General features: G+C 36.5%; 1 protein-coding gene across 1 annotated transcript; it reads left to right on the forward strand.

Moving 5' to 3' along the window:
• The first annotated feature begins 22986 nt into the window (after nt 1-22986).
• LOC140173685 (serine/threonine-protein phosphatase 7 long form homolog) lies at nt 22987-50827 on the forward strand. The gene is made up of 5 exons (XM_072198199.1): nt 22987-23139; nt 49557-49655; nt 49737-49978; nt 50198-50285; nt 50378-50827. The coding sequence occupies exons 1-5, from the start codon at nt 22987-22989 to the stop codon at nt 50825-50827; spliced, it is 1032 nt and encodes a 343-aa protein (XP_072054300.1).
• The last annotated feature ends 21262 nt before the right edge of the window (nt 50828-72089 follow it).

Raw genomic sequence — 72089 nt, forward strand, 5'->3', positions numbered from 1 at the left:
ACTTAATAAAAACTAAACGAAACATACTAAAAACTATATGAAAACTATGCAAAAAGCGTATAAAATATCCACTCATCACAACACCAAACATAAACTGTTGCTTATCCCTGAGCAACTAAAAATAAAATAGGATGAAAAAAAGAGTAGGATACAATAAATCTTTGAGTTTCCAATGAAGCTTAGTCTCAATTAGATGAGCGGGACTTAGTAGCTTTTTGCTTCTGAATAGTTTTGGCACCTCACTATCCATTGAAACTTAGAGATGCTGGCATCTTTAGGAACTTAGAGTCCAGATGATATTATTGACTCTCCTAGTTTAGTTCTTTTTTATTCTTGAACACAGCTTTTTAGAGTCTTGGTCGTGACCCTAAGCACTTTGTTTTATTTCCAGTATTACCACTGGATACATAAATGCCGCAGACACTTTACCTGGGTGAACCCTTTTGGATTGTGATTCAGCTTTGCTACAATCCCCAGATAGAGGTGTCCAGAATTCTTAAGCACACTCTTTTTACTTTGGATCACGACTTTAACTGCTCAGTCTCAAGCTTTTCACTTGACACCTTCACGCCACAAGCACATGGTTAGGGACAGCTTAGTTGAGCCGCTTAGGCCAGGATTTTGTTTCCTTTAGGACCTCCTAACTACTGATGCTCAAAGCCTTGGATCCTTTTACTCTTGTCTTTTGAATTGAAGAGTTGTAGGCTTTTTGCTCTTGCCTTTTGGTTTAAAGAGCTAATGGCTTTTTCTTCCTATATATATATTCATTATAACATGCTTTTTCTTTTTCTTTGCTACTTTTTCTTACTTCAAGCATCAAATTTTGGATTTTTTAGATCATCAATAATACTTTTCCTTTTTCTTTATTCTTTCAAGAGCCAGCATCCTAAAATTCCAACTTCGAATATGCACTGTTTATTCATGCATTCAGAAAATAAAAGCAATGACACCATATCAAAATAATTGACTATTCATTATTGGAAAACTCAAAAATTTATGCATATTTATTTCTTCTAAAAAATCACTATTTTATTCATTGTTTAATGATGATTAGAGGAATAATTTATAGCTATCAAATATACATCTTAGAAATAAATCAAACACGGATCGAAGAAGAAACAGTAATACTTTTATTAATTCATAGGACTCAGTAATACTTTTAGAAACTCATACTGAAAGGAAATACAATGGTAAAACAAAAATATGGCTGAATGATTGTAAAGATGTTCGAATAACATAAATCAAATCCCTTAAATATTAAACTAATGACTAGTAAGGTTAAAACAGTCTTTTCAGTGCTAAAATCCACTTCTGGGGTCCACTTGGTGAGTGTTTGTGCTGAGCTTTGATGAGATGCACGTGCTATGAGGTCTCTAGGGCGTGAAACACTGGCTAAGGGTCCTCTCTGGGAGTTTAGATGCTGAGCTCTGCTCTTTGGGCGCTGGACGCCAGAAAAGGGGCAGGAGGTTGGCGTTGGATGCCAGTTTTGGGCCATTTAATCCGAATCTAAGTATAAATTATTATACATTGCTGAAAAGCTCTAGAATTAAGCTTTCCACATCCGTTGAGAATGTTCCATTTGAATTTCTGTAGCTCTAGAAAAGCTCATTTGAGTGCAAGAAGGTCAGATATATACAGCATCTGCAGTGCTTTCTCCATCTTTGAATAAGACTTTTGCTCTAGCTCCTCAATTTCAGACAGAAAATACCTGAAATTGTACAAAAATACACAAACTCAAAGTAGAATCCAAAAATGTAAATTTAACACTAAACCTATAAAAACTTAATAAAAACTAAACGAAACATACTAAAAACTATATGAAGACTAGGCCAAAAAGCGTATAAAATATCCACTCATCAATGGTTCTTACAATTGGGTTAGTGAGGATGTGAAAATTTGAGGTTCTTTGTTTGTGGACACGGGTAGTGTGGCTGAGATTGATTTTTCAAAAATAGTTAGGAAGGGTTTTGTGGTGAGGATTAAGTTGCTTCCATGCACTAAGGCTAATCGTGTTTTTCATAGAAAAATGAATATTGAATTTTTTTTACATGCATAGTTGTGTTCTTGAAGAACTGCGTGTGAAACTGCCTTTTACGTCTTACGAATGTGATGTTTTAAAACAACTAAATTGTACTCCATTTCAGCTCTATCTGAATGGTTGGGCATTTGTGAGATGTTTTAAAATTTTAATGGAATTTTTGGAAATAAATTCGTCTCTTGAGTTATTTTTCTCTTTGTTTCAAGCAAAAGGAGTTTGGAAGGGGGTTTGGGTGCATTTGATTAGTGCTCCTGGCTTTTCGGTTTTCAAACTCTATAAGTTGTCATTCAAGGATTCTAAGAAAATATTTTTGAAAGTAAAGTCGGTCGATGAGGATTTTCCTTTCTATTTGGACGAGTATTTAGGTGAGAAGTTTCCTCTGTACTGATGTTCGTAACCACAAAATATATTAGGTCCAGAGAAGATCACTCCTCGGAATGAGTGTATAACAAGGGTATTTGGTGGAGGTCGTTGATAAAGAGAATTTAATATTTGTATTTGATTTGCTTCCATGGGAGGAGGATAGAGCATCTATGGTGAATTATCTCGGTGAGAATTGTTGAGCTATTAAAAGATATTGATATTTTGAACGCATTTTTTATATTTGTTTACTCTCTTGTTTTCAGCCATTCAAGGTTGAAATGAGCAGCTTGGAGTGTTTTAGGGTGGGAGAAAAATGTTCTTGATGATGATTGGGTAGTTAGGGAGGTGGCTAAAAATATCTTAGGTGTATAATTATTAAAAGTAAATGTATTAGAACACAAATGACAACACATCTAGAGATTAATATCTGAGCTACTAGAATAGATGACACTAGTAACATGATTAATAGGAGAATAGAAAATATATGTGATGAATCCATATTTTACGATAATTTTTTGTTAGAATTGAGTGGATTTCATCATATAAACCTACACTTATTCCATTAAATAGCATGCTTTTGAGCTTTCCTCCTAAATTATGCTTGATTTTGAAAACATGCTCTTTTGTGCCTAATTTGACTTATTTTATTCTATTTTTCTTCCATTCGATACCTTGATATTGTTTGTGAGTGATTTCAGATGTATAAGGTAGGAATGGTTTGGTGAGAATGGAAAAGGAGCATGCAAGGAGGAGGAAGCATGAAGAAATAAAGGAGAAGAGCAAAGTGATATGTGCATGCGCACAGCCACTTGTGCGTACGCACAGGTAGCTGATAAACCCCATTTGTAGGGTTTATCTTGTATTGATTTTAGGGAATTTTATCACCTTTTACCCACATTTATTCAATGAAATAGCATGGTTTTGTATATTCTCCTTCAATTGTGCTTAAGAGTGAAAACATGCTTTTTAGGACTTAAAATAGCTAAATCTAATTCTCCTTGATTCCATTAGATGCCTTGATATGTTTGTTAAGTGATTTAAGGTTTAGGAGGCAAAGATTGGATCAAGGGAATGAAGAAAGAAAGCATGAAAAGTTGGAGAACTCATGAAGAAATGAAAGAACCGAAAAGCTGTCAAGCCGACCTCTTTACACTTAAATGACCATAACTTGAGCTACAGAGGTCCAAATGATGCGGTTCCAGTTGGGTTGGAAATCTAACATCTGGGGCTTCGAAACGATATGAGATTTGCTATGGTTGAACTGCGCATGGTGACGCGTACGCGTATAGTACGCGCACGCGCCGTTGTTGCCACCTGGTTCACTTAAAGCAAAACGTGGCCAGCGAATTCTAAAGCCTTGTGGGCCCAATCCAACTCATTTCTGATACTATTTAAGCCAAGGATTGAAGGGGAATCAACATACTCTCATACTTTAGAAGTTAGTTACCATTAGTCATAGTTTAGTTTTAGAAGTAGTTTCTAGAGAGAGAAGCTCTCACTTCTCTCTAGGATTAGGATTAGGATTAGGTTTAGTTCTTAGATCTAGATTTTAATACATCTTCTTTTCTCTTCCAATTTTCATTCCTCTCCTCTATTGTAGTTGTAGAATTCTTCTTCTAATGTAATTCCTTTGTTTGTAGTTTGTGAATTCTCTTTTGTAGATCTACATTTCTCCTTCAATGCAATTGGTAAGTTCTTTATTGTTTCATGATTGATTTGGTTTTCTATTATGGACCTCTTGCCTTTGTAGTTAGATCTCTCCTTAATTCTTGCAAATTCATGTGTTTACTTGTATTGCACTATATGTGTTTGATGAAATATCTCTTATAGCTATTAGTTAGATTTTGTTCCTCTTGGCCTAGGTAGAGTAATTAGTGACACTTGAGTTATCTAATTCCTTTGTTGATTGGTAATTGGAGAGATTGCTAATTGGTTTGGAGTGCACTAAAGCTAGTCTTTTCTTGGGAGTTGGCTAGGACTTATAGCTCAAGTCAATTCATCCACTTGACTTTCCTTTATTTAGTAAGGGTTAACTAAGTGGTAGCAATGAACAATTCTCATCACAATTGAGAAGGATAACTAGGATAGGACTTCTAATTTTCATACCTTGCCAAGAGCCTTTTTATAGTTGTTAGTTTATTTTCATTGCCATTTACTTTTCATGCTTCTTATCCAAAACCCCAAAACACATTTCTAACCAATAACAAGACACTTTATTGTAATTCCTAGGGAGAACGACCCGAGGTTTGAATACTTCGGTTTATAATTTTAGGGATTTGTTTTAGTGACAAACAACTTTTTGTATGAAAGGATTAGTGATTGGTTTAGAAACTATACTTGCAACGAGAATTCATTTGTGAAATTCTAAACCATCAAAAATCCAATCATCAGTAGCAAATCAAGGCCAAGTGTGCGAGCGCACAGCATCTGGTGCATCACACAAGCATCCAAAGTATCGCGAAGTATGCGTGCGCACAACCCCTTGTGCGAACGGACAACCTGAGATTTCGGCCAAGTGTGCGTGCACATACGTCTGTGCGTGCGCACACGTCTGTGCGTGCGCACACGTCTGTGCGTGCGCACACGTCTGTGCGTGCGCACACGTCTGTGCGTGCGCACACGTCTGTGCGTGCGCACACGTCTGTGCGTGCGCACACGTCTGTGCGTGCGCACACGTCTGTGCGTGCGCACACGTCTGTGCGTGCGCACACGTCTGTGCGTGCGCACAGGTAGCCGCACATGCCTTCATTAAAAATGCACGTGACTCACATTTCTGGTGGATTTGAGGCCCAATTCTGAAGCCAATAGCTCATATTGGAGGGGGCAAACATTGGAGAATCATAGCATATCATTAGGTAGTTTTTAGTAGTAGTAGTAGTAGGAGGCTTTAGTTTAGTTTTCTCTAAGTTTTCTCTCAACACCATTATGGTTTATATTAGGGTTTTACATTTCAAGTGCCATTTTCATTTTTGATCTTAGTTTGTGCTAGCCTCCATTGTAAGTATTTCTTAATTACTACTCTTTATAGTTACAATTTTGATACTCTTTCTTGTTGTTAAAGTATAGTGTTAATACATATGCATTTTGCAATTTTAATTTCTTGTTGATGATTTTGATGGTTGATGATTGTTATATGCTTGGTTGAGTTGCTATTGTTGCTTTTGATCATTTGTTGCTCATATATTCAAGCATTTTCTCAATTTTATCATGTTTAGTGTTTTTGCCAACCAAGTATTTGTGGAAATGTCAATTTTGATTATGGGCTAAATTTTCACCTCTTGACTTGGGAAAAATGAGTAATTGGGTTTCTAGAGTTGAAATGTCCAATATTTAGTGATAATTCTTGGATTGTTAATTGTTCTTGTTTCCACTAACACTAACTTGTTGCTAAGGTAATTAGCAATCGAGTTAGGATTTATGGATTAAGAACAACTATGCTCACTTGACCTACTCTCCAATGTAAGGGTTAACTAAGTGAGATTAATCCATCACAATTGTCAGAGTTGTGGTTCCAACAAGGAAAGGACCCTTAGCTCATCCCAAACCAAGGTTTCATTTATGCTTTGAATCACACACACATATACATAAATCACTTTTACATCTTACTTGTTTATATTACATAGCTAGTTCTTTAATTCCTTTATTAGTTCATTAATTGTAATTTTAAATGTTCTTTTATTATTTTAATTATTTATTTCTTCATTGAAAATCTTGTTGCCTTTACAAATAAAATTACACACTCATTGATCACTGGTCCTTGGGGGACGACCCGAGAAGTAAAACTCCTTGTTTATGTTTGTTTTGGATAGTAACATCTTGTGTTGTTCCAAACTTTGATGGTGGGAGTTGTTCGCCGGTTTGGTCTATACTTGCAACAGATGTTTTTTAAGTGGAAAATCCAAACCGGTGCAATTCCTATCCTGTCAATATGATGAGGCATTAACATCGCTAAAGTCATCAAAGAGTGCTGGTGTTTGTAAGATCCCACATCGGTTGGGGAGGGGAACGAAGCATGCCTTATAAGAGTGTGGATACCTCTTCCTAGAATGGCGCATTTTGACGAGTGAGTGTGGGGGGTTTCGACTATCATCTCTATCGTCAAAGGCAAAACCGAGAGGCCTTGTGTGCCAAAGCGGACAATATCGTACTAGCGGGTGATCTGGGCTGTTACAGATGGTATTAGAGCCAGGTTCGGATCGATGTGCCAGCGAGGGTGCTGGACTCCCTTAGGAGGGTGGATTGTAAGGTCCCACATCGGTTGGGGAGGGAAACGAAGCATGCCTTATAAGGGTGTTGATACCTCTCCCTAGCATGACGCGTTTTGACGAGTGAGTGTGGGGGGGCTTCGGCTATAATCCCTATCGTCAAAGGCAAAACCGAGAGGCCTTATGTGCCAAAGCGGACAATATCGTGCTAGCGGGTAATCTGGGCTGTTAAAGTGTTAACCTGCACCAATAGACTGTGAGCCCGGTTTAACTTATCTCCTGTTTTTAACTAAAACAGATCAAATAATATATAATATTAATATAGTAATAATATCATATTATTATTTTTCTTCTCTCACAAATCGAGTTCGGCTCGTCAAACTGAGACAAATTACGAAAACTAGAATATGAAATTCCTACTGAAATAGCTCAAAAAATAGGTTCTTCGCGACTGTGCCGTCGAGCATAACTCAGTAGAAGTGTATGCTTAGTAATGACATAATGATCATGTGGATTGAGGTACTAGATGATGCAGTAGAGGTGCTTTCTTCACCGAACTTCTAAAAACTCTGTTTCGCCAAAAACTAGGTCGTTACATTCTACCCTTCTTAAAGAAAATTTTACTCTCAAAATTTGTGCAAGAAGTTACGGAAGATCCATCTTCAAGTGATCTATTTTCTTCAATCCATCTTAACGAGGAGAACAATCTGTTTTGCTCAACAACCATAACTCACATAGCAATAGCCATGAAGATCATAACAGCTATGAAAATAGTTGTGCCTCACACGTATTCGTCGTTTGGAACTCGAATAAACTATGCCTATTCATAGTCATTGAGGTCTTATCCGTACCAAACAATCAAAATTAAGGTATCAGTCTTAGTATCTCAAGTTAAGCACGAACACTCCTAAAATGAGCGCTCATAGACATTCATCCCAAATGTATATTAAAGATACCCTAACAGCATGAGACACATAGGTAGAGCATAGAGTGAAGCATAGTCATTCCACTCCCCAGGCTTTATTAGGAACAAACTATTCTGATACCAAATTATAACAACCCAACTTTCAGTATGCCATGGTCATACAAGAAGCTAAGCTTCACCAACTTGTTCTCTTATTATTTGACTATTATTTAATAAATGAGTCTGTGCCTTGTTAGACCGTTGCCAATTTTACGAGTAAATATTTAATTTTTAAAGCGTTGAGGTGAAATAAAGAATTAAAAACAAATAAATATACACAAGCAGGAAAATAAAAGAATATAAAGAAACATACAGCTTAACTGATAATATACATCATGTACACTGTAAACAGAATATGTAGAGTTTACAAAAGATCAGCTCAGTATACATCGTCTTTAACTTTAAATAGCTAATATATACACGACAATCCTAGGACCTGGCTCGTACAAAAAGCCACTAAGCTGACACATAGGGTAGCCTAACAACTCTATAGCTCCTAACTCTCAGGTATACTAACACAAGTGAGAGACTAATCGTAAGTCAATGTTAGACTAGAGTGTCATAAAAAAAAATACTTCTACTGCTGTCAGACTATCATCATATGTAGTCATTAGGTAGATCACCATGGTGCTCATCCATCTCCTCATCTTGCTCTATCTCTATGTCTGGGTTCTCCTCCTCCTCATCGTCAGCATCTACAATAATACCCCCAGAATCACTAAAATTACTACTAGCGCTACTCACAAATTCATTCGCGAACATTGGTTCGTTCACATGAATAAGGACAATCCCATCATTCGGTAATGTCGGCTCATCGTCTGGCAGAAAATATTGAAAAAGCTCAGGAGGAGGATCCCACCCCGGTAGAATCACAGGAACGAAGTCACCAATTAACTCTAGTTCCTTGGGTACTATAGGCTCAGGTTCTGCTTGATTCTGGGGTTGAGTTAGGATCAGATTTTCATGTTCATCAAGAAAAGGATGACCAAGAACTTTAGGGTGAAGCCAGGACAGAGGAAACTCATAATGAGCATCGGGGTCGAAAAAAGGGTTATTCAAAGGATGCTGAAATGAAAGATCTCTTAACGCATATCGTCTTACTCAAGGCTCTGCTCTCAAAACGTTGTAACTATGATACATTGAATCCTTATAAATATAGGGCTCTTTTATCTCATAGAATATCATGCCCTTTTCCATCTAAAAGGGGAAGGGAGAGAAAAGGGGTAAGAACTATAAACTTCTTAGTAGAGTCGCGCTAATTAGTTAGGTTAATCGGCACCATCGTGTTTGTCAGACAATAATACATTTCATAGTAGATAGAAGAAAGCAAAGAAAGCAGATAAACAAAAAGTAGAGAAAAAAGAAAGCAGAATACGAGCATAGAAATACAAATAAAGCACAACACAGAGAATAGACAACAGAGAATGATGCGCACACAAGTGAGATGCATGTCTAGCTCTAGTCCAGGTAATGAGCTCATTTGTCAGTTTCTACCCGCTCTCGACGTAACTCGAAGCAGTTGGAACGGGTATGGCTTTCCTGTTGGAACCACCCACTACATGCAGAAAATTGCCCCTCTGCCCTGCAGGGTGGCATTTAGCCTGTGTTTGCCGACTCACACTCTGTACGTAGAAAATTTCCCCTTTGCCTTACATGAATGGAACAGGTGGTCACGATATCTTTGTAAGCAAGAAATAGCCCATTTGCCTTACAGGAATATATTATGGATCAGTATCGCAGGAAAGTGTTCTGTGGTCGTATCACTATCTATCTAACTACCTCAATGCAGTAGATGAACATACAATTGATGGACATATAAAAGTTGATTTACTCTTTATTCTCTTTGTCTTTTGCCTCTTTGTTCTACTCTTGTTTCTATTCTTAACATTTGCGTTTATAGCTTATGTCAATTTCAGTATGAATAATCTGGCTGTTCCGAGCATAGGTTCATTAAGTCTATGTTGAACCAGTTTGACTTTTCATATAATACCTAACCCTAAATGCAAATCAAACACTAACTATATTGCTCCTAGTTCACTTCTCTAACCAACATTTGTCTTTGCCATTAAAGCGTTACCGACTTTTTCTTCGGTTTTTATCTTTTCTTCAACATTTTATCTTTCTTTTATCTTCTCCTCATTAACATATTCTTACTACTCCCTAAGTATTTTATGAAGGTAATTATGAGATTCTGAGCTTAAAGTTATCTTTCTAATGCTTTTAGAAAAAATTGCCTTTTCACTATTATTTTATTAGTAAAAGATTTTTAATAATATTTTATTATGAATTTTCAAAAATTATATTTTTAACCCAAAATTTTATTAAATTATATTTTGACCCCCTTAACTTTTATATTTATACTTTAACCCCCTTAAACTTTTAGTATTTATACTTTCTTCCCCAAAACATAAAAATATTTACACTTTGACCCCTAACAAGATCAAAAAACTATTCTTGAGTGTTCTTGAGCATATTCAAAGTGTTCTTTGTGTTCTTCGTAAATTCTTCAAATTCTTTCTTCGATTCTTACCCATTTTTCAATCTTTTGGTAACCGATTTTTTCTAAAATTCAAATTAAAATGGAAGCCACCAAAACCCCATGATTTCAACTTGATTTCAATACTAATTCATCATTAATTTGAGGCCTAGGGTTTTGGTTTCCACCTACACCAAGAACACAAATTCATAGCTTGAATATCATCAAATTTTCACCAAAATTTTCACCAAGAATCACTCATATAAACAATCAATTTCAAACTTAACCAAACCATACAACAATCACACAACTCAAACATAATTAATCAAGATTAATTTCACCAAATCATAACTTGATTTGTAGCTTCTAATTCGGCTATCTATAGAGCACTTTTTCCTCCTAAATCACATCAAGAACAACTTTAAATCTATGAAATCCTAACTAACCGAACCTTTAATCACATTTTAGGATGAGATTCCTTACCTTAATCTTGCTGGAAATTAAAGTTCCTTGGCCCTTAAGTCAAGCTAAGCATGAAATCTATGGAAAAACATCATGAAAGCATATGTTTATGCATGGTTTCTTAGAACCGAAGTAAAGAGGAAGGAAGAACAGTCATCTCACCTTATTTTCAACCTTGATAAGTCACATGGTTTTGAAGAGAAAGAAGAGAAGATCAGTTTAATCAGTTTAAAATTTTGATTTGAGTGTTTGTTTGGAAGAAATTAAGATTTGAAGTTCTATGTGTTCAAAGTTTTCTCTCTTTTCTTTCTTGTTTTCGGCCATTCAACGTAGAAATGAGCAGCTTGGAGTGTCTTGGGGGGGGGGGGACGAGCTTGATGATGATTGGCTAGTTAGGGAGGTGGTTGAAAAATATCTCAAATATATAATTACTAAAACTAGATGTATTAGAACACAAATAACAACACATCTAGGGATTAATATCTAAGTTATTAGTATAGATGACACTAGTAACATGATTAACATGAGAATAGAAAATATATGATGAGACATTAGCATTATTAAAATCATTAGAAAGTGCTGGTATTAACCTGCACTAGTAGACTATGAGCCTGGTTTAACTTTTGTCCTGTTTTTAACCAAAGCAGATCAAATAATATTATAATATTAGTCAAACAGCTTTAATGTTAATATAATAATAATATTATATTATTATTTCTTTTCTCTCACGAATCGAGTTCGGCTCGTCAAACTGTGACTAACTATGGAAACTAGATTCTGAAACTCCTAACCGAAACGGTTCAAAAACTAAGTTTTTCACAACTGTGTCGTCGACTTAACTCAGTAAAATTACCTGCATAATGATGACATAATGATGATGTGGATTGAGGTGCTCGATGATGCACTAGATGTGCTTTCTTTACCGAACTTCTGAAAAATTCGGTTTCACCAAAAATTAGATCGTTACAAAAATAAATAGAAACAAAGAACTAGTTGGTCAGAGATTGTGATTATGTTCGAGCTTACTAGTGTGGCCAGCCATTAATGCTGCTATCGAGATCAAACTCAACTCAATTCTGATGGAATTAGATACAGAGAGACAGGGGTCCTTCTGCGCTAGCCTCGTTGACCTCTAGAGAACCAGAAATGACCGTGTGTGTGTGAATAGTGAATACAGACTAAGAAGCCTAGCAGAGACAACAAACGCAGTAGTGAAAATCCATGAAGAATCCCGGCGAACACTCCTCCAGGGTGCAGCAAATCCAATTCGCACCAAAATCCCTTTGGGCGCCTCTAGTTCAAGCAATTGAGAAGATCCAACAACTCAATGATGGAAGATAAATGTCGATGCTGGTAGTTGGAGAGGTAGCCCAGTAAGCCATGCGAAGTCCCTCTTTATTACTCCAGCCTAAAGAAACAAAGGGAATAGCAACGGTAATGGGCCTTCAACTGGCCTAAGATGGATTGGTTTTTTTATCTAGTGTTGGAAAGTGATAATGTTGGGGTTCTCCAAGTCCTAAAGCTTAGAAAAGTGATGAGAATTTACTTTGGGTCTTTTATTTCATATTGTCTTAATTTAGCTTGTCAATTTAGGCCAGTTGATCTAAAAAAAAAAAGGGCAACTCCAATTTATCAGCAATGACTATTATTATTATTATCGCAAATATAAAAAAATGGTGGGTTATCAGTGGATATTTTCTATAAAAAAAAGTTGATTTTAGTATATAATATTATTTTCATTCGAAGATTTTATTAGTTCAAATTGAATAGCATATAATTCTAAATTATAATTTGGTAGAAACTCAAGTATAGTCGACTTCACGTAAAGTTGATATCTGAGAGTTGTTAGATAATTTGACTGATTTGACTAAATTTTCATTTAACGACTCTCAAATATCAACTTCACGTGAAATCGACTTCACCTGAGTTTTCACCTTATAATTTAATCTATCTTAAATAATATTAATTTATTAGTTATAAATACAATTTAATTTAAAATTAATCAAATTAAACTAAATTACTTTTTAATAAAAGATTCCTACTAAGTGAAAAATTTACTACTAAATTTAAAATCGATTAATCTAGAAGATAAAACATCTTTTAATAAGTACATTTGAATTTCTAATTCCTTTGTATCATACATAATACATATAACATCAATTTTGGCTATAGATCTCATTCTATTTGATTGACTCGATTTAAATTTAAATGTATGAGAAAAAAGAGGTTGTAGCGTGCCATTATTTTGCTTGCCGTTATTTTCTGTGAAAATAATAACAAAAAATAATTTAGTGCAATTTATAATAATAATAATAATAATAATAATAATAATAATAATAATAATAATAATAATAATAATAATTTCATAAAAAATTAAATAAAATAATAAGAAATAAGAAATAAAAAATATTAAAGTAAGTCGAAATAATAAATAAATGGACTAATTGCTTCCAATATATTTGAAAGAGACTTCCAACACATTTGAATGGGATATAAATTGATCTAACTCGATTTAAGTTATAACAAATTATATCGACTTTATTTAAATTAATCCAAATAATATTATAGATACCCACACCTACAAATATGCACACATTTAATTTTTTAATTTTTAATTTTTTCCAAAATGTTATTATGTTACAAATCGTCACGAGCGTTGAAAATGTTATTTAGTTTTTTATTTTACCTTTTATTTTTTTTTCTACAATGTTATTATGTTACCGACGATCGCGTGTGTCGGTAATTTTAATTAAAGAATTTAAAATTAATACATTGTTGTATTTCACTAACTGCCAAACTGTCAAAAAAGGGCTATTAATGAAACACAGCATTTCGTGGCAATTAACAATGCCATGGAGACCGTCAGTTAAAATAAAGACTAGAATTAAAATGCCAACTCCTCCTTCTTCCTCCACCTGTATTCTGCCTCTCCCCTCCTTCTCTTCAACCTTTTTTTTTTCTCTTTAAGAGTGTGTGTGGTTCAAGTATTATTTTGTTACAAAGATTCCATTTCCATGGGAATTAAAGATACCCAAGGGGAAGGTGGGAATTGAAATGATGGTATTTTGATTCCCAGGAATCAAACTTACTTAGAAATAGCTTTTCAAACTTTGAACCAAACATGAGAATATGATATTCCCATCTTAAAATTCCTAGGAATTATTTATAATTCCTCCAACCACACACACCCTAATTGTGACCTTTCAGTGGTAATTTCTTTCTAGTGGAAGCTCCATTTGCCATTATTAAACTACTCTTCTATATTAGCCAATGACAACAACAAAGAAGTCTTGTGACCCACAAATTCAGCCCAACAGAATATATAAATTCAGTTCTAATCTTAGTCTTTATTATTTTATCTTATCTTATCTTTAGTTATTCTTATCTTATCTTTATTTGCTTTTATTTTTCATAGGACAATGCTCTATATATATTTAGTTTTACCCTCATAGTTTACAATATACTTCAGTACAATTCATTCAATCAACAATCAATAAAAGTTCTTTTCTTTGCTTTTCCTATTCTTTCACAATTTTATCATGGTATCAGAGCCTTGGTATCCTCCTTAAAGAGGATATATAAACTATCATCTTTTTGGTGAGAAATCACCCTACCTCTTTTTCAACTTCCTCTCACAATGAATAATCAATCTTCCAATTCAGTTCAAGATCCAACCAATCTTTGTTAAAGGCATCCAAGTGAAAATCCTACCCCAGTTTTGGTTACCCCGGTTCTTTGCCAACAATTCCATCTGCGCCTCCTATCTTCCGACAATTTCGTCTGCATTCTGTTTCAGTAGTCATATTTGCTTTTTGTTTCAGCAGTTTAATCTGCATATGTTTTAGCAGTTTCATCTGCACTCTTATTGCGCTCCACGCACCCTCTTTTTTTTTATCGCGCTCTATGCGCCATTTGAAGTTATTGCGTCATACGTACGCATTTTTTTGAAGATCGCTGCTCAAGCACAGCATCTCCTTTTATATTTTTGCCGCCGGCAGCTCAAGCTCCGCTGCGCGCATTTTTTGAAGATCGCTGCTCAAGTACAGCATCTCCTTTTATATTTTTGCCGCCGGCAGCTCAAGCTCCGCTGCGCGCATTTTTTGAAGATCACTGCTCAAGTACAGTATCTCCTTTTATATTTTTGCCGCCGGCAGCTCAAACTCCGCCGCACGCATCTTCCTCCGCGTCACTATGTCAGACGCGTCTTCCTCAACAATTTCATTGGAACTTATCCAAGCTGTGGATTATTGACATCTTCCATTCACCAGCTTGCGGGGGCGTATTAAACTACTCTTCTATATTAGCTCATGACAACAATAAAGAAGTCTTGTGACCCACAAATTCAGCCCAACAAAATATATAAATTCAGTTCTAATTTTAGTCTTTATTATTTTATTTTATCTTATCTTTAGTTATTCTTATCTTATCTTTATTTGCTTTTATCTTTCATAGGACAATGCTCTATATATATTTAGTTTTACCCTCATAGTTTACAATATACTTCAGTACAATTCAATCAATCAACAATCAATAAAAGTTCTTTTCTTTGCTTTTCCTATTCTTTCACAATTTTATCAGCCATGTCAAAATCAGACCACCGTTATGTTCTTGGTGAGTAGCTTTTCAATATAACCTATTTAATTTTTTTATTTGTTGAGTTTTTCTTGATTTTGATTGTTTTTATTTTTGTTAATTTTGTGATGTTTTTCTAACAATGTTATTTATGGTTGAGGTGGTTTTTTTTTTAGTGCTGTTGTGGCTGTTGCTATTACTAGAGTGTTGCTACTTTAGTTTGAAGTTAGAGGACTCAATAGATATTATTTACCTTGAGGTATGTCTCCTAAATTAATTAATTTTAATGTTATCAAAATTTTATCTAGATATAAAATGTAATAATTATAGAGAAACTAATTTATGAAAAAAAATATTTTATAAATTATTACATATTTTTGGATAGAAATTTAAACTAATAGAATAGTGTTTTATAATTGGAAAGGAGTAATGATTTGTGGGCAAGGTGTAGAGATCTTTCTTGTTTGTTTGTCAGAAATATTACTTATGTTTGCTCTGTTCTTAATGTGGGTATTAAAATGGTTAGAATGATTAGGATTAATCCAAGTATTTGCATAAATTGTATGGTATTTTTATATTTGTGATTGTGATGTAATGCATAAAAAAATTAAATTTGAGACTCTAGTGTAAATTGAAATTTGATAAAATTTTGGAAAAAGCTGAGACGATGAATTATCTTATTTGTAGGAAAGATTTTGTCGAAATTTTTAAAAAAAATTAGTAAAAGTAATTGAGACACATCCAGTAAATATCAAATCGTATTGACACTTGTAGATGTGGTTAAGGGTTCTATTATAGCAATTGCTTTCTCTCAAACTATCAATTTTATTTACTTCACTCATTTAATCGTGGAGACTTTTTCTGATAATTTTAATATTGAGAATTCTAAAAAGTCCAATTTTAGAAATTCTAATAATCTCAACAATGTTCTCGACAACATCAACAATTTTTGTTTCATCTCAATTTTTCATTTCTCAACCATTTAACTCTATTGGTCATAAGCTTGGAGAACGCAACCATTTCACATGGCAGCAACAAACTCTTGCAACAATCTATGATCAAGACTTGGAAGAACACTTACTCAAAAAGCATAATCCACAATACTTTACATCTCCTGAAGATCAATAAATTGGCCTTGAATCTTTCAGTTACGAACAAAGGCTACAAAATAACTATAATCTTCAATTATGATTGCTCGCTTTCATTGACCCAATTTTCATAAACAAAATGGTTGGTTGATCTTTCAATTATGAAATTTGGCACAAAATTGAGGATTATTATGCTCAGACTCTATTAAATATCATGTCAAGCTACTTAAAGCTCAACTCAAGACTATAAAAAAACAAAGCTTGTTTGATTATGACAACATATTCAAGGTGAAGGCTATAGCTGATTCATTAGCCGCTTAAGGATTTCCTCTTTCATCTTAAGAACATATTGATGTTCTTGAGAGCCTCAACGAAGATTATCAAATTCTTTTTACAACCAATAACTTCAAATCCGAATGGTTAAATCCTTGTGAAGTTGAGACTTAATCATGTCCTATGATAACATGTTGGAGTAATTTTGTAAACAAGGTAATTTTATGATTCAAGCTTATCTCACTCGGAGTTCCTTTTTCTCAATTTCTAATCGTAGATGAGGCTATGGTGGAAGAAGGGGTTGTGAAGGACATTTTTCTCATGGAGGTAGGGAGATTTTCTTTATATCATATAGACCTTAGTGTCACGTGTGTGGGTGTTTTAGTTGCATAACTTGACACTATTTCAATCACTTCAACCAAGGTATCTCAACTCTAGGGGTGTACATGGGTCGGGTGAAACCGGATTCTTTCTAATCCAGTTCTGGTCCTAAATATACACTGGGTCTATTTTTTAGACCATAACCCGGTTCTATATCCGATGAAACCTAAACATTTTCGGGCCACAATTATACCGGATCCAAATCGGGTGAAAACCGGGCCTTTAAAGGTTTAACAATAATTTATAAAAAAAATTATTTATGATGCACTTATTTACTGATATCCATATTTGAACTTGAATTTGTCTATAAATTCTAATTTAATACTTCTTTGATCTCTTTTCTAATTCAACATGTATGACTAAAAATAAAATAATAAGCTTATAATTAATATAACATAATATTGGAATTAATTTAAAACATATTTATCTTTTTTCGCTCCCTTAGGGTGCACATGGGTCGGGTGAAGCCGTGTTTGCCTTGATCTAGACCCGATCCTAAATAATAAACGGGTCTATTTTTGATACCCAAATCCAGCCCTAAACTCGCTGAAATCACACCAAACTAGCCCTTAAAATGTTCAGGTCTGGGCCGAATCTTCGGGCCAGACTGGGCCATGTACACCCCTAGGTGGCACCACGGAGAGTCACTCTTAAGGAAGCGGGAGTTCCAGATATCACTTTGCAACTGTTACAAGTTTGTTACCTGGACTTAGATGCGAATTTTGAGCTTAAGACTGCGTTAATCAACTTGCTTCCTAAGTATCATGGGTTGCCGGGTGAAGATCCACTTAAACACTTGAAGGACTTTCAAGTTGTGTGCTCAACCGCAAGGAGACATGGTTCGAATGAGATAGTTGTGATGGTTTTTGCTTTCTCTTTCTCTTTAGAGGAAAAGGCAAATGAGTGATTTTATACTCAACTGGATCAGGTAATAACTAACTGGGATTTATTAAGGAATGAGTTCCTTGAAAAGTTTTTTCCACCTCAAAAGACGAATTTTTTGAGGAAAGAAATTTCATGTATTATGCAAAGAAATGGAGAGACACTTTATAAGTATTGGGAATAGTTTAAGAAGTTGCTTGAGTCTTGCCCTCACCACCGCATTGATGATTTGGTACTCATAAGCTATTTTTGTCAAGGCTTAGTTCCGCAAGACAAGCTTCTTATTGATGCCTCAAGTGAAGGATCTCTCACTAAGCATAAAACTATTAAAGAAGTATGGAAAATCATTGCGGATTTAGCGGATTCAACACAAAACTTGAGGACGAAAAACTCCCAACCAAAGTCTATTGGTGAGATTTCTCCTTCCGATGATGCTATCTTGACCAAGACACTTGGTGAAATGACTGTTTTGTTAAGACAAATCCATCAAAGTCAACAACTGCCACCAATGCTTCTACCTCAACCTCAACCACCTAGGATTAAAGGACTTTCTAGACCATGTGGTATTTGTACTTGTGGTAGTCACGACACCGATGAATGCCACAAATTCAAGAGGACAACATATTGGCGGTGGCTAATCCTTATCCACAAAGGTGAAACTTCCATCAAAGCAATCAAGGGTCATATCAATATGGAAAAAATCAAGGTCAAGGGTGGAGAGATAATTCTAATCAAAGATGGCAACAACCTTCTCAAAATCACCCTTTTCATTCTCAAAAAGCCTACTACCATCAACCACCATAATTCCACTACCAACCATACCAACCACAAAGCCCACTCCACTCACAATCAAACCAACAATCAAATCACCAACTACCATATCAATTCCCACCTCAATCAAGATATCAACCACCACATACTAGACCAAACTTCCACCAAAACAACCAAGCCTCTTTCTCTAACCAACCCCATGTAAATGACACCCTTCATACCTTCATCCAAGAGCTATGGGAGTTCCAAAAGAAGTAAGAAACTTATATGACAACCATAGCCGAGGTCTTGTCCCATTTGACACTACCACCATCCAACAACAATCACAACACCTCTCAACCATCTACCTCTAATGGCCTATCCTCTCAACCTTAACCAAATCCCAAGAGTAACATCAATGCAATCACCCTAAGAAGTGGTACAAAGTTGGAGGAGATTGATCCTAAGTTTACAACTGTGATGCAGGATGCCCATGATGAAGAAGTTGATGGGGAGGTGAATTTGGATGAAGATTAAAAAGGAGATATTGCAAAAGGAGAGAAGGATCAATTGAAGTCTAGGGAACCAAAGCAGAAGAATCCCTTAGAAGAGCCAATTCCTATACCTTTCCCAATGGTGGCCAAGAAGGCTAATAAGCATAAGGAGTTATTGGTGCAAATTTTCAAGAAGGTTGAGGTAATCGTGCCACTTTTTAATGCCATCTAACAAGTTTCGAAATATGCTAAATTTCTTAAGGATGTGTGTACGTGAAGGAGAAAATTAGTGAGCTAGGGAGGAGTCCAGTGAGTAATTTTATTTCTTGTTTCATTCCAAAAAAATATAGTGATCCCGGTCCTTGTTTGGTCTCTTATGTGATTGGTGGGATGCAAATTATGGATTGTATGCATGACTTGGAAGCATGTGTGAGTATCATGTCACTCTCAATTTATGAGAAGTTGAATTTGTCACCGTTGAAGCGGTCCGGGGCTAGATTTGTGTTAGCCGATAAAAGCATAGTTTTGGTTGTAGGTATTACGGAGAATGTGTTGGTTAACATTCAAGAATTAACTTTTTCAGTAGATTTCCATATCTTGGAGACACCTCCAATTGACTCTAATAGGCCATCTTTTATCCTACTCAGAAGACCATTCATGAAGACATTCCAGTTCAAATTAGATGCATTTTCGGGAGTCTATTCTTTTTAAGCCGAAGAAAAAGTAGTGGAGTTTAAATTGGAAGGAACCATGAAACAACCACTGGAGGTGTACTCTATCTTTGGTTGTGATATTATTGAGGAGGAAGTAGTTGAAGTCCATCCCGAAAAGAATGAGGAGATAAGTGTCAACAAGAGCTTGAGTATGGGAGGAATTGGCAATGAAGATGAAGGAGCTCCACCATTTCCAACCCATCCAGAAGTCAGGGAGTCCACTCTTCCATTAAAGGATACACAGGTTAAGCACAACAAGGAGTTGGAGGTTTTCCTCTTTAGGGATGCCCCAAAAGAATGATCATTGAAGTCATGCTCGTCCAACTTAAGGACGTTAAAGAAAAGTACTAGGTGGGAGACACCCCACCATGGTAACATCCTTCTAACTCCTCTTTTCCTGTAGCTTTTGCTTATTAAAATTTTTCTTCTCTTAGTTAGCTTTGTTTAGTTGAATTTTAGTTTTGATAAAGTGTTTTTGTGGTAGAATATATTTTGAGGTTGAAAACCTATGTTGAATATCATGTTTGGTGCTCTTAAAGGCTTAAAATTTTGCAAAAACAGGGTTCTGTGCGTAGGCACACATCTGTGCACATGCACAAATCATTTTGGACTCTCTGTCGCATGCATATACACGCTGCTGTGCGTATGCACACTTGCCTCATTTTCATTAAACCATGCGTATGCATGCATAGTTGCGTACGCACACCCTTGCTGCGTGCACACGCACACATTAGTGCGCATGCATACATGATACTAACTCAAAAAAAAATTCTTTACGCACCCAGCTGTGCGTACGCAACACCAATTCAAAACTCTCTGTCGGGTGCCCACGCACACTGCTGTGCGTGCGCACACCCCTTTTTTTCACCTAGTGTGCGTATGCATGGACCTGTGTGCGAACGCACAAGCGTCGTTTTGGGAATGAATTTGAAAATAGATCCCTAACATTTGCACTTTATCCCTCTATCCCTTTCTTTCTTCTTCGTCCATACCACCACCATTGCCATAACACACCACACCACCACCTATCACCACCTCTCTTTCTTCTCTTCTGACGACCCCTTTGTCGTTGGCAACCACCACCCTCTCTCTCTCTCTCTCTCTCTCTCTCTCTCTCTCTCTCTCTCTCTCTCTCTCTCTCTCTCTCTCTTCTTTCTTCTTCTCCTTCTTCCCTTTTCCACCATTCTCCATTTTTCTTTGAGCTTGCTATGCTCCTCTCAGTGCCAGCTCACGCTTCTATCTTTTTTCGGCGACTACCCAGTTCCGTCGTGACTCTAGCAGTGGCAACCTCATAGTGCCACTGCAATATCTCCCTCCATTCTTCATCCCTCTTTATTCAGGTTATATCTATGTCACTCTGTTTTCTTTATTTAGTTTTAATTACAATTTTTGTCTTTAATTTCATTAACTAGATTAGATTGAGATTAGTTGTTTGCAACTTAAATGAGTTGGAAGTGTTTGTTTGTTGATGATTGAGTTGAATGTTGCTTGAGATTTGCTTGAATTTGATGGATTTGTGCACTGCGCACCAACTGCTCGATGTAATGCCTAAATAGAACTTTGAGTTAGTTTCATGTGTTGTAGCTACCATATGCGTTAAACTATATTCCTATTTGGCAATTTACTCATGAATTGTGCACTTTTGGTTGATACAGATGATATTTAAGATTGAGATTCAACAACGCACTTATTCATTACATTAAATTACTAGCACCTAATAAATTTGAACATTTACGTTTTGTTGCATCTTTGGTGAAATTATTTTTAATAAGTGCATTTGAATTTACTGAAGTGAATTGGATTGCTTGTTCATCATAGTTTTAAAATCAATATAATGACATAACAAGGTACTTATTCTTGAATGTTTTGAAATTGTTTGAGTTGAATTGACTTAATTTTCATCAAGCTTGTCCTTCTTCGAATCAAGTGCTTTGTTCTTGTGACTATTTCATTGTTTTGGATGAATAAGTAGTTTGATCATTATTGAATTGGATATTATTTGTTTTGCGATTCTATATAACCTTGCGCTTTCACTTGCACAATTTCAATTTCAATTTCAACAAAAATTCAATTCACTTTTGTTGTGTTTGCCTAAGCTTACTTGTGCTTTAATCTTTGCTTATTCGTTGCTTGCATTTTAGGCCACTTAATTGAGGAACTCATGCTTAATTTTTTATTTTGTAGTTTGCTGTTTTAACCTGCCAATGTGTGTGTTGTAACTACGCGCACATTTAGAATACACACGTTGTCTTTTGTTATACCACACTCCTATGAACTCTTAATGGTTGTATATTGTATCTATCTTTAGATTGTTACTTGATTCCTCTTTTGCCTTCTTTGCACCACTAGCCTTTTGTTTCTAAAGTCTATCCTTTTACCCTTTTTCATGATGTGCCGCCAGGGAAAGGAACCCACCACATCATTATCTGTCCCTATAGCCATTTCATCTGGTCATGCCTTTTGCCAAAGCGATAAATTGGATACCTTTGCTAATGAAAAGACCCAACTTTAATATACGCGCCTTGAGAAAAGAGCTATTCATTGGGAGTGGAAACTCAATATACAGGAGAAGATGGCATCGGTAATCCACGACCGTATTGCTTACTTTTAGTAGGGTTTCATTGAGCTTGATCCAATGGAGATCAATGAATCAATTGTGAATGAATTTTATGAGAAGCTCCTGAGTTGGGAAGCAGAGATGGTGTTTCTCAGAAGGAAGTAGTTAGATACCTTCACTCAGGCATTCGAGGCTCTCCTGCAGCTTCTACAAATATCGCCGAGCTGAGATGCATATACGAAGATAAAGGCGAATATTACTAAAGGAGAGCTCCTATTGGATCCGGTTCTGAAGAAGCTCAGCCACCCTGATGCTCAGTGGGAGTATAGTGTGAGGAAAAATTCTGTCCCTATTGCTTGAACCTAACTCCCGAGGCAAGCATATGACAACAGATAATTTCTTATTATCTGTTGCCTAGCACACATGCCACCCACATCCGTGTCCGTGTCACTGTTCTTATTTGGGCTATTCTGAGGGAAAGAAAATAGCTATCTTACTATTCATCAGAGAGTCGATGTGGAAGGTGATCCAGAAGCAAAAATTCAATATTCTCTTCCCGTTCCTAGTTATGAGATTGGCCACAGCAGCCGAAGTGGAGAGAAGGCCGGCCGACATTATGTTTAGGAACCCGAGGGGTCAACGGTTCCTTTCTTTTGGCGAGTGGGATGAGTCGGCCAAGAAGTGAACCAAGAAGAGAAAGACATCAGAGCCATCATCAGTACCACCACAATCATCAGCACCTGAGCTTCCCAGCCGACCTCTTTATGGATGGTCCAGGAGCTCCTACAAGAAGTCCACCGCAATGAGTGCCACAATGCGTGGCAATTCCAGTGGATAGCGGCAAAGTTAGAGGGAGGAGATCCTAGACCGATGGAGGAGGATGATACTGAGGATAGAGATATTGAGCCAACTTTGGACATGGTAGTTTACGAGTAGCCCGAGCCCTTGCATCCACCAGCTGAAGGTGGAGAGTCTTAGAGCCTCTCTCCCTGGATTATCATGCATGCACAGAGGACCATGCAAAGCTTAAGTGTGGGGGAGGTGTCGCAACTTTTGGGGCGTAAATTTCTTTTTTTGGACACTTGGCACTCTATTTTGTTTCCGTTATTATGTTTTCTGGTGATAGCTATTAGTACTTTTGACTATTGCACTGCACTTTCTTATTTTGGTTGTATATATCTTAGCTTATTCCTAGTTTTAGTACTAGTTACTGCATTTTCATCTTGCATTTTCACATTTGGTTTGTAGATATTCTAAAGATATTTGTTGTGATTGGATGTCATAAATAGTAATTGGTACCTAGTTTATCTCTTCCTAAATGTTCATGATGATTTTTGGGTAGTGAAAATTAGAAAAAAGAGCTAGGAATTTTAAATTACATCCAACACATTATACATACATATATACATAGATAATAAACTTGGCGAAAACAATAAAAGTTTCCACGAAAAATCTCTTTTTAGGGTGTTTCATTGATTTGATTGGGAAAATTCTTTTTAAACTTGCTTAAACTATTCCGTGGAACATAGAAGAGAGATAGAACAAACAACCTTGTGAGTTGTTGAGCTTTTAATGTTTGGTTGCATTATTTTAACCATAATCTTAATTCTTGTGTGCTATGCTCCTTCTATGATTGTGATTTTAGATTTGCTTAATTTTTTATGTCCAATATTTGATGTGTGAATGCATTTAGAATGATTGAGGCCATTATTTCAATTAAAGCACACTAACCCATATAGCCTCACCCTTGTATCTACCCTTGTGAACCATTTTTGAGCCTTATCAACTAACTCCTCTTGTTCTTAATATTAACATATCACAACCCTAAGCGAAAAACTGTGAATGTCCTTGATTTGCATCTTTGATTAGCTTAGTTTGAGGTTTGTGTATCATTTAAGTGTGGAGAAATTTTGAAAAACATCGATAGTGTATAAAAAGTTTATTTTGGGTATTCGTTGAAAATTTTGAAAAATGGGTGCACATTCATGTGTCAATTGCTTAAATCATATGCATTTATCTTTTGTGTTTATAAGTATATTTTATTCCAAAAAAAACTATAGAAAAAGAAAAAAAAGAAAAAAAATGAAATGAAATGAGAAAAATAACAAAAGGGGGACAAAGGTTACCCTAAAGAAAAAAAAAAGAAAAATATGAATAATGAATGCATATATGGATTGAATGAGAAAGAATGCATGAATGTGTAAAAAAAGAGAATAATGGGTAGTTACATTGCATTATAGTGATTAGTTTGATATAGGTTGGGTGGATACTTAAGCTAATTAAAGAATCAATTTCTTAGTCTACTTGACCATATTCATCCTACCTTAACCCTAATCCTATTACAACCCTAAGAAGTCCTCATGATACTTACATACATGCATTAAATATTTGTTGATTGTTAGATGAAGAGAAAATCCTAGAAAGCATGATTAGAGGATAATTGAGTGATTAAACCCTAAACACTGAGTGATTAGAGTGTGTACTGATGGTGTTTTTGTGGAAAAATGAATTTCCAACACACATATCCAACCGGCAAGTGTACCGGGTCGCATCAAGTAGTAATAACTCACTTAGAGTGAGGTCGATCCCACAGGGATTGATGGATCAAGCAATTTTAGTGGGTGATTAGTTTAGTCAAGCTAACATTGAAGTGAATTTGGATGAAGTGTAGCCAACAGAAAGTAAATTGCAAGGAAATTAAAAGATGCAGAAAATAAAATTGCAGGAAACTTAAATAACAAGAAAGTAAAATAGCTGAAACTTAAATTGCAAGAAATATAAATTGCATCAAATGTAAAGGGGCTGGGGTGCTAGCAATTAAATGAAAGCAGTAGATCCAAGCTTAGAACAATTGCAAGGAAATTAAATTGCAGGAAAAGTAAATTCAAGGTCACAGTAGCTTAAATGTAAATTGCAAAAGAACACAAGTGCAAGAAATTAAATTGGGAGCAATGAGATGCAACAAAGAGACATAGATCATTTTTCAAGTCTCAAAGTGAAACTAACAATTTCAATGAAACAGTAAAACAGAAGGAAAGCCAAGAGCTCAATTGCTCACTTGACCAAAACAGAAACAAAATTCAACTCAATTGTGAAACTCAGAAAAGAAATTCAAGATCTCAGGGAATCAATGAGACTAGAGAACAAGTCTAGATCTCAAGCCCTTCCTTGATCAATTCAGAGAACAATTTGCAGAAGAAAGAAGAAAAATGAATTGCAGAATTAAAGAGAAGATGAAGCAGTATGTGAATTTCAATTATGCAGAAAAAGTAAACAAGAGATCTCAAGGTGAGATTGAAACAGAATTTCTTCAATTCTCTACCCAAGATTTAAAGCAGAAAGGAAAACTTAAAGGAGAGAGCTCTCAAATCCTAATATTCCCTAGTGGGTCTCGCCTCCTTACAAAGATGGAAATGATGCCTTATATAGGCTTTACAAAATAAAATGAAAATGAAATTAAAACAAATTACAAAAATGAAAATCCTAATTTAATTGATCCATGTGCCTTTGAGTGATGATGTGGGCTTAGCTTGCTTTGGATTTGAGGAGAAATGGGTTTGGTTGGCCTTGATTCAATTTGGTGAGGAATTGAATTAAATTGAATTTTGGTTGATTTTTGGCCCATGACACTCCCAGGAGGCTGCCCTGCCCTTGTGGAGGGCAGGGCAGAGAATGTTCGTGCGCCCTTGGTGCGTGCTTGTTGGTGAGAGTTGGTGCTGCAGGATGCTGCCCTGCCATCGCGGAGGGCAGGGCAGAAAAAATTGGTGCGCCAGAATTGTGCCACGGTGCGCTGCTGGTGCTGCCAGATGATGCTGCGGTGCGCCAGAAGGGTGCCTTGGTGTGCTAGAATTGTGCACCAACAAAATGCTGCCCTGCCCTCGCGGAGGGCAGGGCAGTGTTTTCACTTTGATGTCCCAAGTTCGAACCATGGCCGAAACACACGCTATTTAATTTCCTTGGCTTTCTTGGCACCAAAGTAAGGCCTAGTTTCTTGCTTTCTCATGGCCCTTAAAGATGCCTTTCGTTTCTGCCTCAATTGTATGCCAAATATGGATTGCTATATATCGTTGGAAAGCTCTGAATGTCAGCTTTCCAACGCAACTAGAAGCACATCAATTGGACGTCTGTAGCTCAAGTTATAGCCCTTTGAAGGAGGCATGGTCATGCTGTGAGCGCCCAGATTTTACCTTAGCGAAATTCTTGCTTCCAACCTCAATGTGCAGCACGATTCTGCCCTGTCCTTGGCAAGGGCAGGGCAGTGTGCGTGCTGGTTGTTTTCCTCTTTAATTTGGTCATGGGCCACGCTTTTAAAAGCGTGGCAAAAGCGTGGCCTAAAGTTCCAAAGTGTGCTCCAACTTCAAAGTGTGTCCCAAAGCTCTTTTTTTTCTCTTTTTTTGTGCTTCTTTGCTTCTTTTTCTTCTTATTTCCTACAAGATTTATAAAATTAAAATATCAAGAAAATATATCATTTAAGTACAAAAGCATTCAATATTTAAGCACAAATTGTTAATTTCTTGTATGAAAAGCATAGAAAAATAGGTATATGATGACATGTCATCACAACACCAAACTTAAACCTTGCTTGTCCCCAAGCAAGAAAAGAATCATGCAATAAAGATTGACAATCCAAGGTAAGAAGAATAGCAACTCAATGTTCATGGCAAGCTAGTTTTCTATGCATGCTACAATTACAAAAGAGATGTAAATGATTGATGCTTCTATCTAGCTTATTTTATGAAATCTTTTTCTTATAATTCTTCCTTGAAACAAGCTTTTGATTTTTTTTCTCCTTTTGGGTGCTTTGCCCCATGAGTTAATAACAAAGCTACGACTTCTAAATGCTTTGTTTTCAAGTATTACCACTTGATACATAAGCACCACAAGCATTTAATTAGAGGACTTCATTAAGCTCATTTTTCTTTTCTTTTCTTGACTCTCTAATCATTGATGCTCAGAGCCTTGAGCTTTGAGGGAGTGCTTTTGCACTTGAGCCTAGCCTTGACTTCTAAGTGTTTTGTTTTCAAGCATTTGGCTTGATACATAAACACCACAAGCACTTAGCAAATAAATTGCCATTGGTACTCAGAGCCTTCAGCTTTCTCATTCCTTCCCTTTTTCTTTTCTTGCTTTAATTGTATTTGCTTCTTCAAGGTTTTCATGATTTTTAAAAGATTTCACAAAATGTATTAGATGAGAAACTTCAATTAAATAAAATCCAATGCAATTGAGCAACAATCAATCATACTAGCTTTCCAATACTTGTATGCACATGCTAAGTTCTTCTTTAATGCCTTGTTTGTTTATGATCATGATACTTTATTGCTTTTGAACTCACAGGATTCAAGTTGGTAGTCATAATGGTATAGCACCATATTATAATTCAAAATTCAAGCTATGCTTTATTCATACACATGTGTAAACAGAAAAGATGAAGACAATCATGCAATTTAAGTGCCAGAAACAAAGGAGAGGAAAAGGAACTTTACAACCTTGTAGTTCATCTTCATTATTGTTGTCCTTTTTCTCCAATTCTTCCCTTTCCCTTGCCAACTTAGAGTGCTTGCTCATCCTCAAGCAACAATTAGAACAATGGCTATGGGGCTTAAGATGGATCATGAATGTCTTACACAATACAATGTTAGTAGCACATGTGTTTTTAAGCAAGCAAAATGAAAGATAACAATCAAGGCACAAGAGACAGAGACATTTTGATTGCATAGATAAGAAGGTGTGCACAATACATTGCATAAAAGATAAGTGGCACACCAAACTTAGTGTGACACTTTCACTTGGAATTAATGCAAGTGTCTTGTAAGAATTAGAATAAAATTTTGTTGCATAGCAACACCAAACTTAGAATGCAACCATATGTCAATTTATTTGAACTAAAATTAAACAAAAGAAACTGTTATTTGTTGAATACAATCACCAAGTGAAGAATCTATCATGAGTAAGGATGTTTGGGTGATGTATTAACAAACACAGTTAATAAAAGAAAGCATTAAAAACAAGGAAATGACTAAAACAATCAAGAAAACTAAAATTGTCTAACTAAAAAAAATAACACTGCAGCGGCATTATGATTATGTAAACAAGTGGTGTTGCTTGAATGAATTGCATAGAAAAATAAGTGGCACACCAAACTTAGAATCTTGGTGCGTCACTTTCATTTTTGATTTGATGCAATCATCCAAAAAGATTGAAAATAATTTGTTGCAAGGCAACACCAAACTTAGAATGTAATCATATGCCAATTTATTGAAATTTAAACAAACCACAAAAAGAAAATAAAGCAGAGAAAAATGTTACCTACGGTTGGGTTACCTCCCAACAAGTGCTCTTTTAGTGTCATTAGCTTGACATGTTGTTCTTCACTTTCTTCCTCTTCTTCCAATTGGTTAAGAGGAATGACTTCAAGGGAGGAGAAGTTCCAGCTATTGTCCCCTTTCTTGGTTTCCTCTCAGCAAGCTTTCTTTTGAAATTGGCTTGATTGAGCTTGCTTGCTTGATCAGGGGGAGGATTGTTTGCAGTTGACCTTTTCTTGAATGTTGTCCTTGATATCTTGGTCACAATCCTCTTCTTGGTGTTTTTGTCAATTGCCTTCACTTCCTTGAGTCCAAGTCTTGGTGGTTGTGTAATTGTTGGAGTTTTGTCTTCATCAAGAGTTCCTTGCAGTGATGGTTCAATGACCCCTTCCTTCATGTGATTTTCTGCTTCACTTGAGTTTGACTTCTCTTGAGTGTCTTCCTCCCTTTCTTCTTCATGATTTTCCATTAATGCCTCTGGGAGGGAATCTTTATGTTTCATTGTCACCTCAAGTGGCTCTTGTGAATGTAAAAGTTCAGGATCAAATGCCTCCTCCACCTCATTTTTCATTAAAACTTTGCTTGACACAGAGGCTTCCTCATCTTGCCCTTCCACTTTCTTCGTTGCACTCAACAAATGAGCTACGTGCACTTCCATGTTTGTGAAGAAGTTCTCTTTTCTTTTCCGGAATTTCTTTTCTTTCTCCCAACATCTTTTGAGCATGGACTCAATCCTTGAGAGTCCTTGGCTTGTGGATGTTTGTGTTGGTTGTGAGTCATGTGATGGATTTTGTGTTGAGGCATAGTTAATTGATGAAGAATTTTCAAATGAGAAACTGGGAAGTGAGGGTGGATAATTTTTCATGTGATTTGACTGCTCAGAATTTGCAGTTTCTTGGTGATACTCCCATCCACCATGAGGATAATGATATGAATCATTTTGTGGTGGTGGTTGGTATCCCTCATAATTCTCTTGCTCATCTTGGGGTTCTGAAGCAAATCTCCATGGATTGGAGTGCTCAGAATTTGTGTCTTCCTGGTGATATTCCCAACCATAATGAATTTTTGTGGAAAAATGAATTTCCAACACACATATCCAACCGGCAAGTGTACCGGGTCGCATCAAGTAGTAATAACTCACTTAGAGTGAGGTCGATCCCACAGGGATTGATGGATCAAGCAATTTTAGTGGGTGATTAGTTTAGTCAAGCTAACATTGAAGTGAATTTGGATGAAGTGTAGCCAACAGAAAGTAAATTGCAAGAAAATTAAAAGATGCAGAAAATAAAATTGCAGGAAACTTAAATAACAAGAAAGTGATACGTAAAAATTTGATTTCACGTACAACCGGCAAGTGTACCGGGTCGCATCAAGTAATAAAACTCACTTAGAGTGAGGTCGATCCCACGAGGATTAATGGATTAAGCAAGCAATAGTTAATTAATTGTTCTAGTTAGACGATTCATGTTTGAGTGATAAGCAACAAGAAATGTAAATGACTTGAAATTAAATAAAAGCAATAAAGTGCAAGGAAAGTAAATGACAAGAAATTAAAGTGCTAAAAATTAAAGTGCAAGAATGTAAATTGCAAGGAATAGAAAGTACAAGAAAGTAAAGTGCAAGAAAGTAAATGACTAGAAAGTAAAACCAAGTGAAGTATTTCTACAAACACTTGGAAGGCATAAATGTGCCAAAGTAAAGAAAGCCATAAATGTGCATAAGTAAATGACAAGAATTTAAAGAGAACAATTAAATGACAAGAATTAAAGACAAGAAGTAAATAACAAGAATTAAGAATGAAATTAACATTGGGATCAAGAGATATTGCATTCTCAAGATCAACAATTCTCATCTCCACTTCAATCATTCAATCATTGATCTCTTGGCAAATCATAAGTAATCAAACCCCAATCTCTTGGTGATTTGATTTCTCTTAACTTGATCAATTGCCAATCTCTTGATCTAATTGCTCATGAGAAGAGATGAAGAATGGTCTCTAATTGCCACACAACCCTCAAGATTTCAATTCAAAGTGATTACATCTCACATATCAAGCTAAGAATTATCAATCAAGAGAGTTGTGAGAGAAGAGTCTCAAACTAAATTCTATGACTCCTTTCTCAAGTTCATCATAGAATTTAAATAGATCTAATCCCTCTCTCGATAGTAATTAGATCTTTGAAGCACAAAGACTCTCTCTAAAGAAACAATGAAAGAAGAATTGAAGATGAAGAATGAAAATAAATCAACCCATTAAATTGCAATAGAGCTCTCTTTCCCAAATGTTGGAAATTAGAAACTCATCATAACAAAAATATTTACTAAAGTGTGAATGAAAGAAAATGGAAGAAGAGAAGAGAATGAGAGTGAAAGGGGAGTGGAGTCACCTCCACCCCTCCATGGTGTCTCCCAAATGATGAATCTAAGGCCCTATTTATAAGCTACCTAAATTACAAATTCAAATGAAATTACAATCAAATGCAAATTTCCTAATTACTTCTAGATGATTCTTGTGGCCTTGATTGATTGTTACTTGTGGCTTGACTTGGGCTTGTGAACTTTTAACTCCCTTCATAGAAGCTTGAAACATTGAAGAATAAATGAAGGGATTGGAGTATTTGGAAGTGGCCCAATGTGGAGTGTCATTGAAGTGGCATTTTGGGCTTTTGAAGGTTTGGAAAAACCTTACACGCTGAAGTATTGGTCTGTTTGGGTCTTCAAATTGAATGTCCACTATAGACTATTATATATCTTTGGAAAGCCCTAGATCTCAGCTTTCCAACGCCGCTGGAAGCATGTCAATTGGACTTCTCTAGCCCAAGTTATGATCTTTTGAAGGTGAAGAGGTCAGTCTGGCGAACTGCAGGGACTTGTTTTACGCTGAAATTGTGAAGCTAAACGAATAGCAATTTGTCCCCTCAAATCAGTGTCAACTATAAAGTGTTATATATGGTTGGAAAGCTATAGAAGTCTACTTTCTAATGATACTGAGATCACTTCATTTGGAGCTTTGTAGCTCGAGTTATTCTTGTTGGAGTGTGAAGAGGTCAGGGTTGCAAATCCTCTTTGCTTCTCTTTGAGTTTGTTTCCAACTTTTTGCCACCTTGGGAGTGTGCTTCCTCTATTAGTGCTTTTATTGCTTCATTTTCCATAATTTCCTACAAAATTTATTAACTCAAGCAATCAAAGCAATATTCAATTTAATCACCAAAACACTCCCATAATTAAGCATTATGAATTGATTTTTATATGAAAAAGCATAGAAAAACATAACATGATGCGTAGTCATCACAACACCAAACTTAAACTTTGCTTGTCCTCAAGCAAACAAAGAATCATTCAATAAAGATTGACAATCCAAGGTGAGAAGACTAGCAATTAAATGTTCATGGTTGGCTAGTTTATTATGCATGCTACAATCTCAAAAGAAATTCAAATGATTGATGCTTCTATCTAGCTCATTTTATGAAATATTTTTCTTTATGTTCCTTACTTGAAACAAGCTTTTCATCTTTTTCTTAGCTTAGCTTCTTGGGTGCTTTGCACCATTAGTTAAAAGCTTTGACTCTAAATGCTTTGTTTTCAAGTATTACCACTTGATACATAAGCACCACAAGCATTTAATTAGAGGACTTTTTAAACTCATTTATTCCTTTTCTTTACTTTCCTTCTAATCATTGGTGCTTAGAGCCTTGAGCTTTGAGGGAGTGCTTTGCACTTGAGCCTAGTCTTGACTCTAAGTGTTTTGTTTTCAAGCTTTTTGCTTGATACATAAACACCACAAGTACTTGACTAATGAAATGTCATTGGTACTCAGAGTCTTCAACTTTCTCATTTTTCCCTTTTTCTTTCTTAATCTTTTAATTGATTTGCTTGTTCAAGGTTTTCAATATTTCAAACATGTCATAAAATGTCCTAGATGAAAACTTCAATTAAACAAATTCAAATGTAATTGAGCAATAATAGTCATGCTAGCCTTCCAATACTTATATGCACATGCTTAGTTCTTCTTTAATTCCTTGTTTGTTTATGATCATGATGCTTTTTTTTTGCTTTTGTATTCACAAAACTCAAGTTGGTAGTCATAATGCCACAGCAACATATTGCAAATCAAAATTCAAGCTATGCTTATTCATACCACACATGTATATAAAGAAGGTAATAAGACAATCATGCAATTTAAAATGCTGGAAATAAATGAGAGGAAAAAGAACTTTACAACCTTGTAATTTATCTTCTCTATTGTTGTCCTTTTCCTCCTTTTCTTTCCCTTCCCACACCAAACTTAGAATGATTGCTTGTCCTCAAGCAACAATTAGAACCGTGGCTATGGGGCTAAGATAGATCATGAATGTCTTACACAATGAAACATTAGTAGCACATGTGTTTCAAGTAAGCAAAATTAAAGATAACAATTAAGGCACAAGAGACAGAGACATTTTGAGTGCAAACTTAAGAAGGTGAGCACAATACATTGCATAGAAGATAAGTGGCACACCAAACTTAGTGTGACACTTTCACTTGGAATTAATGCAAGTATCCAGTAAAGATTGGAAACAAATTTTGTTGCATAGCAACACCAAACTTAGAATGCAATCATATGTCAATTTATTTGAACTAAAACTAAGCAAATGAAACTGTTGTATGTTAAATACAATTACCAAGCTAAGAATCTGTCATGAATAAGGATCTCTTGGTAATGTATTAACAAAAACAGTTAATAAGCAAACTAAATGAAAGCATTTAAAGAAAAAAAATAACTAAAGCAAGTAGAATGCAAAAGTGTCAAATCAAAAGAGAAAACTAAAACTGCAGAGGCATTATGATTATGCAGACAAGTAGTGTTGCTTGAATAAATTGCATAGAAAATAAATGGCACACCAAACTTAGAATCTTGGTGTGTTACTTTCATTTTTGATTTGATGCAATCATCCAAAAAGATTGAAAACAATTTTTTGCAAAGCAACACCAAACTTAGAATGTAACCATATGTCAATTTATTGAATTTAAATAAAACAAAGAACGAAAACAAAGCAGAGAAGAGAAATTATACCTATGGTTGACATATTGTTCACTTTCTTCCTCTTCTTCCAGTTTGTTAACAGGAATGACCTTAATGAGAAAGGAGATTCAGCTAGTGTCCCCTGTCTTGGCCTCTCCTCAGCAAGCTTTCTTTTGTTAATGGCTTGATTGAGCTTGCTTGCTGGATCAGGGGGAGGATTGCTTGTGGTTGACCCATTTTTCTTCATGAATATTGTCCTTGATAGCTTGGTCACAATCCTCTTCTTGGTGCTTTTGTTAATTGCCTTCACTTCCTTGAATCCAAGTCTTGGTGGTTGTGTGATTGTTGGAGTCTTCTTTTCATCAAAAGCCTCTTGAATTGGTGGTTCTATGAGCCCTTCCTTTTTGCACTTCTCTGTTTCAGTTGAGTGTGATTTCTCTTGAGTGTCTTTCTCACGTTCTTGCTCTTCCACTTCTTCTTTTACACTCAACATTTGCTTTAATAGCTCAATCATGGAAGAGGTTTGTTGTTCTTCCCAAGATTTTTTCATCTCCTCTTCATATTTTTCGATCACAGATTCAAGGGAAGTTTGTGATGGTTGTGAATGTTCATGTTCTTTTATCACCTCAAGTTCAATTTCATTCTCAGCCACCTCATTCTTCATTGAAATTTCACTTGACACATGGACTTCTTTTTCTTGTTTTTCCACTTCCTCACCCACAAATTGGTCTTCATCCTCACTGCTTGGCAACCCGAAGTGTTTCCTTATTTGCTCTAAGTGCCCATCTATTTTCTCAAAAAGGCTCTCTCGTTCCTCCCAAGATTGTTCTTGTCTTTCCAAGAGTTCTCTAGACTTTTGAAGGAGGTCCTCAGCTACTAGCTTAAGAGATGAAGCTTGAGAGAAGTTTTGTTGATATGGATGTGTTGTGGTGAGGTTGTTTTGAGTGGTATGGAATGAATCTTGTGAATTGTGGAATAAGTTTTGTGGTTGGTGGAATGAATTTTGTGGATGATGAATTGAATTGTATGAATTTTGGAAGGAATTTTGTGTTGAGGCAAACTCAAGTGGTGAAGAATTTTGATATGAAAAATTTGGAGGTGAGGTTGGATAATTAAGAGGTGATGGCTCTTGATAAGTGGAATATGGGCTCTCAAATGCTTTCTGGTTTTGCTCCTCCCAGGCACAACTTGAAGAATTGTTGAAATCATCATAGTATGGACAATCTTGTGGTCCTTGGGAGGGATCTTGCATGAATTTGTTGAAAGCATAATCAAGAGATGATGTCTCTTGATGAATAGCATTTGGAGAATTAAAATTCCCTTCCCAGCCATAGTTTGTGTCAATGTCATAACAGCATGGTTCACTTTGTGGCTCTGGGAGGAAATTCATTTCACTTGATTGTTCACACTCTTGTTGATATGTCCAAACACCATGAGGGTAATGACATAAATCATTTTGTGGTTCTGGACAACATCTCATGTGATTAGCTTGATCAATTTGTGGCTCTGGAGCAAATCTCCATGGATTGGAGTGCTCAGAATTTGCAATTTCTTGGCGATACTCCCAGCCACCATTAGAATAATGACTTGAATCATTTTGTGGTGGTGAGAAATATCCCATATGATTCTCTTGCTCATCTTGTGGTTCTGAAGCATACCTCCAAGAATTGGAGTGCTCAGGATCTGTAATTTCTTGGTGATATTCCCAACCACCATTAGAATAGTCAATTGGTGATGGTGGGTGATATCCCAGAAAATTTGTTTGATCACAAGATGAGTTGAACTCCATTTGAATTTTGTAAAACACCACACCAAATAAAATTGAAATTCATGTCAGAGAGAAGAATTTCTTAGTGAGGCAATAACTCAAACACCTTAGTGTCAAAAAGAAAATCAAAAAAATTAAAAGAACTGTACAAAGCAAAAACAAAGAAAATGCTTAATCTAAACTACCATTCACTTAATCATTGTCAATCTTTTCCAATCCCCGGCAACGGCGCCAAAAACTTGATACGTAAAAATTTGATTTCACGTACAACCGGCAAGTGTACCGGGTCGCATCAAGTAATAAAACTCACTTAGAGTGAGGTCGATCCCACGAGGATTAATGGATTAAGCAAGCAATAGTTAATTAATTGTTCTAGTTAGACGATTCATGTCTGAGTGATAAGCAACAAGAAATGTAAATGACTTGAAATTAAATAAAAGCAATAAAGTACAAGGAAAGTAAATGACAAGAAATTAAAGTGCTAAAAATTAAAGTGCAAGAATGTAAATTGCAAGGAATAGAAAGTACAAGAAAGTAAAGTGCAAGAAAGTAAATGACTAGAAAGTAAAACCAAGTGAAGTATTTCTACAAACACTTGGAAGGCATAAATGTGCCAAAGTAAAGAAAGCCATAAATGTGCATAAGTAAATGACAAGAATTTAAAGAGAACAATTAAATGACAAGAATTAAAGACAAGAAGTAAATAACAAGAATTAAGAATGAAATTAACATTGGGATCAAGAGATATTGCATTCTCAAGATCAACAATTCTCATCTCCACTTCAATCATTCAATCATTGATCTCTTGGCAAATCATAAGTAATCAAACCCCAATCTCTTGGTGATTTGATTTCTCTTAACTTGATCAATTGCCAATCTCTTGATCTAATTGCTCATGAGAAGAGATGAAGAATGGTCTCTAATTGCCACACAACCCTCAAGATTTCAATTCAAAGTGATTACATCTCACATATCAAGCTAAGAATTATCAATCAAGAGAGTTGTGAGAGAAGAGCCTCAAACTAAATTCTATGACTCCTTTCTCAAGTTCATCATAGAATTTAAATAGATCTAATCCCTCTCTCGATAGTAATTAGATCTTTGAAGCACAAAGACTCTCTCTAAAGAAACAATGAAAGAAGAATTGAAGATGAAGAATGAAAATAAATCAACCCATTAAATTGCAATAGAGCTCTCTTTCCCAAATGTTGGAAATTAGAAACTCATCATAACAAAAATATTTACTAAAGTGTGAATGAAAGAAAATGGAAGAAGAGAAGAGAATGAGAGTGAAAGGGGAGTGGAGTCACCTCCACCCCTCCATGGTGTCTCCCAAATGATGAATCTAAGGCCCTATTTATAAGCTACCTAAATTACAAATTCAAATGAAATTACAATCAAATGCAAATTTCCTAATTACTTCTAGATGATTCTTGTGGCCTTGATTGATTGTTACTTGTGGCTTGACTTGGGCTTGTGAACTTTTAACTCCCTTCATAGAAGCTTGAAACATTGAAGAATAAATGAAGGGATTGGAGTATTTGGAAGTGGCCCAATGTGGAGTGTCATTGAAGTGGCATTTTGGGCTTTTGAAGGTTTGGAAAAACCTTACACGCTGAAGTATTGGTCTGTTTGGGTCTTCAAATTGAATGTCCACTATAGACTATTATATATCTTTGGAAAGCCCTAGATCTCAGCTTTCCAACGCCGCTGGAAGCATGTCAATTGGACTTCTCTAGCTCAAGTTATGATCTATTGAAGGTGAAGAGGTCAGTCTGGCGAACTGCAGGGACTTGTTTTACGCTGAAATTGTGAAGCTAAACGAATAGCAATTTGTCCCCTCAAATCAGTGTCAACTATAAAGTGTTATATATGGTTGGAAAGCTCTAGAAGTCTACTTTCTAATGATACTGAGATCACTTCATTTAGAGCTTTGTAGCTCGAGTTATTCTTGTTGGAGTGTGAAGAGATCAGGGTTGCAAATCCTCTTTGCTTCTCTTTGAGTTTGTTTCCAACTTTTTGCCACCTTGGGAGTGTGCTTCCTCTATTAGTGCTTTTATTGCTTCATTTTCCATAATTTCCTACAAAATTTATTAACTCAAGCAATCAAAGCAATATTCAATTTAATCACCAAAACACTCCCATAATTAAGCATTATGAATTGATTTTTATATGAAAAAGCATAGAAAAACATAACATGATGTGTAGTCATCAGAAAGTAAAATAGCTGAAACTTAAATTGCAAGAAATATAAATTGCATCAAATGTAAAGGGGGCTGGGGTGCTAGCAATTAAATGAAAGCAGTAGATCCAAGCTTAGAACAATTGCAAGGAAATTAAATTGCAGGAAAAGTAAATTCAAGGTCACAGTAGCTTAAATGTAAATTGCAGAAGAACACAAGTGCAAGAAATTAAATTGGGAGCAATGAGATGCAACAAAGAGACATAGATCATTTTTCAAGTCTCAAAGTGAAACTAACAATTTCAATGAAACAGTAAAAACAGAAGGAAAGCCAAGAGCTCAATTGCTCACTTGACCAAAACAGAAACAAAATTCAACTCAATTGTGAAACTCAGAAAAGAAATTCAAGATCTCAGGGAATCAATGAGACTAGAGAACAAGTCTAGATCTCAAGCCCTTCCTTGATCAATTCAGAGAACAATTTGCAGAAGAAAGAAGAAAAATGAATTGCAGAATTAAAGAGAAGATGAAGCAGTATGTGAATTTCAATTATGCAGAAAAAGTAAACAAGAGATCTCAAGGTGAGATTGAAACAGAATTTCTTCAATTCTCTACCCAAGATTTAAAGCAGAAAGGAAAACTTAAAGGAGAGAGCTCTCAAATCCTAATATTCCCTAGTGGGTCTCGCCTCCTTACAAAGATGGAAATGATGCCTTATATAGGCTTTACAAAATAAAATGAAAATGAAATTAAAACAAATTACAAAAATGAAAATCCTAATTTAATTGATCCATGTGCCTTTGAGTGATGATGTGGGCTTAGCTTGCTTTGGATTTGAGGAGAAATGGGTTTGGTTGGCCTTGATTCAATTTGGTGAGGAATTGAATTAAATTGAATTTTGGTTGATTTTTGGCCCATGACACTCCCAGGAGGCTGCCCTGCCCTTGTGGACGGCAGGGCAGAGAATGTTCGTGCGCCCTTGGTGCGTGCTTGTTGGTGAGAGTTGGTGCTGCAGGATGCTGCCCTGCCCTCGCGGAGGGCAGGGCAGAAAAAATTGGTGCGCCAGAATTGTGCCACGGTGCGCTGCTGGTGCTGCCAGATGATGCTGCGGTGCGCCAGAAGGGTGCCTTGGTGCGCCAGAATTGTGCACCAACAAAATGCTGCCCTGCCCTCACGGAGGGCAGGGCAGTGTTTTCACTTTGATGTCCCAAGTTCGAACCATGGCCGAAACACACGCTATTTAATTTCCTTGGCTTTCTTGGCACCAAAGTAAGGCCTAGTTTCTTGCTTTCTCATGGCCCTTAAAGATGCCTTTCATTTCTGCCTCAATTGTGTGCCAAATATGGATTGCTATATATAGTTGGAAAGCTCTGAATGTCAGCTTTCCAACGCAACTGAAAGCACATCAATTGGACGTCTGTAGCTCAAGTTATAGCCCTTTGAAGGAGGCATGGTCATGCTGTGAGCGTCCAGATTTTACCTTAGCGAAATTCTTGCTTCCAACCTCAATGTGCATCACGATTCTGCCCTGCCCTTGGCAAGGGCAGTGCAGTGTGCGTGCTGGTTGTTTTCCTCTTTAATTTGGTCATGGGCCACGCTTTTAAAAGCGTGGCCTAAAGCTCCAAAGTGTGCTCCAACTTCAAAGTGTGTCCCAAAGCTCTTTTTTTTCTCTTTTTTTGTGCTTCTTTGCTTCTTTTTCTTCTTATTTCCTACAAGATTTATAAAATTAAAATATCAAGAAAATATATCATTTAAGTACAAAAGCATTCAATATTTAAGCACAAATTATCAATTTCTTGTATGAAAAGCATAGAAAAATAGGTATATGATGACATGTCATCATGTACACATCCGATTAGGGGTTTGATTGCTCCATTCTATGTCTCCACATCTCTTATTTTGTATCATCTTGCAAGTTACTACATTTTTTTTGAAAACTCGAATTAATTCATGGGATTGTGATTGCAATGAACTAATTCTTTGTTTTAGCCCTATATGTCTATATGCCTGCTTGAAAATTTGTTTGTTTATTTTGACCACATCAATAGAAACCTATGGTATAGATAGAAGTAGATAGCATTAATTAGAATAATTGCATGCATATAAGTAGTTTCAGTCAATAAGTTGTTTTTCCTTTGATCATTCTTCTTTGTGCTTTGCATGAGGACATGCTATTATTTAAGTGTGAAAAAATTGATGAGTCCATATTTGATGATAATTTTTTACTTGAATTGAGTGAATTTCATCACATAAACTTGCATTTATTCACTTTAGTGCTTTTACTTTCCATTACTTTTACGTTTTTCTATTTTTTCACCTTGCATCCTCCATAAGCCGCTCCACCCTACCTCTTACTTCCGTTACTTCTCTCTTATACTTAGCCTCAGATAACCTTAGCTTATATTCTCACACAATCCATCTATCTAGCTATTGTATAACATTGAGAGTTATCGTTCGTGAGTGGAACCTAACAAAAATAAATTTCAACGAATTTCTCTATCTTCTTTTCTTTGACAATTACATATTGATAATGTTTCCAACTTTGTCAAATATCTTTCACATTCACGCAACAATAGTGTTCATTGGTAAGTTATCTACGAAAACAATGACCATCTTACTCCCAGCTAGTCGAGTTTCCTATACTTTCCTTCCTTTGTTTTGTCATCTACTGTCTGATTCTATGTCCTATGGTGTGTGAATGGTTGATCTAGCTGCCAATGACTTTTATGTTTTCTTTTATTGACTATTTGTTATTGACTTTTCACTTTTTCTTACATGTTTTCTAACCGTGTCTTATATAATTCTCATATTAATTAACGATAATGTTAGGGAGACAATATTTAAAATTATCTTATATAGCATAATATCTATAATTTCATACATATGACATTCGTAATTACATATTTGTTACATCTAAAATTATATAATTATTCTAATGATAATTAAAAATACAAAATAAGACAATTTTAAACTATTTGAACTGATTTTTTATTGTCTCTCAAATATTATTGTTAATTAAATACTATATATATATATATATATATATATATATATATATATATATATATGCGCCAAGCATATACTAGTAAATTAAATGAATATACTCATCCAATATACTAATTTTCAAATAACATACCCATGCTCATAGTGCATGCATACGATGGCTTTGGCTTTTGGTGGGTGTTCTTAAAGCACCAACTCTATCCATTATTAAAAGCAACTTAGAAATTTATAAACCAGAATCATAAGATATCCTTTGGTGGCCAGAAAAACGTTGTAAAATTAGTCAGAAATATATTTATGATGCATATGCATTATTAGTATTTTTTTAATTCTAATTGATTTATTAAGAATTTCTGTTGAATAAGCAATGAATTTGAAGTTAAAATAAATATTACTTTGATTAGTTGAATTTTATTGATGACAGGAAGTTTTTGAAAAAAAAGCAAAAAAAGCAGGACAAAAAAGAAGATGGAGAGCAAGACACGAAAATTTTTCTGTGATAAACAGAAACTCAGAATAACAAGCAGAAAGTTTTCTGTAATTAACAGAAAGCTCCCTGGAAGATGAAAAGGTGAAGGGCATGCAATGATGGAGCTTTCACGTACTACGTTGAGGTGATGACCGAATTTTACTACCCACATATAATGAATCAGTTCTTTGGTAAGTGCACCAAATTGTCGTCAAGTAATAACCCACAATAGAGTGGGATCGTATCCACAAAGATTAATGGATTCAGCAAATAATAGTTGATTAATTATCCTAGTTAGACGGTTCAATTTTGAGTGGTAAGCAACAAGAAAATGTAAATGACATGAAAGTAAATAAAAGTAATAAAGTGCAGAAAAGTAAATGGTAAGAATGTAAAGTATAAGAAAGTAAAGTGCTGGAAATGTAAAGTGCAGAAAATGAAAATAACCATAAAGTAAATAAAAGAAAGAAAGATAAAATAAATATTGGGATCAAGAGATATTGCATTCTTAGGATCAATTGATTTCATCTCATCTTCAATCATGCAATTCATTGACCTCTTGGCAATCATGAGTGATTGAATCCCAATTCCTTGGTGAATCAATCTCTCAAATCTTGTTCAATAGCCAATTCCTTGGTCTAATTGTTCATGAGAAGAGATGAAGAATGGTCCCTGATCATACCACACCTTCCTAGATCCAAGTATTGGGAGGATTAATGTCACTATATCCAACCCAAACCCAAATCTATTCAAGTGTGAGAAGGATTTTCAAGCATGGTTTTATGATTCCTCTTCTAAGGTTCACATAAATCCCAAGATCATTCTATCCCTTTTCCAAGATAATTGAATGATAGAATAAAGAACAAAAATCCTTCAAGTAAATCAAGAGAAGATGAAGAGAAGAAGAAGAATAAAAACAAATTAATCCATCAAATTGCAATAGAGCTCTCTTTCCCAATGGAAAGAGTTAGTGATTCATAACTAAAATATTTACAAGTAAGAAAGTGGAAGAGGAGAGAAGTGTGGGTGAGAAGAGGGAGTCCGAAGACCCCTCCCAATGATAGATGATCCCCCAAAAGATACCTCAATTCTATGAAACTAAAGCCTTTATATAGGCTCTCGTAAATTACAAACTTAAATGAAATTGAAAGCAAATTACAATGAAATAAAAATGAACTATTCTAGATGCTTCTTGTGACCTTGATTGGTTGACAATTGTCGCTTGAATGAGAGTTGGAGTGGGCTTGGTTGAAGGTTGGGGGCTGTAGGAAGAAGTTGAAGTGCCACCCTTACTTGAATTTGCTCTTTGGAGTATGACCCATTTGATACACTGAAACAATGGAGTTATTTGGGCCTCAAATTAAATATCTACTATAAAGTATTATATATTGTTGGAAAGTCCTGGATGTCAAATTTCCAACGTCTCTAGAATCAACTTATTTGGACCTCTGTAGCTCAAGTTATGCCCATTTGAAGGTGACTAGGTCAGTTTGTCAAGTAGCCCGGTGTGCCACTTCCACTTCTGGCGTGCCACGCCCCATATGTTGTGAAACTGGCATACCACGTCTTCAATGATGCACCAAAATCTCCTCTCTGGCCATTAGAACTGGCGTGCCATGCCCAGAATTCCAAGTGGCACGCCCATTATGAAAATAAAGCTGGTGCGCCACGCCTTGGATATCAAGTGGCACACCCAGGTTTTATAACGCTGAAATAATAGCCTTTTTTACCTTCTGTTTTAATGTTCGCTATAGAGTGTTATATATCGTTGGAAAGCACTTGATGTCAACTTTCTAATGCCACCAAGATTCCCTCATTTGGATCTCTACAACTCAAGTTATGTTCCTTTAAAGATGAAGAGGTTAGGCTGGTAACTCTGCAGTGACGTGTTTTTCTCCTCGTATTTTCGGGGTCAATATCTTTCTCAAGTTCAGCGTCCATTATAAAGTGTTATATATGGTTGAAAAGATCTAGATGTCTACTTTCTAATAGCACTAAAATAACTTCATTTGGAGATGTGTAACTCAAGATATCTTCATTTGAATGAGAGGAGGTCAGGCTGGCATATGCCCCAGTGTGCCACGCCCACTTCTTGGCGTGCCACGCCCATAGTGGGCTCAAAATTACTCATCTGGAATTTAAGCCTGGCGTGCCACGCCCAAGACACTAAGTGGCACGCCCTCTTTGAGACTTGGCTTCACAAACTTGGCGTGCCACGCCCATAGCACCAAGTGGCACGCCCATTGTTGAGAGTTGGTTCAAAAGCTTGGCGTGCCACGCCTAGAGCTTCAAGTGGCACACCCAACTTCACACGCCCAATTTTATTTGTTATTTCCTTCCCCTTTTGTTGTTCTTTCTACCTAAAATTCAGCACAAACCCATTTCAAAGCAATGAACCATAATATATATTATTTGGTTCATGAAATTGCATTGATTCAATGAGATTATGCTCTTTTTATGGTCTTTTTAGATAAGAAAAAGGGGTAAATGAAGCAAGTCATCATCAGAACATTTTACATGTCACGCATACGCATGCAACGTGCGTACGCATGGTCATAACTTTTCATGTAGTATGCTGAAGCTTTCATGTACTACGTTGGGGACATTTCACTTGTCATGCGTATGCATGCAGCGCGCATACGCATGACCATCACTTTTCACGTAGTACGCTGAAGCTTGCACGTACAACGCAGTAGTCAAGGATATGTTTACGGCACACATACACGCAATAAGAGACTTTTGGACAATCACGCGTACGTACGCGCAAGTTGAATTTCACTTAGTACGTGGAGTTCACCACGTACAACGTTAGAGCGTAACTCATAAGCCAAAATTGAGAAAAATTGGCTCATGTACAATGTAGCCTAATTCATGTTATACATGAGCCCAAAAAAATGCATTTCAAGCTAAAAAGATGCCTCAAGTATAAGGTGATACAAGCCTGTATAACGTGAAGAATCAAGGTCAGCTTTCCTCCAATTTTTCAACCTTTTGGAAGATCAATCACAAGTCCATTGATGACATTATTAATTGAAGATTGCAAGGAGGTAAAGATTGAAAGTTATACTAGAGAAAATTATTAATTAGATAGATTTGATTTGTTTTAGTTTTGATTCTATTTTAATTTGAATTTTAATTTTAAATTAGGGTTAGTATTTAAGTTAACGGGAGGCTCTCTTCCGGACGCTCCCTCTTCGGCACTTTGTAGTTTTTATTTCTTAAGGATTTTACGACGAACATGAGTTTCTAATTCTCCTCGGTTTCGATTAGAAGCCGTGTTAGTTCTATGGATTAATGTAATAACTTTTCTACTTCTAATTGATGCAATTGATTCTTCTCTAAGAAACGGTTTTCGTCTTTCATGTCAAAGGGTTTGAATATGTTGGGAAACAATCTTTTTTTGACTTGAATTTTTTTAATCTCTTGGATAAGTATATTAATTGAATTAAACTTGAAAACCGATTCTCACAATTCTTAAGTTTTGAAACTGGATTGATAAGTGACATAAAATCAATAGGGTTAAATTCTTCTGAATTGTGTGATTTTATAAATTAGAGACGTGCTTACCTCTTTTCTTAATTAAGTGGCTAAGAGATTAGCATTTGATTAGGTTAAAGAGAAATTGAATCACCAGAAGATTGGAGTTTAATTACTAATAATTTGTCATAAAAAGATCGTTACATAATTATAGTAAAAAGTGAAAAGTGTTAATCTGGACGTCTAATATCTTTGAAATTTTAATTTTTTTAATCATACATCTTTTTCACACTCACTGTTGCTTCTATTTTAGTTTTGTTTATTTGTTTATGCTTAAAGCGTTTCAAAACTCTAATTTGCTATTTTGACAAGATTAATTGGTTGATTTTACTTACTTAATTCGTTAATTTTTATAGAATCGACACTCATCTCAGTGTAAGTTATTACTTAATATAATCTGATATATTTATCGGTGTTTTATGAATTGTAAAATTCGCATCCGTTTATTGAATTAAAAATTGCTTACATTACAGCTTCTTAACACCGTTCTTCTACTCCTGATCCTACCTTAATCCTACCTTAATGTTAAATAGGCAAATACTTGTAGACTGAACTATCCAAAAGTTATCCATTTGTAATTAATTTTATCTCCCCCTCCCCTTTTTTTTAAAATATGATTTAAGAAAGAACTCGCAAGGGATTCACCTTAGATTGATTATATACTGTTTGCGCAGAGGAGGACAGAAGGCACATATACGTACGTACACTGGTTTAAAATTTACTGAAGGAATCTAATTGTACAATCTTAGTTTTGTGCAGTCTTGAATTTACGATCTTAGTTGTGTGCAGAATCTAGAATTAACAACTCTTTCAATTTTAGAGTAAATGATAATTACATCTCTAAATATTTTGATTTTAGACTAAGTAATTAAAAAAAAAGTAACAATTTGGTTTTTTACAATAACAAACAATAAATACGTTATATACTATCAATTTATTACAAATTTATTGTTAATGTTTATATGTATTATTAACTATTGTAACGTATCTATTTATAAAAAATGATATAGATGATAATTTTTAGAGTAAAATTTCATTTATTTTAATAAAATTTATGATAAATAAAAATACTTGATAAAAATTATATAAAAACTTAAAAGATAATAAATAATTTATTGATTAAAATTATATTATTTTCATACTCATGTAATAATAATAAGACACGCACCACTATAACTAATAAAATACATAGACAACTCCATTTTATTTTACATTATCTATTAATAAAAGAATATAAATATCTTTTTTTTAAATTGATTAATTTTAAATTAAAATTCTCAAAAATTTAATTATCACTCAATTCTTCAATTTATTTTCTATGAAATTGAAGAAGCAATTTGGCTAGTTTCACAATAGCAGCTTACTGGTTATTAACAAAAATATTATCAAAATATTTTAAAATTTGACAAAAAATATTTAATATTAAATATATTTTTAAAATAATATTTAAATTTTAATACTGTTTTTTATAAGTATAATTAAAAAACAAGAGAATTTTATCCTCAAAAATTAATAATTTTTATCTAGGTAGATTTTTTTTTATCAACGACCAAGAATAATTTTTAAAATAAAAAAATGTTAGAGATCAATCTTTTATCCGATCTCTTGTAGGTACTTTTTAAATAATCATCCAAATATTCCTAAAAATTTTAAATCAAATGCATGAGTGGTTTACCAAATATAAAAATCATTTGCTACTTATAAAAAATAATATTATATTTGTTATTATATTCTATATCTTTTATTTCTTTTATTTTCTTTTTATTTATATAAGTTTTTATAATTTTTTATTATAAATTTTATCAATTTATTCCATACAAATTAATTTATCATATTTTTTAGATGTTGAATCTTCTCAATGTTAGATTATATTCCTTACGCGATTAATTTTATTTTTTATTTAAAAAATTGGGTAATGAAATAACATCAATGCTGCATCTTTTTATTCGCCTTTTTGACTTACCTTCTTTTCTTGTAGAGATTATAAATAATTATATATATATTGATACTTATGCATAAAGGTTAAGTTTAAATTATATCCTTACATAACTCTTTGGAGCTTGATTTTAAAAATCAATTTTCTTCAATTAATGGCATAGCTAATATCACTACAACAATATAGATTATTTTTTAGGGTTATATGTGTAAAAAAAGAATTAAAATTTGTCAAAAAAATAAATTTTGACACTATTTTAACTATGAAAATATGTTAATAAAAATTTGGTCAAAAATAGTATTTTTAACATATTAGTAATTGTGAAAAAACTTTAAATCTTATTTTAATAAATATTGGCTGTTAAAAATAATTTGTTAAAAAAAATTTGAGAATATATTTTCTATGATATTTATTAACCGTAAAAAATACTATTTATTTTGACACTTATTGACCATAAAAAATTTTCAATAAAAATTTTCAACAAAGAATGAGATGAGATCTTGAAATTGAAGAATAAACTGAGATTTTGAAGATAAAAAATGAGTAATATAATCCCAAACTGAGAGCAGTATGATGTCAACATTGACGGAGTCCAAAGAAGAAGAGGAACACCGGAGTAAATTGAAAACAAATGAGTGTCAAAATTGAGGAGTAATTTTCTACGGTCAAATTATTCATCAAGAAAACATAGAAAAATTGATATTTGTGATATTTATAAAAAGTATATATTAATTTTTACACTTAATGATGATTGTTAAAAAGACAATGTTAAAATAGCTCACTTTTCTTGTAGTGCGTAACATGTTTTTAAATGTGTTTCTCAATTTATTTTGTTTAATTTATTTAAATGTGTTAATTAATTAATTAATTATTTTTTGATTGAGATAAATATGAATTTTTTAAATATTTTGTATGACCACATCAATTATAACTAATCAATTATATTAATTATTTTATTTAACTAGAAGAAATAAATTAATTTTATTTTAATTTATACTATTTTTTATCTAATGTATTTTGATGAATAATTTTTAAAATATTATAATTAATTATTATTTAATTTGATTGAGATAATAACTAATCAATTATATTATTATTTGATTTGACCGGAATAAATAAATTGATTTTATTTTAATTTGTATGTTTTTGTCTTATGTATTTTAATTAATTGTTTTAAAAAATGTTATAACTTTTATATGGCATATTTATATGATATTTTATTTATTTAACTTATTTTATTTAATAAAACAATTATAATCAATTTATTATAATAATTTTAAATTTAATTAATTTAAATATATATTATTTGATTTAATTTATTAACACGTTAATGTTTCAAGTCATTGTTTATCAAAAAAAATTATTTCTTTTTTTGATCTTAAATATTTGATTTTAAATTTTGAATTTTTGTTCATTATTTATATTTGCTTTTATTTAATATTAAATTTAATATTTCTATTAACATTTTATTGTAATTTATTGTCTAATAATTATATGCCCACCATCAATTATATGGTCATAATTATTTATTTAATTTATTAAAAAAATAATTTTTTATTTTATCCATTTCTATATTTGATAACTTATTCATTATAAAAAAATCATCATATATGCTAAAAGAAAATATTATTTTTTACTAATTATTCTTTCATTCGGTAATATGTAACACCCTGCCATACTTAAATCTTATGCTTAAGTTATAAGACTAAGATAATAAGGTATTACGACCTCTAAAAAGCAAAATAAATATATAATAGAGGGCAAAAAACCCTAATAAGCCACATCAAGAAGGGTGTAACGTAAATACGCTAAACTGAAAATTGTTTCAGCAATAAGCCAGACACTATTTTTATGTAATTCAAACCAGGGTGGTTCGAACTACAAACGTGAGTAAATCGAACCAGGAAGGTTCGAATTAGGGGAGAGGAACGAATGTAATTCAAACCAAGCTGGTTCGAACTCCATCCCCATGTAATTCGAACTAGGCTAGTTCGAACTATAGGCAAGTGTGCAACGTATGTAATTCGAACCAAGCTGGTTCGAATTACCCTTGGCGTGCTCCTTCATAAATCGAACCAAGGTGGTTCGAATTAGGGGTGATTCGGCTATATAAGGAGTTCGAATCACCCTCATTCGAACTATTATTCCTCCCCCCTACCCCACAAAAACTCAGAGAAAACGACCCAGATTCTCTCCGAGGAAGACCTGAACGGAATACTCTACTGATGGGGGACGATCCAGCACGGTTATATCGCTTGGACGGAGTCGCTCATATAGCCGGGGTCATCAACGAAGAGGTTAGTACGGAAATATTTTTTATTCTAGCGGTATTTGTGCCTTAGTGGTTTTGCATATGGGTTAGACGGTGGTTTATGTTAGTGGTTTATGTAGGTGGTTTATGTGAGGGGATTATGTTGGTGGTTTATGTTAGTGGTTTAAGTTAGCGGTTTAAGTTAGTGGTTTATGTTAGTGGTTTAGGTTTGTGGTTTAGGGTAGTGGTTTATGTTAGTGGTTTAAGTTAGTGGTTTCTGTTAGTGGTTCATGTTGGTGGTTTATGTTAGCAATTTTTACGAGTGGTTTATGCAAGCGGTTTATGTTAGTGGTTTAGGGTAGGTGGTTTTCGTTAGTGGTTTTATGTTGGTGATTTGTTTGACTTGTTTGATGGTAGTTGTTTTACGCTAGCTCTTTTATGTAAATCGGTTTAGTTAAGCTGTTTATTGTTAGTGGATCTTGTTAAGCTGGTTTATGTTAGCGGTTTAGTTGTGCGGTCTATGGGTTTGTTTTCCAGTTGCTTATCTTTCATGTAATGTTATGCGGTTTTATTTAGCAGAATGGTTTGTTGATGATTTATCGTACTGCTTACGATTGTGGTTGGTTTTTAAGCTGGTTCTAACTATGCGGTTCATTTCATGCGCAGCCCCAGCGATGCATTAGGAGCATGCGGCGGCAGCAGGGCATGCGACTTGATGACAGATACGTTCCGTACTTGCAGATGGCAGGTCTATACCATCTTGCAAGGCTGAACGACCGATGGTTCCGGCTAGACAAGGCCCTTGTCAGTGCATTCGTGGAGCGATAGCGTCCTGAGACGCACACGTTTCATATGCCGTTCGGAGAGTGCACGATCACACTCCAGGACGTGGCATACCAGCTGGGTTTGCCAGTGGACGGCCGTTACGTGAGCAGGTGCCTGTCAGAGTTCCATATATACATCGAGGGTGGCCGTCCAGCCTGGGTCTGGTTCTAGGAGTTGCTCGGAGTTATACCTCCTCCCAGTCAGGTTCAGAAGTACGCAGTGAACTGCAGCTGGTTTCAGGAGACTTTCGGTGAGTGCCCTGAAGATGCAGATGATGACACTGTGCGCCAATATGCCCGTGCGTACATCATGATGTTGTTGGGCACGCAGCTGTTTGCAGACAAGTCCGGGAACCGGATTCACTTCAGATGGCTTCCGTACGTAGCGAGGCTGGAGGAGCTGGGTACCTACAGCTGGGGTTCTGCAGCACTGGATTGGTTGTACCGGTGCATGTGCCGAGTGGCGAACAGACATGTTGTCAAGTTAGCAGGCCCGCTTCAGCTACTTTAGTCTTGGATCTTTTGGCGCTTTCCTTGGTTTAGGCCTGCAGGATATGAGACGTTCAGCTGGCCGTTGGCCTCGAGGTACTATACTAGGCCTTCTCTATTTCAATTTGACATACATAACTGCGCATTCATTAATAGTCTATTGCATAATCTAAACACATATTTCAGTAGATGTAACACATGTGTATGGTGCAGATGGTCAGGTTACGACCCTTCCGAGAGCGAGAAGGGTCCTAGAGTACAGATGTGGAGGCTCAAGATAGACCGGTTACAGGACAGGGAGGTGAGTATGCTAGTTAACAAGTGTCCTTTTATAATCAAACTTTTCGAGTTGTGTCCTACAGTTGCCCTAACAAGGGTGAGTTCCTTGTGCAGTTTATATGGATGCCGTACAGTAGCCCCGACGTACTTCAGGTTGTGCATCCAGAGGTTATGGAGCCTCGGCATATGGCGTTGTGGCGCTCTGTGACCGCGCTGATCTACTTTGCTGTCATAGAGTGGCATCAGATAGATCGTGTTCTTCCGCAGTTTGGAGGGGTACAGCCCCCTCCGCATCCCGCCCTGAACATCGACTTTCTGATGTCCAAGGACGGGAGAGGCGGCGATCGATGGTTCCCGTCTTATTTGCAGAAGTGGCATCTCCACTGGGACTCTCGTCAGGAGAGTGTGCTAAGGTTCGACGTTGTTGCTGACCCCGGACCGTCGCATGAGTTCCTTGAGTGGTGGAGTCAGCATGGGAAGAGGTTCTTATCTCCGGACACGCAGCTGGAGGATCCGAGAGCAGCTCCGATTCCAGTTGAGGCCTCACAGCGGGGTCCGGGGTGAGTTCCTGACATGGATCATCCTGAGGACGTGCCGAACAGGCGTAGGGTTGAGAGGAGGATGGGTGTGGGGACAGGGCGGAGCCAGCGTGAGTGGAGGTGGCCTGATCATGCTGTGGACGATGATTACGACGCCGGTCCCGTTAGAGGCAGACGACGAGTCCAGGGAGGTAGGGCGAGGGGGCGTGCTGACCATGGGGACGATGACGACGATCAGCATGGGCACGTTGGCGGGGGTGGTTCAGGGGCTGTTGAAGCTACTGGTACTAGCACACACGATGGCGGTCATGGAGGTGAGTGGTATGGTACAGGAATGGGTGACGGGGCTGACACAGGTGACGCTGGACTTGGATCGGGCCCTCTTGGACATTACTTCGTTGGTGTGCCAGCCGATGACCAGCCTGAGCAGGGGGGTACACCTTGACGCATCTCGGGATCACAGTGGTCAGACTTTATTGGGTCAGACACGCTTGTTGGGGACTTCGGGAGTCCACGCTTCCTAGAGGAGATCACCGCCATCATGCAGGGGGACGTGATAAATCCCGTTTTGACGGTTTATCTTGTATTGATTTTAAGAGCTTTTATCACCTTTTACCCATATTTATTCAATGAAATAGCATGGTTTTGTGATTGTCTCCTTATTTGTGCTTAGATGTGAAAACATGCTTTTTAGACCTTAAATTAGCTAAATTCAATTCACCTTTGATTCCACTAGATGCCTTGATATGTTTGTTAGTGATTTCAGATTGAAAAGGCTAGGAATGGATCAAAGGAGTGAAGAGGGAAAGCATGCAAAGTGGAGAAATCATGAAAAGTCAAAGAAGTTGAACTCGCACATGGACGCGCGCGCGCACCTGGCGCTTGCGCGCACCTTGCGAATCACCCCATGGACGCGTACGCGTGCTGTGCGCATACGCGTCGGTGCTGATATAATTTTTTAATGAATTCGCAACCAACGAATTCTGAAGGGTTGTGGGGCCCAATTGCAACCAACTTTGACGCCAAAGATGCTATTTAAAGCCAAGGATTGAAGAGAAAAGGGGATTCCATTCAATACACACTCATTAGGATTAGTTTAGAAGTAGTTTCTAGAGAGAGAAGCTCTCACTTCTCTCTAGAATTAGGATTAGGATTAGGTTTAGTTCTTAGATCTAGGTTTTAATCTTTGCTTTCTTCTACTTCTACTTCTCAATTCCTTGTTGTTAGATTCATTCTTCTTCCATTCTTTTGTTGTAATTTCCTTTATGTTGCTCTTGTATTTTGTTGTAGATCTAGTATTGTTCCTTCCATTTTCTTTCAATTCAATAAGAGGTAATTCATAATAATTGTTCTTCTTTGCTTTTCTATTGTTGATCTCTTGCCTTTGTAGTTAGATCTCTCTTTAATTCTTGCAATTTATGTTGTTTACTTTTATTGCCTTTTATGTGTTTGTTGAAATGCCTCTTCTAGATATAGTGTAGATTTTGTTCCTCTTGGCCTAGGTAGAGTAATTAGTGACACTTGAGTTATCTAATTCCCTTGTTGATTGGTAATTGGAGAGATTGCTAATTGGTTTGGAGTGCACTAAAGCTAGTCTTTCCTTGGGAGTTGGCTAGGACTTGTGGCTCAAGTCAATTCATCCACTTGACTTTCCTTTATTTAGTAAGGGTTGACTAAGTGGTAGCAATGGACAATTCTCATCACAATTGAGGAGGATAACTAGGATAGAACTTCTAATTTTCATACCTTGCCAAGAGCCTTTTATAGTTGTTAGTTTACTTTCATTGCCATTTACTTTCATGCCTCTTATCAAAACCCCAAACAACTCAAACCAATAACAAGACACTTTATTGTAATTCCTAGGGAGAATGACCCGATGTTTGAATACTTCGGTTTATAAGTTTAGGGGTTTGTTTTAGTGACAAACAACTTTTTGTATGAAAGGATTATTGCTTGGTTTAGAAACTATACTTCGACGAGATTTTATTTGTGAAATTCTAAACCGTCGAAAATCCAATCATCAAAATGGCGCCGTTGCCGGGGAATTACAATGGTGTTATGTTATTGGTTATTGTATATATGTGAATATTGTGAATAGCTTGATTTTTTTTTTGGATTGCTTGCTAGTTAGGACTTTGTTTCATTATTTCTTAGTAGTTTTTGTTTTTATTTTCTCTTTTCACTATGAATTCTCATTTTGGCTATGAGTGTGATTACAACTATGTTGTAGGAAGTGGAGATTACAATGAAGATATGTATCAAGGATGGAACAATCAAAGGTGGGATGAGCCATATGCATATGATCAATCTTCATGGCAACAACCTCCTCCACCAATGCACTATGAAGAAGAGCCATTCTATGATGCATACCAATCCAATGGCTATGGTGAATCTACTTGTGACTTTCAAAAACCACCACCATATGCCTATGAACCATATCCTCAACATAACTCTCAACCATACTCACAAGCCCCTTCTTACCAACCACCTTCATATGACCCTAATCCATATCCATCCTACCAACAACCATATGAGCCATATGAACCATATATAGAGCCACCACCATTCCAACATCAATATTTTCAAGAGCCACCTCCTCCACATTATTACCAAGATGAACCACCTCCAATATATGAACATTTTCAACCACAAGACGAATTCTACTTTCCACCACAACCTCCCATGGAAGAATACTCCTATCCATTGAACCAAGAGCCATATGATCCTTATCATGATATCCAAGTGGATCAAGAGTCAAGGGATCGTCTCAAGGAAGCATTGGATCAATTTCAAGCAACCATGGAGTGTGTTGTGCAACAAGTGGAAAGAGTGAAAAACATAGAACCACCACAACTCTACCAAGAAGAACCACCTTCCTACTATGAACCCTCCCCCCAATTTGATGAACCCTTCCACCCACCCCAATCTCTAATGGATGAAACCCTTGGTGTTCTTGTTCAAGGGCAAGAAGAGATGACAAGGGATGTGCAAAATTTCATGGCCGCCTTGGATGCGGTAACAAATCAACTAGCCTCCCAATGCTTGAACACTCAAGGAACTCCCATAGCTACATGTGGAGAATCAAATGAAGAACATAGCATGAAGGAGAGATTGGAAATTTCGGTGGGAAATGAGGGAAGTTGCTTTGTATTGGAACAATTGGAGGAAGCTTTAATTGTTGAAGACACGGAAGAAGTGGTAGAAGACTTAGGAGATGCGGAGCTTCCATGGGAACATAGAGTTGAAGAAAACCCCTCCAAGATGATTGAAATTGATGCTAGGGAGGAAAGTGCACACCTTCCAAGGCATACTCCATATGAAGAATTGGATGGGATAGAGCAAGGATTGAGTTCCCTTGGTGATGAAGATCAAGCATCAAGTCTTAGTGGTGAAGAATCCTTTGAACATGAAGAACCTTCTCCGGTTGGATTTGAAAGCGTTGAGGAGGTAAATTTTTCTCACCCTCCCTATTATGATTTGAGTAAAGGAAAAGGTTTAGATAAAATTGTTAAACAAAGGATTGAGATTAAAAGATCTTGTGAAGAGGTGGAAGTCCCTAGAAATAGAGGAACGAGGGTTGGTTATGCTTTGTCAAGATCTTTGGAAGCATCTTTGCCTAGGTTGCCATCTACACCTTCACTTGAGTGGGTAAAATTCATTTCTATTAGCTTTATTATCCCACTTGAATATGGGTTGCTTGAAACGGATGGCCAACTTAGGGAAGTTTGTAGGATGAAGCGTAAGCGGAAAAGGTTTTGTGGTTGGCGTTGCAAATCAAGGCTCATTATGGTTGATGCATCAAACATGAGATATAAAGGTTGGAGTAGTGCTCAAATAGATGGGTCTAGGAGGATTGTTGGGCACTTCATAGAGAATTCATCTTGTTCACCACCCGGATGGACTAATAATGATGATCAACCTCAAGACGGGTGTGAAAACAAAGTGTGGGATCCCGGATTACAAGAAGAGGACCAACTTTAGGAGCCCCAAGCTTGTGAAAAACTCCATCAAGACTTGGCTCAATCCATGAAGAATCTTGGGGCACAATGGAGAACTAAGCATTGGTGGGAGTTCCAAGATGAATACAAGCACAAGCCACCTTGATAAGAAGCTCCTTATAAGTCCAACTTAAGGACAATAAATAAAAGTGCTAGGTAGGAGACACCCCACCATGGTAAATTCTTTTCATTTTCTCTTTTTGTACATATTAGTGATTAGTCTAAATTCATGTTTTTGGTTGATTTGTTGAGTATAGTTGATAGTTTAGTATGTTAAATAAGGTTTTATGGTATTTTGGTAGCTGTTTGGAGGTTTGGAATGCTTGCATTGGTGCAAAAACATAGCAAAAATTTTTGAAAAACAAAGCACCATCCACGCGTACGCGCACTGTACGCGTACGCGTGCATCAAGCATTTTCGACCATCCACGCGAGCGCGCCATGCACGCGTACGCGTGGATTGAGAAGTTCCACCTTCCATACCTTGACCCGAGAGTTAGGCCTGCACTGTGCGGAAATTGGGCCTGAGGCACAAACCTATTTGCGCGCTCGCGCACATGACGCGTACGCGCCGCTCTCTGTTCCACCACCCGCGCGCACGCACCATGCGTGCGTGCGCGTGGATGCCCTTTCTTTCATCCATTTCTTCTCTTCTCTTCTCTCCATTTCCTTCCCCCTCCTTTCTTCTTTCCTTCTTCTACACCTCATCCAACACTTCCAAACACCATGGATAACCATTTATTTTAGTTAGTTGTTAGTTAGTTAGTTAGTTAGTTTGTTAGTTAGTTTTAATTTAGTTTTCATTTTATTTTCTCTCTTTTCTTCATAAGTGTTGGATTATTGACTTTGTTTACTATACATTGCTGCCCCTTATTGCCTAAATGCTATTTTAGCATGAATGTTTTTAGATAATCTTTGTTGGATTCTATGATTGAGGTTATATTTTGCTACTTGGTTTTGAGTTTTTCATGCTTACCTTTTAAAAATACCAAGTGATGAAAATTGCCTTTGAACTTATAACTCTTTTGAATTGCATGTTGTAGCTAGCCATCATGTGATTTGAATCTTTTTCCTCGATTAGGCAACCTCTTGATGGATGATGTTGTGCATTTACCTTAATGCATTGTATTTTATGATCATATGCATCCATATGTTTGACTTAAATGCTTTCATGCTTCTTAAATGCTTGTTTTACCTTACAAGTTTACTTAAAGCATCTCAAGCATACTAGAATGAGTAAAGTGCATACTTTTTTTGTGACATAGCTCTTTTATGCTAAATGTGTGTTCTAAACCGCGCAATTTAGATTTCACACACTTATTTGTCATTAATGTCACACTAATTCACTCACTCATTTCTAGTGATTTACCTCATTCCAACAAAATATGCTTCCTTGCTTTTATATCTTCTCATCTTATGGTGTTATATTTTTGTTTTTTATGATGAATGCATCACAAGCAATAACAGAAGCGAGATAAAGAACACGCAGCAATCCGGAGACTCGCCGTACCCCCTTGCTCATCCTTCAATGCACCGAGGACGGTGCAAACTTTTAAGTGTGGGGAGGTCGTCTGACCGATCGGCGATTTTGGGTGACAAGTTTCTAATTCCAACACTTTTGCATTTCATTCTAAGATTTTAGGATTTTTACTTGCATTTTCTTAATTTTTGCATATATATACACAATAAGCTTAGTCAAAATAATGAAAATTTTCAAGATTTCTATCTATAGGGCACCAATTGATTTGAGTGAAAACTTTTCATTAAACTTGCTTGAAATATATATATTGTGGATCATGTTTTTGAGCTAAGAACACAAGCAAGTGAGACTTGAGCCTAATGGTGTGGTTACATCTTATAACCACTTATTTTCCTTCTTGTGTGCATTATTCTCTTTCTATGATTGTAATCTTTGATTTGTTTGATTCTTTATGTCCATTATTTTGTGTATTCATGCATTTATATGATTGAGGCCATCATTTCATTTAGCTCACTTACCCAAATGGCCCTACCTTCTATCTTCCTTTGTTAGCCAACTTTGAGCCTACGATTAACCCACTTGGTTCTTTAATTTAGCACATTACAAGCCTAAAACGGAAAACAATAAATGTCCTTAATTTGGATCTTTGATTAGCTTAGGCAAGTGTGTGTGAGTATCATTCAAGTGTGGGAATCTTGGGACATTGGGTGAATAAAAAGGTAGTTTTGTATTATTATTGGAAATATTGGGAATTGGGTACATACTCATGTATTGATCAAATGTAAAACCTTATGCATTGATGCTCTTGTATATAGAAAGAAAAAAAATTGAGAAAAACAAAAGAAAAAAAAGAAAAGAAAAAGAAAAATAATATGGAAAAGAAAAAGAAAAAAATAGAAAAATAAAGAAAAAAAGAAGAAAAATAATAAAAAGGGGACAAAATGCCCCAAAGCGAAGGTCCAATAAAATCAATGCATATGTGTTGTGAAATGAAAAGGGATACATGAGTATGTGAAAAAGTGAAAAATGGGTAGTTAGGATAGAACTTAATTGTATAGGATGTCATAGGTTAGGTGGGAAGTCTAAGCTTATCAAAGATTCAAATTTCAAGCTTACTTAACCATATATGCATCCTACCTTGACCCTAGCCCCATTACAACCAAAGAAAAGACCTCATGATAGATGTATGCATGCATGAATATATGTTGATTGTTAGAAGAAGAACAAATCTTGGAAAGCTTGATTAGGGGGAGAATTGAGTGAATCAACCCTAAACACTTGAGCGAATAGAGTGCAAACACTACCGGTGAGGGTTTGAGGCTCAATTACATGTTTCCACCTACGATCATCTCTTCTCATGCAAGTTTGTAAAAATATTTAATAACTCAATTCAACTTTGGATTGGACTTGCTAGTCCTTAGCCCTTGTGTATATATGCTTCTTGAGAAATTGATTTATTTTGACCAAGCAATTGCATTCATGTAGATAGTTACATATAGGTAGATTGCATTTAGTTAGTTCCATTGAATAAATGCCATACCCTTTACTTCATTCTTGGTTTAAGCATGAGGAAATGCTTGGTTTAAGTGTGGGGAGGTTGATAAACCCCGTTTTGACGGTTTATCTTGTATTGATTTTAAGAGCTTTTATCACCTTTTACCCACATTTATTCAATGAAATAGCATGGTTTTGTGATTGTCTCCTTATTTGTGCTTAGATGTGAAAACATGCTTTTTAGACCTTAAATTAGCTAAATTCAATTCACCTTTGATTCCACTAGATGCCTTGATATGTTTGTTAGTGATTTCAGATTGAAAAGGCTAGGAATGGATCAAAAGAGTGAAGAGGAAAAGCATGCAAAGTGGAGAAATCATGAAAAGTCAAAGAAGTTGAACTCGCCCATGGACGCGCGCGTGCACCTGGCGCTTGCGTGCACCTTGCGAATCACCCCATGGACGCGTACGCGTGCTGTGCGCGTACGCGTCGGTGCTGATATATGATTTTTTTAATGAATTCGCAACCAACGAATTCTGAAGGGTTGTGGGGCCCAATTGCAACCAACTTTGGCGCCAAAGATGCTATTTAAAGCCAAGGATTGAAGAGAAAAGGGGATTCCATTCAATACACACTCATTAGGATTAGTTTAGAAGTAGTTTCTAGAGAGAGAAGCTCTCACTTTTCTCTAAAATTAGGATTAGGATTAGGTTTAGTTCTTAGATCTAGGTTTTAATCTTTGCTTTCTTCTACTTCTACATCTCAATTCCTTGTTGTTAGATTCATTCTTCTTCCATTCTTTTGTTGTAATTTCCTTTATGTTGCTCTTGTATTTTGTTGTAGATCTAGTATTGTTCCTTCCATTTTCTTTCAATTCAATAAGAGGTAATTCATAATAATTGTTCTTCTTTGCTTTTCTATTGTTGATCTCTTGCCTTTGTAGTTAGATCTCTCTTTAATTCTTGCAATTTATGTTGTTTACTTTTATTGCCTTTTATGTGTTTGTTGAAATGCCTCTTCTAGATATAGTGTATATTTTGTTCCTCTTGGCCTAGGTAGAGTAATTAGTGACACTTGAGTTATCTAATTCCCTTGTTGATTGGTAATTGGAGAGATTACTAATTGGTTTGGAGTGCACTAAAGCTAGTCTTTCCTTGGGAGTTGGCTAGGACTTGTGGCTCAAGTCAATTCATCCACTTGACTTTCCTTTATTTAGTAAGGGTTGACTAAGTGGTAGCAATGGACAATTCTCATCACAATTAAGGAGGATAACTAGGATAGAACTTCTAATTTTCATACCTTGCCAAGAGCCTTTTATAGTTGTTAGTTTACTTTCATTGCCATTTACTTTCATGCCTCTTATCAAAACCCCAAAACAACTCAAACCAATAACAAGACACTTTATTGTAATTCCTAGGGAGAACGACCCGATGTTTGAATACTTCGGTTTATAAGTTTAGGGGTTTGTTTTAGTGATAAACAACTTTTTGTATGAAAGGATTATTGCTTGGTTTAGAAACTATACATCGACGAGATTTTATTTGAGAAATTCTAAACCGTCAAAAATCCAATCATCAGGACCTGACTCCCCGCAGTGGTGGTCAGACCTCAGGCACACAGCCCCGTTAGATGTTGATCTGAATGAGCCTCCATCCTCATCCGCTGGTCACCAGTCCTGTCTCGGAGGTACCCCTCCATCCGCCTTCACCGCTGCATCAGCGTCTGTCGCAGGGCCGTCGGCAGCACCCCTGCATGTTGCGCCACCTGCACAGCCTACCCCACAGGAGGATGGGGATGACATCGAGGATGAGGAGCCGTTTATCCGCCGAAGTCAGAGGACACGGGTAGCCCGTCGCTGTGGTACTGGCTCGCATCTGTTTAGATGATTCACGTTTCATGTATTATGTTCCCTAAGGTTCAATCATGTATGATAGTGATATGTACTTTTCTTGTTATGTTATAGTCTGTTTACCTATGTTATTTGTTATTTGTGTTGTGGGACATTGACTATTTAGAATCATTGAATCATGAAACAGTTTAGTGTTTATTTTTACTTATTAAATTTTGCATCTACGGAACATGTAGCAGTACTCATAATGAAAGAAAACATATTCATTACTACTCGCAACAATCAAAGTACAATGTATAAAGATCAACCAGTTACATACGTGCTCAAACATTGCATCTAACAGGAAAACTTAAATGTAAATAATACTAACACTAACAACATGCCCACTAATGGCGCCCTGTCTGAGACGATCCTCCAACCTGTGGGCAACTACGTCGTGTGTGTCCGGGTTGGCGACATAGGCCGCACCTCTTTGGCCGATTTGGATCTGCCTCGTCCATATTCGTCCGTATCCTAGTGGATCTAGGATGACCCTCTCTCGCACGCCTCTTCTCAGGGTCCGGAATCACCGTGGGCCCGTCGTAAGGTGGCCAGAAGCCCTCCGGGATCGGAGGTGTGAATCCCATCCGATACACACTGAACACCGAGCTAATCTGATAGACGCTGTAAACGTAAGAGGTCCAGGTGACCTGTGAGTAGGCACAGCATGCAAGTGCGTGCTGACACGGGAAATGAAGAGCCTGGAAGTACCCACAATCACATGTCCGAGAGGCAAGTGATACTCTGTAAGTACCCAAGGAGAAAGAACCAGTCGGAGTGGTCTCTACTACGGTGAACTCGGAGTTATCCCGGTCATACAACGTCACCATGAAGCACCTGGCCGTCTTCAAGTTGGCCTCAATACACTTAACCAAATGCTGACTGAATTGTTGTCCGGTTCCCATCTGGGCCTCAGCCTCTCTCCCCTTGCGAACAAAGAGTTCCGCAAGCCTACCATATGTTGCCTTCACCAGGGATGCTACAGGGAGATTTCTGACCCCCTTGAGGATTGAGTTCACACACTCGGAGATGTTCGTCGTCATGTGACCGAATCTCCGCCCCTCATCACGATGCTGAGTCCACAAGGAGTAATCAATCCGGTTCGCCCACTCACACATCGCCGGATCTTCAGATCGCAGAATATCAAACCAGTAATCAAATTCAACCTCGGTCTTCGCATACGCCGCATTCACTAGAAGCCTCCTAGCGTCTTTGCCCTTGAAGGTAAGGGCAAAATTAGCCGCTACGTGTCATATGCAGAATGCATGGTACGCAGATGGCGGTAACCAACCTCCATCAGGGGCCTCAAGCGCAGCCTTGATGCCGTTGTGCCTGTCCGATATAACCAGCAGATCGGGCTACGGGGTCACGTGCTGTCGAAGGTGCGAGAGAAAGAATGTCCAGGACTCCGCATTCTCACCCTCTACTAGTGCGAATGCGACAGGTAGAATGTTGGAGTTCCCGTCCTGTGCAATCACGATGAGCAACGTTCCCCCATACTTCCCATACAGATGTGTGCCGTCAATGCTGACTAGCGGCTTGCAATGACGGAATGCCTCGATGCACGGCGGGAAAGTCCAGAAAAGTCTGTGGAAGTACGCTTGAGACTCGTTCACCTGTCCTCCAACTCAAACCGGGCTCGTCTTAAGGACCGCAACACTACCAGGCATCGTCAGCTGGACACCCAACACCCACCTAGGTATGTCGTTGTATGACTCATCCCAGTCACCGTAGATGAGGGCAATAGCCTTCTGCTTTGCCATCCAAACCCTCCGGTAAGTCGGTCTAAAACCAAAGTGCGCTGCCATGGCGTTCAGGAGCACCTTTATGCTCACGGATACGTCAGCCCTAACCCTTGGCATAATGAACGCCGAAATCACATGATAATCCAAACTCCTATGGTCACTCGAGATGGATGTGGCCAGGCAAGTGTGAGGTCCATTGTACCGTTTGACCTCCCAAATGCCCTTGCGCTTCCGGAGAATCAGTCGAATCAACCATGTGCACCCATTCCCAAACTCGGAACACTTGCCCACATACCGGCGGTGATCGGACTCCACCACCTTGTACTGTACCCCTCGCCAGATGCTGTAAGTCTTCACACTTAACAAGGCCTCATCTTTATCCTGGAATTGCTGACTAACCTGGAACTCTGTCAGACCAGCAGTCCCTTCCGCATCTCTAGCTCCGAATCCAATAGCGTGCCCTAAAACCCCCTCATGCCTCATGGCATCCAGGTCCAACGAGGAAAAATGTGGTGGATACTGCTGTGTGCCAGAGCTAGAACCACCGCCCGCCAATGCAGGCCGAGTCGCTCCAACCTCGTCGCCGCTGTCATCCTCAATCGTATCCGGCTCAACATCGTCCTCCTCTACATCACCCAAGACTCCGTCTCCGACGCCAACCAGTGGAACGCCCTGTAAGGCGTTCGGCAGAATATCAAAGGATCCTACCTCATCGCCTACGCCGTCATTCAGATCAACAGCAAAAGACGGGGATGCGACAAGTTGGACCGCTGGCTCGTACACTGGGACAGAGGAAGAAGCCACGGCAGCCCTGGAACTGGAACCAGCTGCCGTGGCTACATTGGTGGTATTCCGGTTTGAATCCCCTGAGATGGATACCACATCAACCAGCTTTGCCAGGAATTCTGGTGTCCTCACCTCCGGAAACTGCCTCCGACAAAGAAACATGACTTGCAGGTCCTCATCACTACCAATCGTGAGACAATCATACTTCACCGTATCGTGCAGGATCGTGACTGGAATGCGATACAAAAACTTCTTAACCCGCTTCGCACCTTCCAGGCCAAGTTTCATCAGCACAGATCTAACAAGGTCATCATACCTTGTCGTTGGATTCACGACAATACAGAGAGGATCCTTATCTGTGAACTTCACTCCGGAACGAGTTTTTCTCTTAATGGATCCTTTGTGGTGAACCAGAACAACAAAACTCTCCTCACTAGCCATCTTACTCCCTCTAATGAGACCAACTCACGTTTAGAACGGTTATATAGAGGTCTCTCACCCACTAATTCGAACCAGCCCGGTTCGAACTAAGGTTTGTGTAATTCGAACCAGCCCGGTTCGAATTACTAAGGCCAGACTCTCTCTCTATAATTCAAACCTCCCTGGTTCGAATTATGTGCACTCAAGGATCGAACCGACCTGGTTCGATTTATGAAGAAAATTCAGGTTGTAATTCGAACTGCCCCGGTTCGAATTACTCTCATTTACAGTTCGAACCATATCGGTTCGAATTATATATATACAAGATCCTTCGCATTATTGAAACGATTTTCAGTTTGGCTTATATACGTCAATTTGAGATGGCATTGGCTTATACTGTTTTTTTGCCCTATAATAGAGAAGAAGATAATATACTAGGAGCCTTGAAACAAAACGGGTAAACAAAAAATCGCAAAATAAAAAATGCAACGCTCAAAAGAAAGAATTACTTGCGTGCTAAGAAACCTAATAGGAAATGATAAGGGTAAACCAGAGAGTAAAGAAAAGCCAAGGAATCAGCATAACTAGTCCCTGACTCAACCTGCGAAGTTAAGGCTGGCCGGAGGATATATATATATACCAAAATACACCAAAATACCAAAGTAAACTCCTATCTCTCCCTCAACCTCTAAGAGGAGCAGCCTATACAAGTTACTTAAAGAGTAAGCTATATATATATATATACACACAGAGAGAGTGAAAGAAATCTAAAATACGCCCAAGAACTACTTCGCTTCAAGGATCCAGACGCCTAGCGAGGAGCCTCTCGACTTACATCTGAAAAACAATAACACAGTATGGAAAGAGAAGGAGGTTCTCAGCATGGTAAAAGTGTCACGCGTATAATAAATAAGGTCCTGAGAATGCCATAGGCAATCCTAGAACTCTGTTATTCAGTTATCCAATTCAAGTACTAAACAGAAGGCATAAACAGGGGTAGGTTTTCTAAATCTACCTAACTTACTCAATTTCAATCCACACCTATCACCAAACTATTTCTCCATTTCCTCCATACCTCCATCATCCATAATGCAATAAGAACAAACAACCAAACAAGTTCAAGCACAACTAATGAACAGATAATACAAGTAGCAAATATACAAGTAGCAGGTGATGTATATCAATTAGGCATTCCCAATTAAGGCATAGCAAACAAAGCACACATATGTATATGATGAATGTCTATCCTACTGGCCGTGAGCTCACGTGTCGGTTATTTTGCCAGAACCCAACACATCTGGTAGCTAACCCAGACATTGGTCTCTAGGTTGCGCATCTCCAGGAGGATCATAAACGAAAGAGAGTGCCTTTTCACATCGAAGGAGTGTGCCTTTCCACCTTCTCCTGGAGGATATACGAAGGAGAGTGCTTTTCAATTTGAATAACTTTTATTACAGAACTCCAATTAAGCTAAATTTTGGTTTGGGAACTCCTAGCTCATCCAGGGACAAGTGCGTCTTAGTTGCAACCCAATTGCTATTCAATTCTAAGAGTTACAAGCATTGGAAGTTGGTGCATAACTTGCTGAAATCTGTTTCTTTTCAACTTTGACCACCAATATTCAAAAATTCACAACTCCCAATCCTCAACTTTTAAAATTCTGAAATTTTAGTGTAATAAATCAAGTTAATAAAATTTTATAACAAAATTATTTTTGCTCCAAATGTCAACTGGTAGAAGTCGTAGCAAGACAAACAAGTTGCTGTCCTGTTTGACCTTTTCTGCTGCTGGATAGATTTAACAACCTAACTTTAAAATTTTTCCATAAATTGTATATTTAGTTATTTACCAAAAAGGTCCCAAATTCTCCAGTTCAGTTCCAAATATTCTGAGGTTTAACCAGGACTTAGTTCCATGCAATTCCGATAATCACAAAATTAGTTATAGCATATGCAATACCACCACAACACAACTCTACATCCTTATTAACAAACACCAACCATAATCCATCATAAATAAATACAAGAGCATATCATTAATAACTTTCACACCTCATAATTACAATATATATCCACCAATAAATCTATTCCAACAACATTACAAGGCTAACCGTTAAATACAACAAACAATTCAACTTATGCTATGGTTCCTCTAAGCTAAGTTTTCACAACACCGTAAATATTAAACGTGTGAAACATAAACCATACCTTGGCCGATCACTTTGTATCACCCAAGGCAACCTCACAACACAAATCACAGCCCCTCCAAGCTCAATCAAAACAGCCTCAAAACAAGCCTTGACCACCAAAAAGCCTCCAAGTATTCCTAATTCAATTCCAATGCATATATACCTACTTAATCTACACCTAATACATATACATGTTCCAATTTCAATTTTTTCATTATAAATATAAGATTGAGCTAGGGTTAGGGTATTCTTACCATATTCATATGCTCAATAGCTTGAGCCCACAAGTTCCGGAAGCTAACTTGAACCTAGAATACAAAAATTGGAAAAGATTCACTATAGGTTTTTAATTTCACCAAAGAAAGAGGGGTAGAGATTCTGAACTAAAGATGAGGATTACCAGTAAAATTGTTCAGATAGAAAGATAGAGCTCGACGCGCTGGATGCGTGGCCACAAACGGGGCGGCGATCGGAGCATAAACGAGGAAGATACGGTAGTTTGAAGCTTGGATGAGGGTTAGGGATCTCCTCCTCTCCCCAATCTGTTTTCAGCGCTGTTGATGCTGAAATGGGGAAGAAGAGCTTCTGTCCCTCTTTTAAGTCATGGTCCGGTTGGATCCACGGGCCCCGTTTGGGTCTTGGTTCAACCGGTTTGACCCTTCCAGTCTGGTTTTGGGCCAAAATTTTGAAATTGATATCAAAATTTTCGTTTCGACGAGCTCTATCCTATTTTGATGTTAGTTTTGCATTTTTAGCTTTCCTAATTAAAATTCGAATTATTGACTAATTATTTATCGATTTTAGCGGGGTTTACATAATACTTTTTTTCTTTCTATGATCCATTATTTCTATTTTTTATTTTTTGATTTTTTTACTCTTCTATTTCTTCTATTTTATTCTTATTTATTTAAATTTTTTTAATTTTTTTATAAATTTTATTATTTTAATCCCATAGAAGTCAATTTATCATAACTTTTTAGATGTTGAGTCTTCTCAATATTTAAATTATATTCCTTATATGCTTAATTTCATTTATGATTTGAGAGATTGAGTAATAAAATAACATTGATGAAAGTTATTGTGCATCTTCATCTTCGTCTTTTTTATTTACCTCCCTTATTGTATGGATCATGAGTAATTTACATTGGTGCTTATGCATAAAGGATAAACATATATTGTATCGTTGCATAACTCTTTGGAGTTTGATTTCGAAAATTATATTTTTTAATTAATTGCATAGTTGACGTAGCAAGTTTTTGAAGCTATTTCCTAATCAACTCTGCAAAGGAGACAATGGAAAATCTAAATAATGTGAACAATGGGCTACAAATTTAGTACAATATATGTAAAAAATAAAAAATATTCCACAAATTACCAAAATAAAAAATTCACTTACTTTTTCTAAAAAAATAACCATCCCAAACCCCAATTTACCTAAATATTTTACTCCAATACCCTCTTCTTTCCCAACCGGATACCACCCCACCTTCATCAATAATCATCCCATTTCACCGTCGCTACCTGACTTGCCACATGCCGCCACTGGTGTTACTCACCACTAGTAAAAATAACCATCCACTTAAAGACAAAAATAATCATCCGCATACCTAATGAATTGAACATCCAACTTTTTTTAATTATATATAACTAAAAACCTATCCAATCAAAATAATCATCCACATAAGAATTAAAATAACCATTCGCATACCTACTAAAATGACTATCCTAAATTGGCCATTGAAGTAAGAGAAGAAAGAGATGAATGAACACAAGAACCAACAAAAGAACGAACAAAATACAAGAAGCAAGCAGAAAAGGATGTGGAGCAGCACTGCAAATACAGAGGTTATGACCATTGGAAAGACAATGCTTTTGTTTGCAAAAAGCCGAGAATGGATTGAAGAAGGCCGTGCGTGAAGAGGCTTGGGATCAAGCAGCGGGCATACTTGCCAGCATGGTTGGCTATGGCTTTGTCTTGTCGCATCGAAATTAGAATAGGCCGGTGTGTCAATAACATATGCTACGGTGGTGGCTGGGATTTTTGCCAGCTGGGAGTTGCTAGAACGCCAGAGGAGACGCACTGGGAAGAGGGGGATCGGAGATCACCAGGATACGGAGAAACAAGGGACACAATTTGAGGTGGCGGTGGTGTGTACAGAGATCGCAGCGATGTCGGTGGGACATAATGCGGCCGTTGGAACTTTCTGCCGGAAGACGGTGGACCGGTGGTTGCAATTGCACAGGTGAGGCTGTGGCGGCGAGAGGGGATACCAGAGACTGGGAGGAAACGAAGGTATTAAGAGTAGGGGTGGCAAACGGGTCTAAACCTGCTGGGCCGGTCCACGTAACCCGTAAAAAAAGACGGGACGGGCTTGAAAATTGGGATCGCAAAATAGCAAAAGCCCGCCGAATCCGCACCGCTTAAACCATGGGCTTTTGCGGGCTTTGGCGGGCTTTCCTGCCGGGCTTAGTATTTTTTTAGAAAGGAGGTATTTTTGTAATTTTTTGGCCAAAATCCAACTTTTTCCAACCCAACTTCCAAGAGAATGAAGATGAGTATTAGATATTTTGGATTATGTTTATTTTGATTTAGAGACAATATTTATAATTACAAAGACTTTAATGTTTGTGAATATAAAAATTATAATTTTTTATGCTTTTAGAAATTAAAAATTTATTAAAATGATTATAAAATTATATATATTATTTAATAATTAATAGTAAAAAAATGAGATTTGGTGGGCTTATCCCGCCAACCCGCCAGCTCGCAGTTAGACGAGACGGGGGCGGGCCAGCCAGCCAAAAGGCGAGCTTTTGATTGGGCGGGGTGGACTTCCCTGCTTGCCACCCCTAATTACGAGTAACCGTCTGTAATGGAAATGACTTAACTGCAAATTTTAATTTTTTAAATTTTAAAATTTTATAATTAGATAATTAATTTAAAAATCTGAATTTTAATTATATTTGACCTTCTAATTTTAAATCTTTGTTTATATTGCTCATTCAAATCCTTGTTTTTCCATCATTTTTCTTTTCTAATTTATTTTATTTGATTCATTTATATGCGTTAATTAATTGAGATAAATATCAAATTATTTAATATTTTGTAAGACCACATTAACTATAACTAATAAATTACATTAATTATTTAATTTGACTAGATTAAATATATTAATTTTGTTTTGTTTACATTAATTTTTCGTCTAATGTATTTTGATTAATAGTTTTTAAAAGTGTTATAATTAATTGATTATTGATTGAGATAAATATTAATTCATTTAATATTTTATTTGACCAAGTTAACTATAACTAATCAATTATATTAATTATTTGATTTGATTGGAATAAATAAATAAATTTTGTTTTATTTTACAATATTTTTTCATCTTATGTATATTAATGAATAATTTTTAAAAGTATTATAATTAATCATTATTTGATTTTATTGAGATAAATATTAAATTATTTAATATTTTGTTTGACTATAGTAATTATAACTAATCAATTATAATTTTTACATGTCATACTTATAAGATATTTTCTATTTATTTAACTTACTTTTTTGAGAAAAATAATTATAATTAATTTATTATATCAATTTTTTATTTAATTAATTTAAATATATGTTATTTGATTTAGTTTATGTAAAATTCGTTCAAACCGTAATTAATTAAATAATAAATTAAATAGGTGAAAATATGGTTAGGAAAATTTAGCAATTGAAATTTGATAATTTAAATATGATATTTGGACTCAATGAATTTTTCTGAGTCGGAAAACAGTTTTCTGAATAAAAATGCGAACTGAAAATTTGACCGGCAGTACCGACTGCGATTTGTCCGGTACTGTGGCTGAGAAAATTAATTAGAAGTGAATAATTTTAAGAAATAAGAATTTATAATTTGGGAAGATAGAAATATTTAAAATACAATTTAAATTTCTAATCTTAAAGGTTTTGGCCCAAAATTGGACCAACGGATTAAACCAAGTGAACCGGGTCTAAGCGGGCCCAAAACCCAATATATATAAACATTAGTTATGAGCATTTCAGCTCATTTACCCTAGACAATGAGAGAGGGGGCGGACAGAGAGAAGAGAGAAAGAAAACCTAGCTTCCCAACTTCAAATCACCATAACTTTCTCTCTGGAACTCCGATTGATGAGCCGTTTGCGGTCACGCGTTGTTCTTCTCTTTCTCTATAATTATATCTAAGTTTTGTAGTGAGTATTCTACTGTATTCTGTCCAATTTTTGTTTTCCCTCTTAAATTCGAGTTTGGTTATGGGTGTTGAGTAATTTTATTATTTTGGTTATTTAGGAGTGCTCTAGTATGAGTCATTGATGAGTTCCATCAACTAATTTTGTGGGTTAAGGTAAGAAACCCTCTAACCCTTGTGATTGATCAATTTTATGAACCCTAGGTTGATTATAAGTGTGAAAATTGATTATGTTAGAGTATTGGGTGATTTTGGTGCACAATTAGAAGATTGATATTTCTTGTGGGGCCTTGGTGAGGCTTGGAGTTAAGGATTGGTGGAGACTTTCAAGAAGAAGCTCAATTATTTTGGCTACAATATGTATGATTTAAGTTTCATTTAAGTACCATGTAGTGTGATGAGAATTCCTAGGGTAGATGCCCCTAGGATTATGTTTGGATTGTATAAATGGTTGGTACTAATATGTATAGTTGATATGTAATGTAAGTTAATGATTGGGTTGAGAATTGTGTGAATTTGTATGTTTGGTGTGTTGAGAATTTGATGAATTGGATAATGAATATTGGTTTGTGGAATTTGCAATTAAATTGTGAATTTGGGGCAGAGGCCGTGAATCTTGGGCCAGAGGCCGGCAAGAGGTAAGGAAGGTAAGTGATGTGTGTATTGTGTGATGTCATATGAGATTGAATGGATATTAAATATTAAGTGTGTGAACAAATGGGAGAAATGTGGAATAATAAAAAATTAGGAATTTAGGAGGGGAATGTGACGAAATTGAATTGAATTGTGTAGATGAGGTAGGTTTGGTTTTGGTTGAGTGTAATTATGTGAATGTGATCGGGTTGTGGTCATTTGGATGAGTGAAAATGAATTTGTCTTGTAAACATTGGAATAATTGGTGACTTCTATTTTTGGGTAAAAACTAATTTTTGACCAATTTCGATGGTCCGTAACTCGGTCCATGGAGTTAGGAATTCTTCAAAACCCAATTCTTATGAAAGTTTATTCAATGATCTTTCCAACGATTCAGAAATGGTTGAAAAGGGAATTTTGTAGAAGAAGTTATATGTGGCGAAATTTGAAGTTTGAAAATGAAATTCTACAGCTTTTTCAGACCTAGTAAAGTTTTTAAGAAAATGTACACCCACGCGTACGTATGGCTGATGCGCACGCATCACTCACAATTTTTACTCTCCCACGCGTGCGCCTGGCCGGCACGTACGCGTCGCTGTATTGATGCAGATGCGTGGTATAAATTCCAGAGAATTGTGATGGTAGCGTGCCGATTTTGTGCGAGGAGCACAAAACGCATCCACGCGTACGCGTGGCTGACATGCATGCGTCACCCTACCTCTCTACTTCCCACGCGTGCGCATGGTGATGCTTAAGCGTAACCCGCTTTTCTGCGCCTCCCACGCGTGCGCGTGGGCGACGCGCATGCGTGACCCTGATTTCAGCGAATATGATTTTTTTGTATTTTTAAACTGAATTTCAAACCTCTAAGCCTCCATTTTTATCGTTTTAGTCTTAAATCTTTATAGTATGCCTAGTAATGAAAAGAAGTTAGGACATGTGGTTACTTGTGGATGAATTAAAGTGAGAATCAATGATGACTGATAAGTAATGATGATTGTATGAGTTGCTGAGGATGATTGTGAAAGTGTTGTGTATTATATGAGCCGGATAGTTGCGATAAGCATTGAATTATGGCTGAGTATGTATATGTATATGATTAGTGATTAAATGATTATGAGTGATTAAGGAAGATTGAACATGTGGCGAGTATGCCGGAGATGTATATATGATTAATGAATAAATGTGGAAAATGAATAATGATGGAAAATGTTGAATGTGACGTGTGACCCTGAGTAGTAGGCAGTGGCGTTGTCCACTTGCTCCGGGTATGAGATGGGGAAGAAGGATTATGATAAATGAGTTTAATTATGGAGTTTTGAATGAATGTATGTTTGTGATACCTGGGTAGTAGCAAGGGTCGTGGTTCGTCCCGCTTGCTCCGGGTCATTGTTTGAGAATTGGTAATAATGAAGAGTGATTATGAATAAATGTATGTTTTGAGATCCTGGGTAGTAGTAAGGGTTGTGGTTCGTTCCGCTTGCTCCAGGTTAATGTTTGAGATTTGATAATAATGATGAGTGATTTTAAACTGAATGAATATATGTTTTGAGATCCTGGGTAGTAGCAAGGGTTGTGGTTCGTTCCGCTTACTCCAGGTTAATGTTTGACATTTGATAACAATGATGATTGATTTTAAACTGAATGAATATATGTTTGAGATACCTGGGCAGTAGCAAGGGTTGTGGTTTGTTCCTCTTGCTCTAAGTCAATGCTTGAGATACCTGGGTAGTAGCAAGGATGGTGGTTCGTCCCGCTTGCTCCAGGTCAGAGATTGTGATACCTGGGTAGTAGCGGCAGTAGTGGTGATTTCACTTGCTCCAGGTTGAGCTTTTAAACACCCGCCTGGATAGTAGCCACAATAGTGGTTGTTCCACTGGCTCTGGGTTAAGCGGGTAGAAGTAAATGGGTTGTAGCTCAAGCCCACTTACTCCGCATGGGTGTTTTTATCCAATAGTTAGCTACCAGGACATGTCGGGTTGGCTTTGTAACCGATAGATGATATCATCAGTCATAGGGCAGGCATACATCATTTGTATATATTTGAATTGTTTGAGTTTGCCTATTTGTTTTGGATTGCTATAGCTATTGTTCATACCCTGGGTCAAGCTGTCCGACCCGGGATGTTTAGTGACAAGCCGACCGACCTCTTCATGTCAGACTATCCGACCTCTTCTCAAAGAGCTCGGCCAAATGCCCGACCTCTTCTCAAAGAGCTCGGCCAACTCGCCAAAGGAGCCCAAAGCAGACCCAAAACGAAGGAACACAGCCCAATCTAAAGGCAGCTAAAACCCAGAAAGATAAAGGCGGTTCCCTCGAAGATGACCTCACTTAAAGATAAGATAAGATAACTAAACTTATCTTATCCGCAGGAGGCCACATCTCACCATTATAAATACACTGGAGCACCCAGGTATAACTCATACTCTGATTCTACTC

Source organism: Arachis hypogaea, chromosome 6 (assembly GCF_003086295.3).
Source record: "Arachis hypogaea cultivar Tifrunner chromosome 6, arahy.Tifrunner.gnm2.J5K5, whole genome shotgun sequence".
Lineage (NCBI taxonomy): Eukaryota > Viridiplantae > Streptophyta > Magnoliopsida > Fabales > Fabaceae > Arachis > Arachis hypogaea.

Excerpts from the sequence above, each read along its gene's own strand:
- LOC140173685 (XM_072198199.1), top strand. The coding sequence starts at position 22,987 with ATGGTCCAGGAGCTCCTACAAGAAGTCCACCGCAATGAGTGCCACAAT. Across the intron at positions 49,979-50,197 it reads GCGAACAGACATGTTGTCAA|ATGGTCAGGTTACGACCCTT; the intron begins GTTAGCAGGCCC and ends TGTATGGTGCAG. Across the intron at positions 50,286-50,377 it reads ACCGGTTACAGGACAGGGAG|TTTATATGGATGCCGTACAG; the intron begins GTGAGTATGCTA and ends TTCCTTGTGCAG.